At 42.7% G+C, this 72,089-nt stretch overlaps 5 protein-coding genes, 1 long non-coding RNA gene and 1 pseudogene across 7 annotated transcripts; 3 read left to right on the forward strand and 4 right to left on the reverse strand.

The window, feature by feature from the left end:
- Positions 1 to 6,048: 6,048 nt before the first annotated feature.
- LOC133894923 (uncharacterized) lies at positions 6,049 to 10,302 on the reverse strand. Of its 2 annotated transcripts, XR_009905550.1 has the most exons (4): positions 9,911 to 10,302; positions 8,632 to 8,843; positions 7,998 to 8,067; positions 6,049 to 7,771 (listed from the first exon to the last, which is right to left on the reverse strand). It is a non-coding gene; the product is annotated as an uncharacterized LOC133894923 (long non-coding RNA). The 2 variants fall into 2 exon arrangements; XR_009905549.1 differs by having other exon boundaries at positions 6,049 to 8,067; positions 9,911 to 10,299.
- Positions 10,303 to 14,149: 3,847 nt separating this feature from the next.
- Positions 14,150 to 14,717, forward strand: LOC133895933 (uncharacterized). The gene is made up of 2 exons (XM_062336460.1): positions 14,150 to 14,271; positions 14,378 to 14,717. The coding sequence occupies exons 1-2, from the start codon at positions 14,150 to 14,152 to the stop codon at positions 14,715 to 14,717; spliced, it is 462 nt and encodes a 153-aa protein (XP_062192444.1).
- A 2,808-nt stretch (positions 14,718 to 17,525) lies between these two features.
- LOC133896506 (indole-2-monooxygenase-like) lies at positions 17,526 to 19,688 on the forward strand. Its single transcript, XM_062337137.1, has 3 exons — positions 17,526 to 18,065; positions 18,181 to 18,642; positions 18,782 to 19,688. Exons 1-3 carry the CDS (start codon positions 17,541 to 17,543, stop codon positions 19,406 to 19,408), a joined length of 1,614 nt encoding a protein of 537 aa, XP_062193121.1. The 5' UTR covers positions 17,526 to 17,540; the 3' UTR covers positions 19,409 to 19,688.
- A 5,254-nt stretch (positions 19,689 to 24,942) lies between these two features.
- LOC133895934 (uncharacterized) lies at positions 24,943 to 33,667 on the reverse strand (annotated as a pseudogene).
- A 4,124-nt stretch (positions 33,668 to 37,791) lies between these two features.
- Positions 37,792 to 38,660, reverse strand: LOC133895333 (uncharacterized). The gene is made up of 4 exons (XM_062335575.1): positions 38,530 to 38,660; positions 38,391 to 38,435; positions 38,257 to 38,314; positions 37,792 to 38,150 (listed from the first exon to the last, which is right to left on the reverse strand). Exons 1-4 carry the CDS (start codon positions 38,548 to 38,550, stop codon positions 37,798 to 37,800), a joined length of 477 nt encoding a protein of 158 aa, XP_062191559.1. The 5' UTR covers positions 38,551 to 38,660; the 3' UTR covers positions 37,792 to 37,797.
- A 4,241-nt stretch (positions 38,661 to 42,901) lies between these two features.
- LOC133895332 (indole-2-monooxygenase-like) lies at positions 42,902 to 44,772 on the forward strand. Its single transcript, XM_062335574.1, has 2 exons — positions 42,902 to 43,572; positions 43,645 to 44,772. The coding sequence occupies exons 1-2, from the start codon at positions 43,027 to 43,029 to the stop codon at positions 44,710 to 44,712; spliced, it is 1,614 nt and encodes a 537-aa protein (XP_062191558.1). The 5' UTR covers positions 42,902 to 43,026; the 3' UTR covers positions 44,713 to 44,772.
- Positions 44,773 to 60,002: 15,230 nt separating this feature from the next.
- Positions 60,003 to 60,401, reverse strand: LOC133895317 (F-box/kelch-repeat protein At1g55270-like). The gene has a single exon (XM_062335546.1). It carries the CDS (start codon positions 60,399 to 60,401, stop codon positions 60,042 to 60,044), a length of 360 nt encoding a protein of 119 aa, XP_062191530.1. The 3' UTR covers positions 60,003 to 60,041.
- Positions 60,402 to 72,089: the final 11,688 nt, after the last annotated feature.

The following is a 72,089-nucleotide window of genomic DNA, read 5'->3' on the forward strand; positions in this document are numbered from 1 at the left end:
CCACCTGCGCCCGCCCGCGGCCGCGCCCGCCCGCGCCCGCGCCGGCCGCGCCCGCCTGCCGCCGCGCCCGCCCGCGCCCTCCCGCGCCCTCCCGCGCCCGCCCGCGCCCGCGCCCGCCCGCGCCCGCGCCCGCGCCAGCCGCCCCCGGTCCAGCGCCGCCCGCGCCAGCGCCGCCCGCGCCAGCGCCGCCGGAGCAGGAGGAGAAAGAGAGGAGGAGGAGGAAGAAGGAGGAAGGAGGAAGAAGGAGGAGGAGGAGGAGGAGGAGGAGAAAGAGAGGAGGAGGAGGAGAGGAGGAAGAAGGAGGAAGAGAAGGAGGAGGAGGAAGAAGGAGGAAGGAGGAAGAAGAAGGAGGAGGAGGAGGAGGCGCCCCGGCCACCGTTGCCACGTCCCCGACGCCTTGTCCACCGGCGCCCTGACCCCTTCACCACCGCTGCCCTACGACGCCCACTAGGTATGCCATCCGTCGTCGTCGTCGTAGTATTACTAGCAGTTGCAGTATTTGTAGTGATGGTATTACTTGTGCATGTCGGCCATCGTGCCGTTCATATATATGTGCATGTCGGCCATCGTGCCGTTGGTTTTCTTGCAGGTTTTGGAAACCTCACCGTGCAGGGGAGGTGCTGCCGAAATTTTGTATTGACAGTTTTATGTTTCTTTTTTTGCAGAGGAGCCAGTCGGAGCGGCGCCTCGCCACTGCACCGACCCGCCACGGCCCCGCTAGCCTGACTCCACCGCCACCCTAGGTATAACCCCTCTTTCCGTATCATGGTCGTAGATCACGTAACCCAGTTAGGCGTCTCCCGTTCGAAAGAGATACGGTTGGAAATATGCAGATACTTCCATATCTAAATCCGTATCTGTTTCGAATTGTCCACGTTTTTTGGACAGCCCGCGGATGCGTAGGTGGGGTTAGTTTCCATGGTCTGCTCCGATCCGAGACAGAGTTTCGGCATCATCTCCCTGTTGTTCTCCGGATACACACTCTCCCTAGCAGGACGTGTATTTGGAGAACAGCGGGGAGGTGCTGCCGAAATTCTGTCTCGAATAGGAGTAGAGCATGGAAACTAACCTCATCTACGGATCCTCGCGTGGGATTAGGACCTATCCTCACCTATTAGATAGTAGGAACGTCGTGTAGATGCAATTGATGTTTATATTACTCGCCGCTATATATGTTAGAGGATGGAGGACCGTGAGTGGATGTACACGGGCCGCGCAAGTCAGGGTCAGGTCACCAATGAATGGATCGACAAGACCGATGCTTTCTTGGAACGGGCATTTGGCGTGGCTGCTAAAGGAGCGAGTAAAATTTGCTGTCCCTGCAGCAGATGTGCAAACAGGAAAAGACAAACGAAGAAGGTCATGGGGGAACATCTTTGGAAGAATGGATTTACGGCGGACTATACCCGGTGGGTCTACCATGGTGAAGCCGATCGTATGAGAGAGGAGGTGGTGAGACCACGCGTCGAGGATTATGATGCTGATGCCGGGGTAGCAAACATGTTAAAAGACTATCACGAGGCACAGTTCGCTGAAGGATGTACGGAGGAGGAGCCAGAGGCAACCGCAAAGGCGTTCTACGATATGTTTGCCGCGGCACAAAAACCCCTTCACAGTCAGACAAAGGTTTCTCAACTGGATGCCATTGGACGCATAATGGCTTTAAAGTCCCAGTATAGCCTGAGTCGAGACGCCTTCGATGGTATGTTGACAGTTATTGGCAGCCTGCTTCCGGAGGGTCACCTTCTGCCAAAGAGCATGCACGAGTCACAGAAACTCCTTCGTGCACTTAAGATGCCGTATGAGCAGATACATGCTTGCCCGAAGGGGTGCGTCCTATTTAGGAAAGAATACGTGGAAGCAAAGTACTGTCCAAAGTGTAAATCATCTAGGTTCCTGGAGGTAGATTCTGGTGATGGCCAGAAGAGGCAGCTTGACATTCCCGTGACAATCCTACGGCACCTTCCGTTCATACCGAGGATCCAACGGCTATACATGACCGAGGAATCCGCGAAACAGATGACATGGCACAAAAATGGCAAACGATACAATCCTGACAGGATGGTACATGCATCCGATGGTGAAGCATGGACCCACTTTGATGGCATTCATCATGAGAAAGCTAAAGAGGCTCGTAATGTACGTGTTGCGTTGGCAACAGATGGGTTCAATCCTTATGGAATGATGGCTGCCCCATACACATGTTGGCCCGTGTTCGTTATCCCCCTCAATCTCCCCCCCCGGCATATGCTTTCAATGACAGAACGTATTCTTGTCGTTGATAATTCCTGGACACCCGGGGAATAATATGGGTGTGTTCATGGAGCCAGTGATTGATGAATTGGTCCGTGCTTGGGAGGAAGGGGTATGGACATATGACCGAGCTACAAAGAAAAACTTCAAAATGCATGTTTGATACCACTACTCCATGCATGACTTCCTGGCGTATGGGATATTCTGCGCCTGGTGTGTTCACGGGAAGTTCCCATGCCCAGTATGCAAGGAAGGTCTGAGGTTCATTTGGTTGCAGAAGGGTGGCAAGTATTCATCGTTCGACAAACATCGGCAATTCCTCCCTCTTGACCATGCATTCAGACGAGACATCAAGAACTTTACGAAAGGTGTCGTAGTGACAGACCCTGCACCACCGATAATGACTGGTGCCACGGTTCGTGAACAGATAGATGGTCTCGAGGTCAATCCAGAAGGTGGTTTTGTGGGATATGGTGAGCAACATATGTGGACTCATAAGTCGGGCTTGACTCGGCTCCCCTATTTTGATGACCTTCTCCTTCCACACAACATTGATGTAATGCACACTGAAAAGAATGTTGCCGAGGCACTTTGGGCAACAATCATGGACATTCCTGACAAGTCAAAGGACAACGTTAAGGCTAGAGTGGATCTAGCAACGATATGCGATAGACCAAACCAACATATGAAGCCTCCTAGTCGCGGCAAGACATGGAGAAGGCCTAAGGCCGATTTTGTCTTGAGCAAGCCCCAAAGGAGGGAAGTACTAGAATGGATCCAGACGTTAATGTTCCCTGATGGGTATGCAGCTAATCTGAGGAGGGGAGTGAACTTATCTACTATGCGAGTCTTAGGGATGAAGAGTCATGACTACCACATATGGATTGAGCGGCTTCTTCCGGCGATGGTTCGAGGCTATGTCCCTGAGCATGTCTGGCTAGTGCTGGCAGAGTTGAGCTATTTCTTTCGCCAGCTTTGTGCCAAGGAGTTATCTCGGACCGTGATTGCTGACTTGGAAAGAATGGCACCTGTGTTGCTCTGTAAGTTGGAGAAGATCTTTCCACCCGGCTTCTTCAATCCGATGCAGCATTTGATTTTGCACCTCCCGTACGAGGCACGAATGGGGGACAAGTGGTGCTCACGCGAGTGGGAGGAGACGCATAACTTGTGCCGGGAGCGGCGTTTGATGATGCCAGGTGTAGCACACCATCAAGGCAGCCGCAACCTCAGCGGATACGCACAAACATGGGTACACGAATTCATTTATTTATTCTAACGCTCAATTCTGCATGATTTCTAATCATCTTGCTGTTTTTCTCGCAGTCGACGTCACATGGTGGCCAGCCTTGCTCCATCTTCAAGGCATTTGCTATGGCCCACAAGGGCAAGGCGACGTCCGACGTCGACTACAACCCGGAGGACGGGCCCGAGGCGTACAGCAATGCGACTGTCCACAACCGCCTTAGTGAGTACACATCGATGGCAAGGGAGGTCCATAGGCCAGAGTACGATCCGAGCACCGAGGACCTTGATGGAGAAGTCGTCATGAGGGTGGGAGGAGGCAAGAAGCATGGGCGATACTGGATTGGCGACGGCGCAATCGACTCGGCCGCTACTCCCAGTCTCTCCCAGATTCGAGCAAGCAGCACGAGCACGAGCCCGGCCATACGACCTCGGAAGGACACTTCACACCACCGGGTGGAGGCACTCGAGGTTATTCCTGGTTTATTCGTCGTTCATTGGTTTTTTCATACCTTTCCTTTGCATTATTGTAACATTAGGGTGAATATATTGTAGGCCCAGCTGGAACAAGAGAGGAGGATACAGGAGCAAATGCAGGCGACGATGGAGGCCGAGCAGCGGAGGATGGTGGAGATTCTTCAGTACATGCAAAGTATTGGCGCCGCTACGGGTGTGGCTCCGCCACCTTCGCTATTCGCTCCACCTCCACCTCCACCTCCACCTCCTCACTATTCTACTCCTGTGAGTATAAATGTTTTAGTTTGTATGTTCATGCTTACGGTCAAACCTAGTGGAGTATGAAAGTTTTATTCATGTATGGTATATATTTATCTTGTCTCACACATGCAATCTCTTCTCCTTTGTGCAGAATCAATCGGCGGCATCGAACGATCCTCATGCTTCAGCGAATCATTCACCAAATCAGTTTCATTGACCATCTTGGTGATGATACTTGTGGTTGTTAATGGTACTTCTATTTGCAATTATGGTTGTAGATGATGGAACACTTGGATTACTTGTGAACTTATTTGTGATATATTGTGAGACATGTGATGTTTGTGATATATATGTGGTGTTGGTGATATATATGTGCTGTTGATGATATATATGTGATGTTGGTGATGTTTGTTATATATATATCTGTTTGTTTGGATGGGATGTCAAAAACAAATAAAAAAGGCTGTTGTCAGTCACTTTGCCGAGTGCAATGGCCATTACACTCGGCAAATTGACAACATGCTTTGCCGAGAGCCACGGTCCAGGCACTCGGCAAAGATGGCCTGTTTGCCGAGTGTCCTCTAGGTGGCACTCGGCACAGACGCCACCTTTGCCGAGTGTTTGATTCACTGGCGCTCGGCAAAGAGGAAGCCTTTGCCGAGTGTCAGATTAGCACTCGGCAAAGCCTTTGCCGAGTGCCCGATAAAATGCACTCGGCAAAGAGGTCTTTGCCGACAAATTTTTTACCGAGCGCCCTTTGCCGAGTGTAGCACTCGGCAAAGCCTTTGCCGAGTGTATATCGTCCTTTGCCGAGTGCCTGAGGCACTCGGCAAAGAAGCTGTCTCCGGTAGTGATACATTATATATATATATATATATATATATATATATATATATATATATATATATATATATATATATATATATATATATATATATATATATATATATATATATATAGGACACCTATTCTATACTCCTAGGAGTATGTACTCCCACATGCAATATACCATCTAAACAAACACTTTATACTCTTTTATCATTTTTAGTATACTCTAATACTAATTCTAAGATACTCCAATATGAGTTGTATGAAAAAAAATTCAATGTTAGCGTTTCATTTTTGCTATATACTCTTTTTTATACATAAAAGAAATATATACGCAAATTAAGATAAAAATCATGGAATTTCATAAAAATTTTCGTGGGATTTGTATTGTAGTATCTTATAATTACTAATGAAGTATATTTAAAGTGATAAAGAAATATAACACACGTGTAAAAGTGGTATATGAGAGATGGGAGTACATACACCCATGAGTACATACTAGTTTTCATATATATATATATATATATGGCATGCATGCATGCATGCATGCATGCATGCTCAGTATGTACAACTCGACCAGATCATGCACAATGAAGGAACGAATTAATCCAACTTAATTATTCTAAGACGATTCAAATAATAGCAGAATATATACAACCTAGCTAATGCATACTACGTACTCCCTCCGATTACAAATGTAGGTCGTTTTAGACTTGTGCACAAAGATTAAGAAAGTAGATCAAATGACATTGTTGCCCTTCATTTATTCTGCATTGAAAAAGATAACTTATTCATTTGTGAGAGTGATAGCATTTATTAAACAAGGGTAAGACGGGAACAAAAGAGAAAAAAATACATAAAAATTTGAGAATGACTTATATTTAGAGAATAGTTAAGGAGGCTAAAACGATCTACATTTACAACCGGAGGGAGTATATATATATATATATATATATATATATATATATATATATATATATATTTACAAACTTAATTAACAATTAGGTGGGCACTCACCAATAGATCGATTCAGGACACAGGAGATCTATAGCAGAGCAGGTAAGGAATACGTAGTATGGCTATATATGGCCTTTGCTCTTGATGATCGAGGTACGTACGTATACATCAGAAGGACCGTCGATCAATGCCAACCAGTGAGCTAGGTAAGTTGTATATGGGAGCTTTGCAATTGGTCACCTATTTATAGATGGACCGCGCATTCCGTAAGAAATCAACAAAAATGTGACACGGCATTAGTGACGGCTGCTCATTACGCGTCACTAATGTCCTATTAGTGATGGGTCTTATGAGGACGCACCACTAATAACAACTCCGGGTCAGACCCATCACTAATGACAGATCATTAGTGACAGGTGAGAAAATCACCCGTCATTAATGATAACAGTGACAGGTCACTTGACAAGTAGTCATTAGTATGATCAGAGCTGCTCAGGAACCAGCACTCCAACATCCTGGGCTAGCCTTTGGGCCGGCTCTTTGGGCTAGCCTTGCCCTGTATCCGGCCCCTGGCCCATGGCCTGTCCGGGCGAGATAAAATGGCGGTGGCTAAGGTTTCCCGAACCATTACCCTAGCCGCCCCTCATTCATTGTCTCTCCTCTTTTTCTCTCTTTCTCGTGGTGCTTGGAGAAGATGGCCGCAATGGCATGGTCTGAAGGCGGTCACCACTCATCGGCGTGCCTCGCCGGGGAGGAGGGAGCTTGGGGGTGTCGGCCACATGCGACGTGGGGCCAGCCATCGCGTGTGAGGGAAGCCATGGTTTGGGTCAACGCACACCTAGATCCGGCCGATTTGGGGGTCATTCTATCACTGGCTACCTCGATGTCGACACAGAGGAGGAAGAAGGCATCGGGGCTGCAATGGAGGAGCTCGGTGGCGGCCTCCTCGTATGCCCGCTTGAGCCCTTACACCCACCCGAGCACTGCGCTGGGGGCTCATGTCGGCTACCGCCGCAGTAGCAGAGGAGGCAGTGCAAACTCTGCACGGAGTCGAGCACCGCGAAGGCGATGAGGAGGTGTGTGCACGGGGTGGGGCCGTCGCCGACGAGGAAGGAGATGCGGGCGTTGGTAGCAACTTGTGCGGCACGGAGTGGCGGTGTGCGATGGAGGCGCATGGGGCCTTGCGGCGGCCCCCGCGTGGAAGTGCTCATGAACAAGGGAGTCTCCCCGTCTAGTGGCGGGCCCCCTAGATCGGGTCTGGGAGGTTCGCCGCTGAGCTCGCTATGTGTCCCCGACCTTCTGGTAGCCAGAGGTGAAGGTGACGGAAGCCTCGCCAGCCCTCCGCATGTGAAGAAGGCCGGCGGATCTTGCTAGATCCATCGATCTATAGTGTGGATCTCAGCGGATCTAGGTCAGATCCATTGACATCTCATGTTCTGTGGCGCCGGCCTTCATGCCGTGCGCACGTGTGTGTCGTTGGCTCTGGCGGCGACGGTGTGGGTGAGGGCCTGGACAACGGAGCGCGGCTCGGGGAGACTAGAAGGAGCATGATGTTGGGGAAGGCGGACCGTGGGATCGAACACCGCTGAAGACAACGTAGAAGCATCCAGACTAGAGCAGTTTTTTTTTTACCAATACGAGAACGCACCCACGTTTAGATTGTAAGAGACTAGTTAAATGCCCGCGCATTGCAACGGGAGCCAAAAAAATTCACGGGATAATAAGTTGAAGCATTTACCAATCCAATTGTGTGGAGATTATGTGAGAAATCATCCTACAATGAGAGAATGTTCCATATTGAACACGTCTTTGTGTGCATATAACGAAAACATAATGTTCAAGCAACCTTAACAAAGAACAATAAAATCTTGCATATTGAACATGATGCTTCAAAGGAAGAAATAAAATTATTGCTCGGTAGTGTCCAATCAAAACCAAATCACTAAACAGTTCACATAATAAAGTATAGATGACCGGAAAGAAACACTAAATTGACCAACCTTTTAACTCTGCAGGTGTGCTTTGTTGCTCAATCAAACGCCAGCTGAGATTTCCGCAACATCGCGAGTTCTGCGCAAGAAACACAGAGCTGTAAGTTAGCTCCAAGCAGTTCCCATGACCTATCATGTTCTAGTAAAGATATCATGGAGCACAGATGGCTGAAACAAAGCTTCTCATTTGCAGTTACTTATGGGAAAAATAATGATCACCGGTTTGAAATCTCTAACCTCCAAGTGTATCACACATACACCAAAAAAAAAGAAGAGAAAAAACTTATCACACATATGGTTCATTTGACAAAGTCCAATCAAGAAGGCAAAATGAGGACTTGTAATTCCAGCCAAACTGAAATGCAAAATTGTGAACTTTTGATTGAACCAAATTCTTTTCTCAAAACCAGAACAGACAACACCAAGCTAAACCCATACTAGAATGGAAAACAATTGAACAGATTAGTTCATCATGGGCCAATTAACTGCACAACATTACAAGTCCAAGCACACCATGTTGTGCCTAGAACTATATGGCATTGAACATAATCTGGGTTCTATACTTCTATCATGTGTAGTAAGCACTGAGGGTAATTAAAATTGAATATAGAACAGGAAACCCTTTTAAAAAATGTTAACATACCACTGAGGTGGGCTTCTCGTTTCTAAAATCTGTACAAGTTTTGAGCAACTTCCTTGGGTTTCTTGTTAGCCATTTTCCCTTGCATTGCAGCAAGAGATACAGAGCCAATAGTTGTTCCAGTTTCAGTATCTGTGGGTTTTTTTCCTACCCTTGTGATGCACCACAACTGTCCATCCATCTTCTGCTGCGCGTGCCTCCCTTTCTTCCCTCTCCTGAAATAATAGACACTGCATCATTAATAATAGCGATCATAATCCCGGTCAGATTGAGAACTTGTTGACTCTTGCATTTTTTAAATTTGAACAGTGATATAGATGCTCACTAATGTTTTAAGATTACCTGTGCTACAAACACTTCTATGATGAGTGCTATTCTAGAATTGCTGATCTATGTGAACTGTCACCCATGAACCTTGTTGAATCTTCTGAAAGCTACTGTTGTTGTGTTTTTTGACCCCTAATTCCCTTCCATAAGTACTTGGAAATACCGATGCATTTAAGGGTTGTTGTGGAGACATAGAAGTACAGAACTCTCGCAAGCCCTACATGCTTTATGAAAAGAAACCATTTATCCTAAAAAAGCGAAAGCCATTTTAAACCCTATAGGATATATATCATCCAAACAACACAAATTAGTTAAGGCTGTAGTTCAGTGTTGAATTGGGATTGACAAAGTATCTTCCTTCCATGCATTGAATAATCCAGTGATTGAACAATCCACCGGAATCAAGACAACAATTATGTGCATAGAGTCCCCTTCACCAATTTGTCACTCACTTTTATTGGTTCTGAAAGTGAGTGATTACAACATTCACAAGAACCCAGTGCAACAAGGAGCATGTCAAAACCCACGTTCCATACCTTCAAACCATGGAACTTAACTTTACTATCTAACCCTAAAGTAGCCGCAACCTTTTCGTTCTAGAAAGAGAAATAGCAACAACCTTTGCAATCACAAAAAATATTTAGCTCCTCCTATGCATACCCTATTTGTCACTAATTATCACAGAGGTAAGGAACATCCGGTTTGTTAGCATAAATCTTGTCAAATCAGTCATCCCAGTGGGATTACACCTCACATCTGGGTTGAGATTGCAATAGAAGCTACACCTTGCACTTACAGAAAAGCTACAATAATTTGATCTACATCCGTAGGCACAGAACTCACAAATTGACTTATCAGCCTCTGAGATTAATTACTATACAACTGTAAGAACTAATAAATCCCATAAAAAATAACCTAATCTAACTGGGGCGTGAGGATTAATCGATCTATTCACCTCGTTGAGCTTGTTGAGCGAGGCCAAAGCGGTGGCCTGGCTCTGTTCCCTGGACTTCCCGAACACCCTGCCGAACATGCCCGACATGGCCGTTGGTCGCCTATTGCCTCCCACCGGATCGCCGCCCCACGATCGAACCGAATCTGCGAGAAGAAAGAAAGAATTGCGCAATACGATCGAACTGGATCCTGGCCTTGGCGCGGGGCAGCGTGTATTGCGCGATGTCAACGCGACATCGCCCGTCCGGTGGACGTACGGGTCGAGCTCGATCTCCAGCGCAGGCTCGTTCCCGCTGCCATCGCCGTCGTACAGGCAGAGCACAACACCACTGGCGCCCTTGCTATACACCGCGAAGTTGGCGGCTCCATCAAAGGACAGGGACAGGCCGAGCGGCGCGGGGTGGCCCCACCTGACGCCGGCCGGCACGCGGAAGCTCGTCCCGCGGTGCGTCTATATCTCCTCACCCGCCGTGTCGGCCAGCAGGAACGAGACGTGGAACGGCGTGCGGGCCCTGTTGTAGGACAGCTCTGCAGCGAGTGCGCCTCCCGCGGCGGGGGCCAGCGGGACGACCTCGCCAACGGAGCCCGCGGCACGGAGCACCAGACCACCCTCCCGCCCGCGGGTCGGGACCTCGACGGCGTACCGCCCACCGTCGCCCTCCTTCCCTGTGACGGTCACGACCACCACGCCGTCGTCGTCGGTCTGGAAGCGGTAGCGGCAAGAACGCGCCGCACGGGGGGCAAGGGGGCCGCGTCGCGCTGGCGGGCGGTGGGGTGGGAGGCTGCGCCAGGAGGCGGGCGGCGGGTCGGCGGCGCGGGGAGGGAAGAGGCCATTGGGGGTGGGAAAGCTGGGCTCGGCGGCGGGAAAGATAGAGAGGGGCGAGAGGGAGAAAGGGGAGGGCCGGATCGAGCGGCGGGGCGTGCGGACGAGCAAAGGAATGGCAGAGGAATCTTACGGAGGCAGAGGAATATTTTGGCAGGTCATACATGCATTACTGCTTTTTTAAGTAGGAGAGATTAGTATATGATTGGTGTTCATATCTTAGCTTATTAAGTAAAGGAGGAAAAATATGGGCTATTTCCTCTCTTTTTTGGGTTCTCAAGTGCTCATCGGTGACGGATATGGACTTGACCTGTCACTGATACATAGCTATTAGTGAGAGTTTGGACCTGACCCGCCACTAATAGCTATCCAGACTCGTCACTGATGTATAGTCATCAGTGATGAGTTTGGATACAGACCCGTCACTGATATATATCATTAGTGATTGGTGCATGCCCATCACTAATGTGTTCATATTAATGACGCGTTTAGAGTGACCGGAATTTTATCCGTCACTAAGGTAGGCGCCTCCTTCATCATCCGATCGTTGATGAGCGGCTATGATTAGATCTAGGCGTACCCCTTTTGTGAGTCAATAGGAAGCCGTCACGTGTCACATAATCCAAGTCAGCACTTATAGTCCACGTCAGCGTGCCACGTTGGCGTATTCGCCTATGTGGTGGTCCATGTTAGCGCACCCAAGCCCCGTCGGTGTGCTGACATCACCATGACGTAATAATTAGGATTTTCTAATTAAAAATTAATTTGATAATTCTCTTAATTAGGTAATTTTGCATTTAGATCCCTAGACTTGTCGCCTTCACAATAAAGCCCTTGTTTTTTACATTTAGCCCCATGTAGTTTTAGTTATTTACATATAGGTCCCTAAATTTTTACAAATAAGCCTTTAGACTTTTCTGTTTTACCAAATATTCCATGTTCTTTTACAGAAAGACCTTTGTAGATTAAAACCTTTATAACATTTTCGTCATAGCTCCGTTTTAGGCGATTCTTGCACTCACACGATCGTAGTAACGAGTACTTTCTGTTAGTAGGCTTTTTATAGTGCCTTACTGCTGTTTAGTGTATTGCTCTCAGATGTTTGTACTTACTTGTTTCCGGTGTTAGCGAATGCAATAGGAGACGAGCAGTTCGTGAACCTACAGGACCAGACATTTGAAGAGTTTGAGCAACCCACTGTTGAAGGCAAGTGTCTTTGATCATATTGACCCTATTGTAGGAAAGTGTGTCTTTTACTTTTAATTGCACGCTTGTCAATATGAATCACATTGCTAGGGTTTACTAGATTCTTTCATGATTATCCTTGTCGTTTGTGTTGTTGTTTGGGTGTCAAGGGTAGAAATGCTTAGTCATGCTGTCGAAATGGATGGTTTAAATGTTAATATGTTAAATGATCTATGCAACATCAACCGATTTGGGTAATTTTTTGTGGCAACATGGATCATAGGGATCTAGGCAAGTTAGTTTGGTTGGTATGGCTGCTATGTGTGTATTGGGAGATGTGCGAGTACCTACTTTAGATCCTAAAGATCGGTTCATGGATATGTAACCCGATATAACAGTGCAACCATGAGGCTTATGTGGGTACGGTCTGACCAATTAATTAGATATTCTCCTTATTCCGTACACACCAGTTGACTATTGAGTGGCATAAGAGGGGGACTCGACAGTGGATGGAATCCCTATTAGCGGTGAAACCTTAGTGGGTGTATACAGATTTGGAGGCATTTTGTAAAGACATTGTAGTGAGACCCCGACTTTACACCCCAGAAGTGTGAAGTAACAAGGGAATAATGACTCGTGGGTAAAGTATGCAACCTTTGCAGAGTGTAAAACAGATATATTAGCAGTACTCATGGTAAATCTTCATGATTAGAAGGGAATTTTGGATGATTGGTTTTGGTAATCGGGTGGTGGTAACCCGATGAGTTCGTAGCCGGATATGGAATATCTGGTGAGTTTGGTAGTCGGATAGAATCCGATGAGCTATTTCTCTTAATGTTGGTGTCATCACACATAGTAAATAGGACTGTTGTGTCCTTTTGAGTCCTGAGTTAGGATGGCATAGATGCAGTAAATCTGAGTCAAACCTTTCTTGTCTCAAACTTTTATGTCATACTTTCTCACACTTACGGAATACGATATGTACTCACACTTGCTATTTTCAATAATAAATATTGCTCAGTGTGAGAAGACTACGCGAAGATCAAGGAATTTGAAGACTATAATGAAGACTTCTTAGGTCGCGTTGTCCACAGTCAATTGTATGTGGTGTGACCTGAAATTTTTGTTGGGAGTTTCTTCTTGTTCTTCCTCTGGTGTTTAAAACTATGGTATTTATTTTAATGAAGTTGTTTTTAAGTGATATAATACTGTTTATCACTAATGACCTTATTACATATATGATGAAATTGATCTTAACATATATGTAGAATGTATCTAATTTGTTGTTTTAAAACTGGGCTGTGACATCACCATGCTCGGCAAGTGCAAGCAGCCGGAGAATTCTTCGCGGCCATGCTCGCCGTCCCCCAACCTCGAGTCCTACACGGCCCTTGTCTCCGCTCACAGCAGGAGCGGCCGCTTTCGAGAGGCGTTCTCCTTGCTTGATCGGATGAAGGACACCCCTGGCTGCCGGCCCGATGTCCAGACGTACTCGATTCTCACTCATCAAGTCCTGCTTGCACGCCTACGATTTCTAGAAGGTGATGTCTTTGCTGGCGGATATGGCACGCGCGGGTATCCATCACATATAATACTTTGATTGATGCTTATGGTAAAGCAGGAAGGTAATTGATAGCAAAAACCCGTGCTTTAATAATCTGAACGTACAATAAGCTAACTTCTTATATCTGCTAATAATTGCATTATGAAAATTTATGAGCTCTCAATTCTTAACAACGCACTAGATTTTCCTGAAATTTCTAGTTTAGTTACCACATTTCCTAGAATATACACTTATATGACAGCCAAAACATGAATGTTTAGTGCTACTGCCATCCATTTCATTTGTAGTCATCCAAATTTCTAGTTAGTGAAAAGATCTACTGAAGGTGCTAGGAAGAATGAATGATGTCTTGGTGTCGACCTCAAAACAAATACACAGGTCTATTGAGAGAGGGCAAAACACCGAGATGTGTACGATTTAAGTGCAGTTGGTGCAGTTCAGCACATGTAACCTACAGAAAACATCAGGATGTCGAATAGAAGTGGCCTCACAGGGATAGACGAGCAAAGTAAGGAGATGGGTTATAGGGATGTCCTTATTTTTTGATGCGTGGTTCTGAGGACCGTGCGTTTAACTAACTTGAACTCTCGTTATCGGGATGGCATAACAAGAGTTCGAGGAACGGAGCGGCAATTTCTAAAATCTTTAAGCTTTCAATTTTACTGCAGATGGATTGTAGGGATGGCATAACAGAAGGACAGAAGGACTCTGCCCTGGAGGGCTTCAATGTTGCGTTTAGGCAGTCTGTTCATGTTGGCTACAAGTGGGGCCTTGTTCGTGGGGTTACAGGGTAACGGTGGATTCTTATCTTGCCACGAATAGTTTTCTTGTATGGTCGTTCTCTTCTAATGTTCGCTTTAATTTGTTTTTTTTCTGTTTGTTGTCCTTCAAAGCAGTGCGCTAGCTACTCTTCCTGACAGCTTGAAAGAAAAACTGCTGCCCAATGTCCAGTGCAGAGGAAAATTACAGGATCTACACAACTCTGTGCAAGAAATTTCTGCAGACGACGCACTTCAGATGTTTCATGATAGCATTCGTCAGAATAATCATCCTTTAGGAGAACCACATGTAACTTCAGGAGAAGATGGAGCTGCAGATTCTAATAGGCTGAAAAACCTGTCGAAGGATCTTGCATTGTTGTTGCATGAATGCCTGGGTATTAAAGTACACTGTGTCAGTGATGGTCTGCTTCTACTACAAGTTCACAACGGGTTGGTGGTTGGATCAGCAAGATGAGCGTGGCGCTCTTTCAGTTTGTATCAGGTTGGTGGGAGCATCAAACCTTGTATCCGTTGTGACTTAGTGTTGGTTTTCAGTATTGATGCCATTTATTCCTGATAAGGCAATGCTTGATCTGTGTTGTCGTTTAATCCGTTGGAAGCATTTTCATGTTAAGCTTATTCATCAATGCCATTCAATCTTGATGAATGTCTCACCAGTCACCTGCTCTCTTGCTTGTTTCGTCCTAATAAATCAAAGTTACTATCCATATACGATCGCCATCTGAACCGGGAAACAAATGCGGTCAATCGCCATCTGAACCGGGGAACAAATGCGGTCAATAAGAGCTTTATTTATCTTTGTCTAAAGGAATACATCTAAACACTTGCAGGCAGTTTTGCGAGTCTCGTTCATCTATCATCCTCGGGCCATTGTTACCGGTGACCCAAATCTACATTAGAGCACTGCCTCACAGTATCATCGGGTTGTCAAAAAATCACTTGTACCATGGCCTAAAATTTGGTAAACCCAGTCTCATTAGGAAGAGCTCTGGACTTGAGTGTTGACGCAGGGGTTCAATTGGGAGTCGTGGAAGAAGAAAGGCGGGTGGCACAACTCCCTGAAGGGCCGGGGTGACGCACGTCTGGCTACGACCTGGACGCGGAGCTCAAGTCGCTCATCGCCGCCTTCCACGCCAGGGGCATCCAGTGCATGCGTCGCCGACGTCGCGATCAACCACCGGTGCGCCGACTACAATGACAGCCGCGGCATCTACTGCGTCTTCGAAGGCGGCACCACCGACATGATCTGCAGCGATGAGAGATATGTGATTACCAAGATAAGGATTGTTAGTATCAAACGGAGGGACCAGACCAGATAACTGAAACGAAGAAAACTGCACCAAATCAAGCATAATAATAGTTCAATAGAGGAGTTGCATTCACCAGAAATACTCCTGATGTGTATTTTCGTTTCTCCAGAAACAGTTGGGTCAATTTCATGCATCCATCTGAGCTGCATTCTTTTCTCTCTCAGAATACTGTAATATTGAAGGGCTGTGTCATTTAATTTATGTGATAGATCGTGATGCTCGTTTGATTTGCAAAATCCAAACAATCAAATCAGTGAAGGAGAGATGTACACCTGCAGAGCAGGCGATCCAAAACCTAGACATGATCACGGAAGAGGATCTCAACCGCAGACTGTGAAATCAAGAATCCCCTCTTGAAACACGTACGTGTCATTGCGAATGCTTGGGATCTAGCAGAAAGAGCAAGGGAAAGAGGTCGACGCGCTAATTGAATTGTGAGACGTAGCTAGCAAGAACGATCTAGCTAGATCTATATCTACTAGCTAGGTAGCTAGCCTACTATAACTAGTGTGTGGTCGCAGCTATATATTTGATCTGAGGTTCTGGTTTGCCGACCACATAGGCATCTCATTAATTTGACTATAGAAATCATCATCGGTGTCGAATTTTAACTGCGCAATCGACAGTAATAACTTAAAATTATAACTACCGGTCCTAATAACTGGTGCGTGCGCAAGGACATATGGAAATTTCACGTTGGGTATGCATGCATTCCTCCGTGGAACGGCCGGCCGGCTCGACTGGAGGCACTTACTTAGCTTATTCTTAAGGAAGTTGGCCTATGATTAAACTGAACGGTGGAGGCTTCAAGAACATTTTGCTAACTGAGACGATCGGGGAACAAGCATCATCTACTGTGTTGTTAGGATATGTATAGAATATATGTATAAAGTTAGTTATAGATAGACTTAGTTTAAGTTAGGTAGATAGAGATAGGGTTATAGTCGGATTTGTATTTACGAGTATAAATATTGGATATCATATGTGTAACTGCAGTATGATAAATAAATATTGAAAAAGGTGTATATAGTCATATCCGAGTATGTAGATAGATGGTTGAATCTTATTAAAAAACTTCATGTCTTAATATCATTGATTTTGTGTTTAACTTGACAATTTTAATTATACTTGGGCGTACTCTAACAAGCGGTATAACCATAAAAAAAAGATGAGCATGAAGGTAAAGGAGATTTTCTACACCATGCAAAGCTTGCACGGTCCGGGTAAGACGCGTGGGCGAGGTGGAGTACTGTGCGGCTGCAGGGTGCCGTGCGCGTACAGGAGGAGGTAGGCGGCCGGCTCGGGAATGCTCCCGTGTACTATATATACGTTGGCAGTCGGAGCTCGGCCTGGTGATCACGGGCCGGTGCAAGTCAAGCTGGCCTGGACTATCTATCCGCAAGTCACTGCCCACTCCAGCAACTCACCATCCTTTTTCCACTACTGAGAGACGTACGAATTAATCACAAGTTTTTCTCACTCTCGCTTTCTAGTCTCTGGCACACTACGTAGATAGATAGATAGATAGATAGATACATAATTACAAATCGAGCAATGTACCTAGAAAGTTCGGCCACGCAACACGCTAGATCGATCTATCGATCGATAGATACAGATCGATCGAGCAATGTACGTAGAAAGTTCGGCTACGCAACAACAAATGAAACCGATCAGACATACTTACGTATACATACACGTACGCGTCACGCAAATATATGATATGATGACAACCATGGAGTCATACATAGGGGCCGGCGCGCGTAGCTCAGTCTATGTGATCACATCGAACCATTATCTTGTCCCAGCTAGGCTCGTACAGCTCTTCCTATATACGTATTTACCATGTGTAGAAAATAAAATGTTCAAGTAATTAAACCCAAGTAAAATTTGGTGGCACATACATACATATGGAGTATATAAATAAGCTAGCGCACCACGTATGAGTAGGAAGTAGCTAGCTAGGAACCATGGCTCAAGTGAATGTACAGCTGCCCCAACTGATGCATGCGAATGCGACCACACCTCTAGCACAAGCACTAGTATTGCTCGTCCCTCTTGTGCTGCTGCTGCTGCACCATGCCTCCCGAATCCGTCGTAGCAGCAACAAGCTGCGGCAGGCGAAGCGTCTCCCGCCATCGCCACCAGGGCTGCCCATCGTAGGCCACCTGCACCTCGTCGGCGCTCAACCGCACGTCTCCCTCCGCAGCCTCACCGCGAAGCACGGCCGTGACGGGCTCATGCTCCTCCGTCTTGGCACCGTCCCCAACCTCGTCGTGTCGTCCCCGCGCGCGGCGCATGCGATTATGCGCACGCACGACCACATCTTCGCCTCACGGCCGACGTCCAAGGTCTCCGACGCGCTCCTGTACGGGTCTTCGGACATCGGCTTCGCCCCCTACGGCGATCACTGGCGGCAGGTCAGGAAGCTCGTCACCACGCACCTCTTCACCGTCAAGAAGGTGCACTCCTACCGCCTCGCCCGCCTGGAAGAGGTAATTAATTGATCGATGAACAGCGTGTGTGTGTGTGTAAAGACTAAAGAGCAGCATATATCATAAATCTTGCATGCATGGTTTATCGATCCGATTCATGCATATGTTTATATAGGTGCGGCTGGTGATGGACAAGATCCGGGAGGGCGCGGCTGCGAGCACGCCCGTGGATATCAGCGAAATGATGAACACCTTCGCCAATGACATCGTCTGTCGCGCCGTGTCAGGCAAGTTCTTCAGGGCGGAAGGCCGGAACAAGCTCTTCCGGGAGCTGATCGAGATGAATTCTCGTCTCTTTGGAGGGTTCAGCCTGGAAGACTACTTCCCAGGGCTAGCCAAGTCGCTAGGTTTTCTCACCTGCAGGTTTGTGAGTAACAAGGCCGACGAGGGACACAAAAGATGGGACGAGTTGCTTGAAAAGATAATAAGCGACCACGAGAGACGAATAAGCTCCTCTAAGCATGGGCATGCTGCTGCCGCCGGTGCTGCGCAAGAAGAGAGCGACTTCATCCATGTGCTGCTCTCTGTTCAGCAAGACTACGGTATCACCAGAGATCATATCAAGGCCATCTTGATTGTGAGTGATCGACTAACAACGTAACTCTCAATTAATATTAGTCTTTTTCTTTAGAGAAATTAAAAGAGAACCTGTATGATAAATCATATCTAATTTTATTTCGTCTATATTTGATCCTAAATAACGTACATGGATCCAGGACATGTTTGGTGCGGGCACAGACACATCATCTTTGGTCCTGGAACTCGCTATGGCCGAGCTGATGCGCAACCCTCAGCTCATGACCAAGCTACAATCCGAGGTGAGGAAGAACACGCCAAAGGGACAAGAAATGGTCGAGGAAGACAACCTAGCCGGCATGGCCTATCTGAGAGCCGTCGTGAAGGAAACACTAAGGCTGCACCCGCCTGCGCCGCTCCTCGTCCCGCACCTTTCCATGGCGGCCTGTGATATCGATGGCTACACGATCCCCTCCGGCACGCGAGTCACCATCAACGCATGGGCTATCAGTAGAGATCCAGAGTCATGGGAGAAGCCTGAGGAGTTCATGCCGGAGAGGTTCATGGACGGTGGCAGCGCTGCGACAATCGACTTCAAGGGGAAGAACTTTGAGTTCGTTCCATTCGGGGCTGGCCGGAGGATCTGCCCTGGCCAAAACCTTGGGTTGGCTACTGTTGAGATCATGCTGGCAAACCTCATGTACTGCTTCGACTGGGGGCTGCCGGCCGGCATGGAGAAGGAGGATATTGATATGACGGAGGTGTTTGGATTGACGGTCCATCCAAAGGAGAAGCTCATCCTTGTTCCCAAATTCCATGAAAGCTGAGGCAGAAGCGGTAACTGCGTGATCCATCAGTGAAAGATGTCTAGTGTGCAGCACATTTTGTACCGGTCGCATCGCATATATACAGCTGTCCGTCCATATATATGTTAATGCATAATACAGCAGAAGTATGTATATATGCTAGCTGCTTAATTAACTAGTTCTATGCGCATAATATTAATGCGCATGCATGTCCGTTCACTGTCATGAACTAAATAGATAGTTTCAAGTTTGAGCACAATAAATGTAGTATATATATTTATAATTTCGGATGTGATAACAATCAATTGTCTAAGCTACATATAACAAACCCTCGGTTGATTTCCTCGATCACCTTTGCGTTGGTGAGGAGATTTGTCTATTTTCCTCCAACGACGACGTTGTTTATCATTGGGTTAGGGTTGAGGTTCATTGGATGATTGGATGGACCCAAACCTTAAGAGGCATAGAGGGGCAGGGAAACGAAGGCTTATATATAGTGTTGGGCGAGGCAGTATAATGGAGCGCCAGACGTAGGATCATATTTGTAGGAGGGCAATATTAATGAATGGTCACTACTAAAAAATTAGTAAAGAAGACACTACATTAGTAACGGCTGCTTAATATGTATCGCTGATGTCCTATTAGTGATAAGTTCAATAAAAACGCGTCACGAATGTGCCTTCCGATCGGGATCAAATATAGACCTATCACTAATAAGTGGTCATTAGCGACAGGTCGTTCTAGATCAGTCATTAGTGACGGTTCAAGTTGTAACCCATCACTAATGATAAGGTCATTAGTGACGGGTCATCCTAGAATAATCATTAGTGACGGATCAAGTTGTGATCCGTCACTAATGACTAGATCATCAATGACGGGTCGTCCTAGACCAGCTGTTAGTGACGGGTCGTTCTAGGCCAGTCATTAGTGACGGGTCAAGTTGTGACCCATTACTAATGACTGGATCATCAATGACGGGTCGTCCTAGACCAGTTGTTAGTGACGGATCAAGTTGTGACCCATCACTAATAACTAGATCATCAGCGATAGGTCATCACAATATGACCCATCACTAATGATCCACTCATCAGTGACGGGTTATCCTATGCTAGTCATTAGTGATATGTCAACTTGTAATCCGTCACTACTTATAAACTCCAGTCACTATTAACAGTATTCACAAATATTTTTTTTTTCTCACCGCAGCAGTACTAGAATAGGAACCATTGTATATTTCTTCTCAAGTTTGATGCAAGGTATAGCGGCTATGGACACAAACGCGTGTTCCAAAACGGTGCAGAAACTTTAGGGGGTGAGAACTCAATCTTCTAGGACAAATTTGGCCTCGAAAAATTTGTTGAAACCGACATAGTCAGTCAGCAACGGATGCAACTTTTTCTGTAGATGTCCCTAGAGTAAAAAAAAAACCATCAAAATCGGAGTCTGCATGCAAAAGTTATACTTGTTTTACCAAATGCACTCCAGGTCACCTATCAAATTGTAACCCTCGACGAAATTTGGTAAAAATAGTCATTAGTGACGGGTCATAGTTATGACGTATCACTAATGACCTTCGGTAAATAAGGTTAAAAGGATAAAATATTCGATTTCTATCACAACTACGTGATAGCAGATGTGGTAATGTGGCTACACGCGCGAGGAGGAGGTTGTGGGTTCGATTCCCATGAAATGTAAACTTGAAAACAGTGTGAAAAATAATGTGATTTGTGAGGCATATGGGATGTGCCTGCGTTGGGATGTTTCAGGTGAAAAAAAAAATACTTTTTCTATTTTTTTTCGTTTTCAAAAAATGTGAAAAATATTCATCGGTGACAGATCAAGATTATAACTCATCACTAATATTCAATCAATAGTGACGGGTCATGGTTACGACCCGTCATTAATAACTAAATATTAGTGATGAGTCACGGTTATGACCCGTCACTAATATAACCTATCATTAGTGACGCGATAACACTACTACAAAAATTATTTTTAGAGGCGGGTGATAACTCGTTTTTACAGGCGTTTAGTGCATCCGCCTGTGATCGAAGGCCTATAAAAATAAATGATTTTCACAGGCGCAAAAGTGACCGCCTGTGGAAAGCTATTATCATAGGCGGTTCACTTAAGGAATCGCATGTGAAAATAGATTTCCACAGACGGTTCCTTAAGCAGACCGCCTGTGGAAATTGATTTCTACAGGCGGTTCCTTAAGCGGACCGCCTGTGATAGTCAGCCACTCAATCGATATTTTTTGAACAAAAAAAAAGCAAAAAACTTTTTTTTGACCGACCAGGAACCCCACGCGGTCGCAAGTCACAAGTCACAAATCACGCGTTTTTTCGCGTGAAATACGCGCTCTACGCGGTTTTTGGCACTCAAATTCGAAACCTGTCGGGTCGCGCGATCCCTCCCCACCATCACACCAGAGAACGACAACTGAACACTGAGCATATGTAATTCTTTTGATATCTGCAATCCGAAACTTTAAATGATTATTTGGGCATCTAAATGACCTCAAATGAAAAACGTTTCAACTACAAAGTTGTAGATCTCGTCGAGGGCTACAATTTTCATATAAACTTTATCCTCATCCGACTTCGTATGAAAAAATTATGAATTTTTGAAAATAAGCTGTCACCCATTTGCACAGACGGTTCCTTAAACGGACCGTCTGTAAAATTGTGGTCATTTTTACAGGCGGTTCACGTAAGGAACCGCCTGTAAAAATATGTGACTGCTTATCTTCAAAAATTCATAATTTTTTCATACAAGGTCGGATTAGGATAAAGTTTATATAAAAATTGTAGCTCTTGATGAGATCTACAACTTTGTAGTTAAAAAGTTTTTCATTTGAAGTCATTTAGATGCCCAAATAATTATTTGAAACTTCAAACGATTATTTAGATATCTAAATGACTTCAAATAAAAAAACTTTCAACTACAAAGTTGTAGATCTCATCGAGAGCCATAATTTTCATATAGATGTTTTCCTCATCCGACTTCATGTATAAAAGTTATGAATTTTTTAATGGATGATCATTTCTAGAGGCGGTTCACATAAGTAACCACCTGTAAAAATGGTCATTTTCACAGACGGTTCCTTATGTGAATCGCCTGTGATAATAATCTATTATCACAGGCGGTTCACATAAGGAACCGCATGTGAAAATATATTTTCACAGGCGGTCTGTAACTGCAGGAGGCCCTCGCCAATTGTTCAGACGGTTTTTCGAATAAACCGCCTGTAGAAAATTATTCTAAGTGCTTTGAAAAATAATTTTTTATAGTGTAAGAGTGACAGAGACGAATCCATCGTTGATAACGATTATCACTGTTACTAATAATTTTTTCACATAGGTGCCTACTATGTGGCGCCAGAGTCACCTCAGATGAGAAAGGAGGCCACTAGAGGAGGAGACGGGCATTTTTCACTTTCGCATTCACTGTCCATTTCACTGCGATCGATCGAAACGACCTGGATGGAGCACTAGGCTCGCAGTGCAGTGATGTGCTGCTGATATAGATGTACATGGACACGTAATATAAAAAAATTAATAATCTTGGAGGGGCCAGGGCCGGCCGGCTGCTTCAGCTCGATCGGTTGTACCATGTCTGCTTGCGTGGTTGTCGTCAGCACCGTCGACGATGCAGGTTCCAAGGTGTTCAACGATTTTGATCGATAGCCGCCGTGGGTTCACGGAGGTATCAAGTCTTGGTTTGGATAGTTAAGTAAGGTACTGTTGGTATAAAAATATACATTCTTATGTTAATACACGAGCACCTTATATGCAATCTGTAAAGCGGCATGCACAGGACTTACGGTAGCAGGGGTAACTATTGCGCTTTCTTGGCAACGAGCGATCGATTTGCGAGCATACTGGCCAATGATAATTAACCTGGTGAGTAGCACCTGTGAAGCCCAGTATGGTACTACGACGATGGATCTGTTGACACAAAAATATGGATCCTTACGCTAACATATAGCACCTCGTGTGCAATCCGCAGCGGCACGCGCATGGTGTACGACAGCAGGGATAACTATTGCACTTTTATGGCAACGAGCGACCGATCACTAGCAAATCGGTAAAGGATAACTAACCCAGCGAGCAACATCTAGGAAGCCCAGTCTGACACTACGACGATAGATCTTGGTCAGCAAATCGCACCCGGGAGGGATCTCGTCAGGGCACGGTCGGCCAGTGGCTTATCCTTGGTCGAGATCAAGAACGAGTAGCAGCAGGAGGAAGAAGGAAAAGAGACAGGATTACAGGAGCTAGGTAGAAAAATAGTAGATACATATTAGTATTTGATCGATTGTTGGATTTTTTAATCGACCATGACCTCTCATATTTAAAGGGCGACAGGTCTTAGACGTACAAGATTAAGACTCCTAATTCAAACTGAACAAGACTTACAGATATGATTCGACCGTCATGCATCGTATCGGGCCAGTCCGGACACGACCGCGGCCCGACAGGCACGGCGCCACGGTCGGCCTGGCGGCAGCCAGGCAGTAAAAAAAATAAAAAAAATAGAAAATAGATACAAATGAGATAAAAATATAGCTATAAAATTAAAAAATATAGAATATAGCTAGGTTCAAGCGTGCCAGGCCAGACCGTGCCTGTCTGGTCGTACCCGTGTCGACCCGACTCAGCCAGGTCGTACTGCGCGCTCGGTCCAGGCACAACCCGAGCTGCTTGGGCCGTGTTTACAGTGTCGTGCCTCGGATAGGGTCTAGTAGGCACGACTCATTTAGATATATTTAGTGAGAGGAGTGGACTATGGACTTGAAAACAACCTTGTTTCAAAATAATCAGTACTGTTGATTTTACTATTCAAACTTTGATGATAAATTTAATTAAATGCGTATGCAAATAGCTCTAAACACGCGATATTTATAAAGTTCATTGGATGATGAATTTAACAATATCGTTTTCATTTTACTTGACAAAATATATTAAAATTTATTGTCAATCAAAGTCTAATCAGTAAAGCAACAATATCAAGTGTTCTGGAACGGAGGTAGTACACGATGTCCATAACGAGCGTGGGCCTGTGAAAAATACACGACCATCCAATAAAAAAAGTCCGAGTCATCATTTGAAAACGAACATAGCCCAAGAGTGATCTTGGTCTTTTTACCGAGGTACGGTGAACTGCGGCGAGGTTGGGTTCACCAGATCTTTATCTCCGGCCACTGACGGAGTCTACAGCGAGCTTGTTTTTGCTTATTTTATTTTACACGGTCTCTCTTCATTTTCTGAGAAACCAATGTGCAAGACGGCACACGAACCTTTTATGATACCGTCGGCACTGTTGTGCCCGGAGTTCATCGCCCCTACGAACAAAAATCCTCTTATTTGCACCGTCATTAATTCGCATCTCTGCTCCAGGCAGATCATGTTACGTCCATGCATCATCCTTTTGGAAATTTTGGTTAGCTTTAAGCCACGTATGGCGACCAGTCCTAGTTCCTAGACCAATCCTCTCTTGTCCAAACAAGGATTCCAAACATCCTTCGAACAGGGCCCTAAGGAGTCCAGATATAAAAACATTGAATATGCATTGACTGGACAGTTCCTAAAAATGGCCTAACTCCCAAGAAAAAAAAATAAAAAATATTGTAAAGCTTTGTTCAGCTTCTCACACGCTTTGTTCTGCTTTACACGCTTCTTTGGCCTCCTTAACCAAGGACCCCAATATTTTTTGGGCCACAGTCCTAACTTCAAGCATCTGCACTATTTCTTTGTAGACGTTCAAGCAAATGCCCTTAACGATCTTATCTTCATATTTATGCGCATCCATCTCCAACGTTGATAGTTCATCTCCTGTAAACATCTGAAAGAAAAACATGCTTCGGTCCATTACATGAATGACAAATTTCCATAAAATGGAAAACATTTACAAAATATTACAGTTTACCTCTCTGTCAGCTATAGTTGTTTCTACAGGGTAACATATGATCTTCAGAGCCGTCGCAAGTTTCATCAAGTCCCAGCCTTCAGAGTTAATGCCAGACACATCCTTAAGGTGGTCACCAGCACGGCGCAAGGGCGTAGAATTTTTCTTCTCATTATATTCAGAATCAAGCAAGACGCATGCCGTCACAACAATATCCTCATTAACCTGGGTACAAAAGAGCATTGCTTCGTCACTAAAAGAAAAGAGGCAAAGAAAAAGTTTAACATATTGCGCCAAAAGCTTTCGGCAGGGACAAATAAGGATTCTAAGTGCAAACTGCACAAACTATCAGATAATAGTGTAACAATAAATGACAGGCAGCCATAAAGCACAAAGCATTTCATCTCAGACATTCAGGAAGGCAACTTGTGAACTAACCATCTCTGGTTTGACATCAAAGCCATAACGATCCAGGAACATTTTTAGTCCTTGGCTCATTGGTAGGCGATCCTCCTTCGTCAGCTTCAGTTCTTGGGGTACTAAACTATGCATGAGATTCTTCAGGCCCCCACATCACCTCCATCACAGTTTCATCAAAGAGGCAAGGTACACCCTGAAAGAAGTGGCGGCAAAATAGGTGCTCAAAGTTGTTCACAAACATAAGCAAACAAGGGAGCTTTACACTAACCAAGCTTGTTTCGATGATTCTTTTATATTCAGGCTTTCCAACGGCCAATTTCTGACAAGGGCGGTGACAGCGCATGATCATCTCAGTAAGCTCCCTATTAACACCAGTACCATGATTAATGACACTGGACTTGTCCTTGAAAGTTTGAAACTCTTTCAGCCAAACGATCTGATAAAGAAACGAACAAGGACGATCATGTTAAGGGGCAAAAAAGAAACAATTAATCAAATATCACACCATGTCTCCCAATCATGAGAGGCGGGCAATTCTTTCAAAAAAACACTAGGCGCTAAGCAGTAGGCTCCGCCAAGCAAGCAGCGAGTACTGGCAATGTTAAACAGAGGAAATTTGGCATATTAGATCAGAGAAAATGGCATATCATACATCCATGACTTCAATGACCATGTAACATCTTCATCTCCAATTTGCCCCATATCCCTACATAAACCAAGCCCTAAACCGCTCTAGGCAGGAAAACGACTAGATGCAATTCCTAGGTTCGAAGCGAAGCGGTGCTGCTCTGCCCAGTTACTAGTTAGCCTTGTTCACAATAGTTGCACAGCTTTTCAAAATGCGCTGCCTAGCACCGCTTTTTGAAACACTAATCGCAATCGTAAAAGATATAGCCTTGTTCAAGTCCTTGAGTTCTTGCAATGCAGTTCAGAATAAGTTATTGTGCTAAGGTAATGCGACGCATTTTGAAAACAGACAACAGTGGTGTTCTTTGGTTGTAGTACAATGTTAGAGCTCAATCATCCATAGCTAGCGGTTACTAAATAGATATTGGTGAATAGCAAAGGTTTCAGCCTGCACCCATCCATTCTTTAAAATTTCCTTCACCAGTGTTGACGAAAATAGCTTTTGAGCGCGCATGCATACACGGTACAACATCACGCTACATGATTTATTTAGTAAACAAATAATGTGTTGAATCTGTTAATTAGTAAACAAATAATGAACAGTGAGCACATATTTGTCCCCTCAATGCAAAAAACTGCAAATGGTGCAAGATCAGTACTCGGTTTAAATTGGCGACAAACAACGTAAAGAAATAACAATCAGAAGGAAAGGAAAGGAAACAGAGGGGGCTAACTTCTCGTGCCCTAAAATCCTCGCCGAAGATTGCCCAGATATTCTGGAGGAGACAGAAAACAGAAAAATGAGGTCGATGACAAAGAGACGAGCAAGCAAGCACATGAGTAACCAGGGAAGCGATAACAAAGCAAGTACCTCAAGAGCGTCTGGCTGGTTGAGGCAGTACTCATTCATACAGAAAATTGTGAAGCCAGAGGGTGTCTCAAACAGCACTAAGATCACTCCATACTTGCCCAAATTGGGAGCTGCGAACACATAAGCAAACTTAAGCAAGCAGGATTAGAAGAAATAACGTGCCTAGATCAATCGCCAATTCAGATATCAAGCATGACGCCAGCTCCCTAACTCGCCGATGGAGGGGGAGGAGCATGGTGTTGGGGTCTGTGGGATCGAATCCAAATGGGTTTCGTGCACCCGGAAATTGACATATTCGAATTGTTGAATTTTTAAAAGATTCAAAATATGTTCACATTAATTTTGTTTGTTGTATTAATTGTAAATAACAACCATGTGTTGTTGTATTCTTTTTCGTTATTTTTTATTCACAAAATCAAGAACAATGTTTTTTTTTTCTCTCTATACACATTCAACAATTCAAAAGATTTGATTTAACAATTCATGAAACCTAATTTACCTTGTGAAGACGCAATTCATCATTTTTTAAAAGTTATGTTCAACAAATTGTGTGACTGATTCCATCAATTCACGATAATATTTTCAATATTTTATATGCAAATTTGTTGAAATGATGTATTTGAATTATTGAAATAGTACATTTGAATTATTGACTTTTTATATTGGATCTTGTTTTGTTGCATTTATTGTAACTAACATCTTGATTCAAACGGTCTTCAAAATAATCACTCGGTTTGAGAGAGAATTTATTGGTAGTTTGATAAACACCCTAAATCCATCCCACCAACCCACTGATTTAGATTTATAAAGTTATTTTTCAATATATTCATGCAACAATTTAACAGACTTGGGTCAATAATGTACAAAACCTAATTCACCCACCGTGAAGACGTAAATTAACAGTGTTAAAAGACATGTTCAACATAGCGAGACACATTGCAACAATTGAAATGGTGTGGCGTCAAATCTTCTCTTGTTGGCCACAGATTGGTTTGAGCCAGTCTCTATTGTTTCAGCTACTTAATGGGTTTTGTGTCGGGCTTGTTATGAAATCGGGCGGGGAAAAGTTTTCCTTTTGTTCGCGTGTTGTTAAAGGGGTGGGAATACGTGGTTTTTTTGCTATTGGTCCGGAACAGACTGACTGCAGCAAAAGCAATCCTGTCAAATTCAGTCAATTTGTTGTGTTTGCTATCAGCTATAAAATATGACGGCAATATAAAAAGCCTTTTGCATTGCTCGGGCCTTTTCTTTCGTCCTTATCTTTTTCTTTTCCTCGATTTGGATAGATCTATGAGCTTGTGCTCATTTCTGCATTATCTCTTAAGCGTCAAGTCTTCTATTTGTTACCTGCAGGTTAATTTTCTATGTTGGTCAGTTATTTTAGTAAGTGGATGGGTTTTTGTTTTGAATCCATTATCAAATCAGGTGGGATAATTTTTTCTTTTTCTTTGCACGCTAATAAAAGGAGGAGAATACGCATCTTCTTGCTATTAGTTCGAAAAAATTGACTACAATAGAAAACAAATTCAATCAATTTTTATGTGTTTGTTTCATGGTAAAGAAAAGTTGATTGGAATCCAACAAATTTTCAGTCAATTTTTCGTTTATTGTGTTGGGTCAAAAGAATACTGCAATAGCGAAGAGTTGAGTCGATTTTCTTGATTGCAGAAAAATGTACATGATTACTTGGCATCCTTCTATTGGCCCCCAAAAATTGACTGGAATCCAAAAGAAAAATAGCTGAGTAACAGTTAGACAGTCCTTTTCTTTAATTCATTGTTTGGCGTAGTAACATGATTTCACAAATTATATACTTTTTTCGCTTCCAATGTTTTATTCTCTTCCATTCCAATGTTTGGTTGCGTGAAAAATCTTGAAATGGTTTTCGTGGTTAGCTTTAGAAACAACCAAGTAACACGGGCTAACAGTTATTGTAATTCTAATAATTCAGATTTTGATTCTCATAATCTAGAATCTGGCTTGTAAAATCTAAAACAAACAACACTAGATTATTAGAAATGAAGGGAGAAAGAAGCGAATAATTATTTTGTAATGGTATATGGGTAAATATATGTCACAATCCGCTAGAAGTAGACTTTTCTTGGATTGTGGATTGTAGCATAATCTGATCTCAGATTATGAATTGTGAATTATAGAATCGTCATGTTTATTTTAGATTCTAATTTTAGAAAGTCGAATGCATAATCAGAATAAAAAAGAAACAAACCTAAGGCTCAACCCTAGTGAGCCGTGAGCCTGGACGACTTGTTCCCCTTTCCTGCTCCCCGAGTCGAGCAGCCAGCCGTTCAGTGCGCTCGCGGCTCGCTATCCCCTAAACCCAACCCTCACCGCAGCAAACTCGGCGGCGATGACGAAGGAGAAGAAGCTTGTCGATGTCGTTGCTAGCGTACATCTCTGAGGTGTAATGCATAGGCACGAGTGGTCATCCAACCTGAAAGCGCTTGAACGACCACAACTGAAACAGAAAAGGCATACCCGTCAAGTTGGATCCGTTGTGTGTCCTCACGCAGGCGTTGAACAATGCGCGGTAGGTGGCGCAAAGAACCACCGAACCCCAAGACACCTGAGGCACGCCGACGACTTTGCGTCAGCAATAGCCCAAGCATAGGCTATCCAACGTGCGTCCACAGTGTTGCCGTGGCTGGAGGTGAACATCACCCAACCGAACAATCACATCAGGTAAGCCTTCAGGTATCGAGCAACATGGTACTCCATGGGATCCTCGGCCATCCTTTCCACCTGCAAAAATTCGATTGATTGTTATTACCAATAATAAATGGACAAAGGACGTGCAATATGAAATTAGAGAAGCAATGAAAAAAATTACTAACTCTGAACTGCTCCAACCACTGCTTCTTAGGGCTGTGTTTCTGATGCTCCTCAATGAGCGACACATTCAGTGGCTCAGGTAGAATTCACTGAAACCTCTCAAACAAGTCCTACTACCAACTAGCTGGAGTGACCGAGTGACTGAACGATTCACTAGAAATTGGTAACCCGGTCAGCATGGAGACGTCCCACAGCGTGACTATCATCTCCCCAAACAGCATGTGGAACGGTGTGTCTGCGGCCTCTATCGGTCCACCAAAGCCGAAATAAGGGAAAGGTCATACGGGAACCAACGTGACCGCTCCATCTGGCCCTTGTCCTCCTGACCCTTAGCCACCTGATGCAGATCCGCGTCCTCATCTATGGCCTGAAGCATCCGTGCAAGAGAAAGAAGTCCTGCACGACCCATCCTGTAAATACATAACCTGATTAGTTATGACAAATTAAATCATCTATGTATATTGAACCATCAGTACAACCTGCCGAACCAGTTCGGGTGCAGTCGACAAGCTATCTTTGGCGCACGAATACGTAAAACCGGAATACTCGAAGCGTCACGCGTGACGTGTAAGAAGCCACGGTGACGCTATTTCACAGAACGGTCTAGAAGCTCGTACGACACCTCCATCTCTTCAAAAATAGACCAACATAAAACACATAATTATTATAAATTGATGATCACATAATTAATACGTCAACAACATAAACCATACACAAACTACTTTATATGATAGAGAGAACATAAATGAAAACACTTAGTTTTTACATCAAAAACATAAAAATTACGCAAATAATACTATTTAGTTTTTACATCAAGAGCATAACAGTTGCCCAAATAAATAAGAAACATATTATTTCTAAATAGTATATCCGACAAGGTCTGCCCTAGTCCCGTGCACTGCTTGTCCTCCACGTGCAACTCTCCCATGTCCACTACCGGTGGATGGTCCTGCTCCAGCATCACCGCGGTTAGAGTGTGGGCATTCCTTTGCCTTGTGACCATACTCACCACACTCACTGCACCTCCTGATAGGGCCACCAAATTCAGCTTCATCCATATCGTTACAAATATGCCTAGTCTGCAGTCGACCACCTTTTCCATGGGGATGTCTAAGCAACATCATAGGGGGCAGACATATCGGCGTATCTCTATGGTAAACTGTGAAGTCACGATGCGCATTGAATCCACAGAACTCTCCAATCTAAGTCAGCACCACATTTTCCTTCAAGTAAAATGGTTACACATATACTGACCTTCCCACACCCACTTGTGATAATGCAACCAGCAAATGAGAACATGGGACATGTAAAAGCTTCGGTTTGTTGCAGGGCATTCGCACCATCCATTGAAAACTTACCCTACGTTCACCTCATGAGTGATAATTCTGGTATTGCTCCCACTCCTCCTTTTGATCTCAGGGTTATCTCGAAGCGTTGCTCATTAATGCCCATGCTACGAACCATATGTTGTACTGCCTTCGTGTTCTTCTTTTGGAGGTACTCCATCATTCGTTGGGCATACAGTATACTCATTGTTGTACAATGACTCACAATAGTAGCATGCCTCTTCAGGTAGTAACCAATAATACAGTACAACATTCCCTCAACGATTGCAACAATAGAGAGTCCACGCAGTCCTCTGATGGTCCAATTGTAAATCTCTACTATATTAGTAGTCATGATGCCATACCTACCAAATAATATTGTCGGTGTATCAGGAACCAGGGGTCCCCGAATCCCGAGGCCAGGCCATCCATCCGCCACATGGCGCCATCCCGCGGGGTCTCTCCTGCAAAATGAGAAAAGATCAAGTCCCGGGAGAGGGCGCTCGGGGCCGCAGTCGGTGGCCCGCGAAGTACCCCAGTTCCCCGATGATCCACGAAATCTAAGTACCGGGAAGAAAGTGCTCGGGAAGGTGTACGGTGACCCCCGAGCACCCTAGTCCCCCGACGACCAGAAGAACTAAGTACCGGGAGAAACGTGCCCGGGGCCGCCAGCGGTGGCCCCTGGGCACCCAAATATCCCGAGGGCCCACCAAAGGAAGTTCCGGGAGAGAGTTCTCAGGGCTGCGTGCAGCAGCCCTCGAGCACTCAGTTCCCCGAGGATCCGTACCAGAGTTCTCGGGAGAGAGTGCTCGGGGAGGTGAACAGTACCCCGAGCACTCGGTTCCCCGAGGACAAGAAGGAGCATTCTCGGGAGAGAGTGCTCGGGGAGGTTAACAGTACCCCCGAGCACTCGGTACCCTGACAACCCAGAAAGTCCCCTGGTGGAGGCCCCTGAGGGGCCCACTAATGAGGTGTCAACCAGTCAAAGGCTCGAGGCCGCATTTAATGAGCGTGCGTGGCCTGTCGCCTCCAACTGCTCTCACCGCGCTCAGCGTCAGTTCCTGCCACGTTCTGGCAGAGAGGCGTGGGGTTATTAATTGCACGGGTCCCGTCCCGTGCCATCCGGCCTGTTTCAAGATAACGTCGTAAGGACCAAGGCGTTCCGTCTGCCGCGCTGCTGTGGCAGGGGAACAAGACAGGGCGGGCATGTCGGGTCGCTCTGCGGCTGCCCGGTGGGCCCTCTCCACGGCGCCCGTTGCCAGGGCATTTATGGCGACGAATGACCGGGCGTGTGCCGTATTTTCCACCCCCGGTCACTTCGCCCAGAGAAAATGATGACGCCCTTTCCATTTATGGTATCTCGGAACTCGTGCCTCCTCCCGTTCGGGGCACGTTGCGGCCGGCGGGTACTTAAGGCAACCGGCGGCACAAAAGGAAAGAGAGGAGAACGAGAGAAAAAAAAGGAGAAGGTGAAGCTGAATGCATCTGGAATAGATCTTGAAGCGTAGACAAGAGCACAACGCAAGAGAAACACGGCTAAGTAGTGAGCAGCACGAGACAGGCTGAAGAACAAGGAGCCCCAGGCTCTTAGATAGATCAAGATTCTTGTAACCAGCAACATCCTTGAGGGACTTCCTCAGGACAGTTATAGTATCCATACAGGAGTAGGGTATTACGCCCCCGTGCGGCCCGAACCTGTCTAAATTCCAGTGCATTTACTTCTTTTTGCACTAGGCCACACCACCACCACCGACCGTTGCATTTATTCCCATTTATTTCTTCGACGAACATACTCAGGATCATCCCCCCGGCCGAATCTCTAAAAAGGGGTCTCTCGGGATCCCTGCGACTGGAGTTAATCTTTCGACAAATATCAAAACAAATAAGTATCAAGTTTCAAATATACTAGCTCATACTACACATATTCGATAAAGATGTGGCCCAGTACACGAACCTAGCACCTTTGATGTCATAGAGTAAGGACCACTTATCCTTTGGCTATGCCTCAATCCATTGCGAGAAACATTTAATGTTTCATGCTGACCTTCTTCTCATATTAGGAGGATCAATGCCTTCTCCAAGAGGTAGTAGCACCTCCAGTACAGTGTCACCACCAGTAGCCGGCTCCTTATTTCTCTCCTGCAAGTGCGTCCTTGTTTCCTTATCCAACTCCTTCCACAAAGCATCAAACTTGCGACTTTGGTTCTGGCTGCACAGCCTCTTGAACATGTCCATCAGTGCTTTGCTCTTTAATTGCTTGTGGAAATTTTCTCCCATGTGACGCATGCACCACCGATTCTGTAGGTCATGCCAAGGGAACGGCTCACTTGAATCTTCTTACAATGTCTTTATAGCAGATAAGATCCTAACATGCCGATCATGTATTATGCAAACGTTAGGTCAATCACGGACAACCCCAACCTTAAGATGCCTAAAAAACCAGCTCAACCTGCTCTCACCCTCCACAACCGCAAATGCCAAAGGAAGTATCTGATTATTTGCATCAACACCAATTGTAGTGAGAATCTGGCATTTGTACTTCCCAGTCAAGAATGTACCATCCACGCAAAGCAAAGGACGGCAATGCTGGAAGGACTTAATACACTAACCTAAAGAAAAAAAAGCACGCTGAAAAATCCTAGGCTGGTTTTCATCAAGTTCAGTCTCCTTGAAAGCAGTATATGTGCCATGGTTCATGACCTTCAGAATTTCAAGCACGCGGGCTAGGTTGCAATAACAAGCTTCATATGTATCCCACCGCTTTTCCGAGGCTTTTTGCTTTGCACGTCATGCCTTTTGATAAGTAATATCATATTTGAACTGTCGTAATATTGATAATTGGATAAACGAGCATTCCATGTCCCGCTTCTGAATAATCTCAATGAACAATTCATTTGCAACTAGTGCAGTAGTGAGGTTGCGGTGCTTTCGACCAATATTTTCTAGTATACAATTGTGCTGAACCACTCTTGAGGCTACCCAGTGAGTCGAATACTTCGGCTTGTATGCATGAGCATAAAAGCTGCATCCAGGAGTTCTGCACTTGACACTTTACTTACATGGACTTGAGATAGTAACAAATACCACTCTGTGTGATGTCATTGCCCACCGTGCCACTGCATCCTTCATTTCAAACCGATTGTGGAACACCTGATTTAGGTGAACCATAATTGAACCATATTCACAAGGGTAGTCATGGTTCTCCATAACTTGCATCATCGCTTTGTCAGGCAAGTTCCATTCTTCTGGGATCACAGTATTAGAGCAGTCATCGTCCTCATCATCATCATCATCACCATCATCTTCATCTTCATCTACAATTACAGATCCCAATAAAGCTTCTTCCTCATGAATTGTGTTACGGTCCACGTTCTCGAGCTCCACAATGATTTTTTCAATTTTCTCCCCTGTATCAGCTGACCCTCCTCAACCTCTGTCGCCTGCCTATGCACAACAACCTCTGCCTCAGTCGTCTGTATTTGTTCAACTTCCTCCATCGACACTGCATACCTGCGTGTATCCTCTTCTTCCACTGGAGTTGCTGCACTGCTACTATCATCTGCTTCTCTTGTACATGGTTACACCAGGATATTGAACTCAGCCCACCGCTGCACCACTCCAACCATTTCAACCACTTGTCCGTCCGATATACCGGCTTTAACTCCCAACAAACTGGATTTAACGTACGAGTCCACATGCATTGCACCATAATAGAATAAATCTGATGGTCAAGCTGAAAGTATTGAGTGAACCACATTTTCATCTCCTTCATCCTTGTACCCTTAGGGTTTGAGTGTTCAGGGATGGTAAATGGAAAATTACTCAAATCAACACCTGCTGGACAGTTACGGATTTGACTATTTCTATAGAACACTCTAAGATTTATAGAGTTTGAAATAACTGTCACTAAAAAATATATCAATTAGAAATAAAAATAAATTACATTCATACATTACGACTACCTTAAAATTGACTAACGCAATGGTCATGCCGATCCAACGTTTCTGATCCTACAATAAAAAATACTATAATTTTTGTTGCCTAAACTCTAATCCATATTACTGTCCTATATCTACATTAGGGATATCATTATTAAATAAACATATTACTAGCACTAACAAATTTAATATAATTAATTCACAACAACTTAATAATTAAAACCATTTGATATCAGGAGTCTTGCGAATTTTTAAAAACATAATGTTCATTGAATTTTAAAATTTTAACGTAAATACTTCGATGTTGTATTGCTTTTTGGATCCTCAATTTATTTTATTGTTTTCAGTTGCAAATCACTAGTTCTAAGTTACAAATAATTCAATAAATACTGTACTTTAGTGCAACATATAATAATACAATCATATAATATAATCTTACGCACATCATCTTAACTAGAGTATCAATATCTAATTTTTACACGCACATATATTTTATTTTCTTAAACTAATACTAAAATAATGTAATACAAATATTTCTACCTAAAATAAACATTTACGAATACCAAATTATTTTTCTACTCCCTAATTCAATCTAAATACAAATATATCGATAGACATATATCTAAAAATACAATAAAAAAGAAAATTTTTACCTCAACGATTCTTCTTCTTCCTCCCCTTCTCCTTCCTCCTCCTCCTTCTTCTCCTACCTCCTCCCTTCTTCCTCCTCCCTTCCTCCTCTCTTCTTCCTCTTTTCTCTTCTCTCTTCTCCTCTCTGCTGACGTGCTCCTCTCTGCACGGTCGTGCGACTCGCGGAAGCAAATGAGATGGCGCGGCAACCGTACGGGTGTAGGGGCGGGGTCATACGGGGTCCTAAATTTTTCGCCGTCCCGTATAACAAAAATACAGTTTTCGCCGTCCCGTATAGCGAAAATACAGTTTTCGCCATACGATTTGGCGACAACTAATTTTCACCAAAACGTATGGCGAAAATTGTCTCGAAACTAAAGCCATGCACCCCAGGCCTACCGCCGATGCCACATCAGCAATTTTTGCCATACTGTATAGTAAAAATACTATTTTCACCGTACGGTATGACGAAAACTTATTTCACCCTACGGTAGGTGAATAGGTATTATTTTTTAATATTCCTTATTTTCGGTCATTTCCGCAATATCCGTACATAAAAATAATATTAAAAAAATTAAGGATTATATATATAGTGTTGGACGAGGCAATATAATAGAGCTGCCAGACGTACGATCATATATGTAGGAGGGCAATATTAATGGACGGTGCCTACTATGTAGCGCCAGAGTCGCCTCAGATGAGAAAGAAGGCCACTGGAGGAGGAGACGGGCATTTTTCACTTCCGCATTCACTTGTCCATTTCACTTTGATCGATCGAATCGACCTGGATGGAGCACTAGGCTTGCAGTGCAATGCTGTGCTGCTGATGTAGATGTACATGGACACGTAATATAAAAACATTAATAATCTTGGAGGGGCCGGGGCCGGCCGGCTGCTTCAGCTCGATCGGTTGTACCATGTCTGCTTGCGTGGTCGTCGTCAGCACCACCGACGATACAGGTTCAATGATTCTGATCGATAGCCGCCGTGGGTGGATGTCATATCACATCACATGGAGCTATCGAAATGAACACCTCAATTAAACTTTAATTCCACTATATAATTCCAAAAATTTGAATAGAACCATTAAAAATGTTTTTATTCCCTTTGCTCTTAAACTCTAGAGCAACCTATAATTCAATTGGTAATATGATCATAGGTGACGAGTCACTATTTTGATCCGTCACTAATCAGTCAATCCATCACCTATGACCTTCGGTAACAAAAGTTAAAAGAATAAAATATCCGCTTCCTATCACAAGGATATGACAGTTGAGATGGTAAGGGTGGTTCATGTGCAAGGGGAGGTCGCGGGTTGAATTCAAATTGAACGCAAAGACTGAAAACCATTTGAAAAATAGCGTGGCTTGTAGGGCATATGTGATGGGCCCCTATGTTGAGTGGCTCAGCTAAAAATATATATATATTTGATATTTTTTTGTTTTTTTATTCAAAAAATATAAAAAATATTCATCAGTCATAAGTGACGGGTCACTGTTACGACCCATCACTTATATTCAGTCGTTAGTGACATGTCACTATTACGACCCATCACATATGACCTTTATTAGTGACGGATCAAGTTGTCAGTCGTCACCTATGACCTCATTGATGACGGGTTCACCAATGACGACTTATCAGTGATGCGTTCAGGGTGATGAGCGTGTGACCCATCACTAATGATGGTTACCAGCTGTCACCTATGACCTTTTTCACGTAGTGCGAGTTCCTCCACACCTGGTCAAGCTCCTCGTCATTGGAGATGAGCCCGACCAGCATTGAACACCCAATCTTGAGCCCAACTCAAACTCGGAGAGAAAACTCCACCAGTGATGAAAATCAGAAAAACACCACTTGATGTGCATATTCAGAACGAAAAAGCACATCAATACAAATTTTGAAGCAAATTGAGCAACCAGAGAAGCAAATTAGTACAACCATATAGGCAAGCTGCAGTGCTGCTCCCACCAATACCCAAATCGACGACCTCATGCGGGGAACGAGTGCTCGAGACTCAAATTGATGCCCTCCTGAGGGGATCGAGCTTCTCATCGCTTGAATTGATAGGGCTGAGCTCCTCAACCCGAGATCCAGGTTTCCCAAACAAGCAGATCGAACTCCTCCGTGCCTAGTCGAGTTCCTCATCATCCAGGATGAGTACATATATGCCTCCTGCTGCTGATTTACCAAGTCTGCAACACCAAAATAGGCATCACCTAAGAATTCCCAACAAAATCCAGATCGATTTGGGGAAAGGGAAAACAAAATTGATTACAGAAAGCAAACAGATGAACTCACCTTCCAGTACAACCCCTCCTCCCATGTTTCTATTTTTCGATCCTTGCTGGATCAAAACCTAAAAAATCAGTTGATTTGGGATGATAAGAATCAGAATCGCCTCTAAACGAGATAGAGCAAACCGATGAACTCACCTTCCAGTACAACCCCTCCTCCTTGCTTCTGTTTTTCGCTCCTCGCTGGATCAAACCATAAAAAAATCAGTCAATTTGGAGCGTGAGGAATCATAATCACCTCTGAATGATAGACAATATGAGGGGAGAGAGACGAAACTAGAAGGAGAACACAGTGCATTGAAATGAAACTGCTCGCCTTCTCACATCGCTCGCTTCTCCACAAGCTACCAATCAAAACAACAATGATGAGTGGGCCCTATGATGGAGTAGAACAGGGGTATGACCGCACGCAGGTAACAAAAAAAAAAGTGGGCCAACAATCCAGTTGGGACCCACCACATGTTGGATGTTGTGTCATGCCGTGTGAACGCATGCATCTGTTACTTTTTTCCATAACGCAACCCAATGCGATGGATCATCATCGGACGGTGAATCATGCGTGCGGCAGGACGACAACTGCATGCACGCTCAAAAACTAGTCTTTACATACATACATACATACATACATACATATATATATATATATACACACACACACACACGAGTAGAACATGCACAATATCTAGTTACAACGTGGTGAACACTACAATCACATAAGGAATCGTCTATGATAATAAATGATAGCTTATCTTAGAAAATTAATAACTTTTTCATATGAAGCCAGATGGGGACAAACTTTATATAAAAATTGTAGCTCTCGGCGAGATCTACAACTTTTGTGGTTGAAATTTTTTATTTGAATTCATTTAGATGTCCAAATAATCATTTAAAAATTAGACATAAGAGATCAAAAGGAACGCATGTGCTATTATTATCGCTAGTATTTATGTCAGTCAAGTCTCTAAATCCTCCTGAATCCCTTTGACTCAAAGTCATTTTAGGAATACAAATCTTCTTAAAGTCCTTTATATTATCAATAAAATCCTTGGACTTCCAAATGGTTGGTCCCTCCCCTATCTTACATGACAACCTTATAGACCACTAACTTGTCATCTTTCTTCTTCTTGAGGAGATAGTGGGGGTGTTTGATCTTTTTCTTATTGATCTTGTTGGAGATGTTAGAGTTGGTAGTTTTTTTTTTCTTCTCCTTTTTCTCGAGTTGCTTGTATTAATAAGACTTGTGGTAACAATAGCATATGCACTCCTTTTGATCTCTTATATCTAAAACTCAAAAGGACAATGATGTCGCCTAGAGGAGGGTGAATAGGCGTTTTTGCAAAAATTCATCCTCTTTTACTGTTGGCTTAAATTTGCAGTGAAAACTAAACTAACAGATTTTTCACAAGTAAAAATCCTAAATATGCTAGGCTCAACTAGGGCACAATCACCCTAAAGAAGTGTAAAAGTTACGATCCTAAGGTGACAAAAATTATTCAATTCTAGCAAAAGATATGCAAGAAAATCTTAATTTAAAAAAGCTGAAAACACTGGTCACCGAAGTATCCGGGTTAATCCGGATACTCCGGGTTGTATAGTTTTGGAACCTTCGGGTAAATCCGGAATCTTTGGTGTCTATACAGAAACTAGCCCGAAACTAAAATTAAACAACGCCTAAAGAGTTCTAGCTCAAACCAAATGAAGTCGTGTGTTCCAATTTATGATTCCAGGTAGATCCATGAAGAATCTACAATCAAATACACACAAATTAGTAGATCGAGCAATATGCACAAATGTTGAGCAAGAACTCAAATGTAAACAAACCGAAGTGGAGACACAAAGATTTGTTTCCTGAAGTTTGAATTCACCACCATGAATCCTACGTTTTCATTAAGGAAGCTCCAATGAGTCGGGTCTCTTTCAACTGCTTTTCTCGATCAACTAGCTTTATCTCTTCCCTTGCGGAAGTGAGATCGACCTGCACAAACTTTCCCGTGGCTCACCACACGCACGGGAGCTCGCCGGGTAACACCTAGCCGGCTAGGAGGCTTCACCTCCAAGAGTAACAAATGCTTCACGAACTTCTTGCCTATGAACTCAAGTGCTCAAGAATGGATTTTAGCTCACTTGCACTCAATCTTCCAATCTCTCAACCCAACTCACTTTTCTTCTCAAATCTCTCACTAAAATGGAGTGGGAAGGAATTCTTTTGGCTCTAAAAGGTTTTTCTTTCATGCCCTTGCAGCTGCTTCAAAGGATGGGGGTGAGAAGGTATAAATACCCAACCTCCAAAAACTAGTAGTTACAGCACTTTTTTTACTGACCCGGAGTATCCGGATCAACTCGGCGACTCCGGGTTGGCACATGAACGATTAACCGAGAACCATGGTCGGAACTCATCCCAGAGACTCCGGAACTCGGAATATCCGGGTCCACCCGAAGAATTCGGGTGAACTAAATAGCCCCAAACCGAGACTTCCCCCCGAAACTTCACCCGGAGAATCCGGGTCCACCCAGAGTATCCGGGTTCAGCACAACTGATACTCCGGGTGGACTCGGATTCTCCGGGTTCAACACAGCTGACCCTCTAAAAATGAAGATAATTTTTTATCCCAAAATCCGATTTCGAAGATTTTGGACTCTATGGAAAGCTTATTCAGAGGGCTATACATCCCAATTGAATTCATGACCTCAAACACATTGGATCAAATTAGGAACACTCCGAAAATCAATTCAGAAACTTCCATACTTTTCACACAGGGATTTAAAAAAAACTCTCACTTGGGTTTGGTTAAAAACTCTTGAGTAGTGAGACATGACAATTAGCTCTAAATTGCATCCCTCGGCATACCTATACTCAAATTCAAAGATAAAACTCGTTTGATCCACTTTGAGCCTTTGAATAACTTTCAAGTACCGCTTCTTTCATTCAAACATTGAGGGTTGCCAACTTTTATATATTCTTCACTCTATCTCTTCTTGATTCTTTATATGATTGATGCGAATCGCTCATAGCTTTCCATGGCCTCACACGGTCCATTGATGCAAAGCCTTCACTCGCTCTTCACCACCGCCTTGGTCCTTCGGTGCCAAGTCATTTGCTTGCTCTTCACCACCGGATGGTCCATCGCAGCCGAGCCTTACTTTCTCTTCACCGTCTTGCAACAGAAAACCACTTTGTATTCGACATCTTCAAGAATTCACTTTATCAAATATGGAGTCCACTCTTGTTCTTCACTCTTGGTATATATGATTTCAATTCAACTTATGCCTTTTATGGATCATAACCCCATCTCACTCTCAAACACAAAATATATGGGTTAGTTCATAAAACCTAATTGATAACTTTTATACCTTAAGTTACTTGATCTCCACACGTAACTTATTAGCCTTCATGCATATTGTCAATCTTCATATAGAACCTAACCCCACCCATTCTCAAGCACATAGCACATGGGTTAATCCATAAAATCTATTGACAATATCATACATTTAGTTACTTGATTTCCACATGTAACTTAATCTTCAAGTTTATTGTTATCTTATTTATCTTTTTCTTCTCCTTATGAGCATCACTAGGAGCTCAATGACATCGATGTATTTCTTTTGTTCTCATGATATTTCTCAGAAAATCTATGATTCATCACTTATGCATCTCATATGAAATAACCTAATAACAATACTTAACACAATTGTTAGTCCATATGTATTGTCATCACTTATGCGAGCATCACCTAGAGCTCATTAATCTTGATACATTTTCAATCTCCCCATTCATATACAGCTCATGCATATCTCTCAATAAATTACCTATGGAACAACCTACTAACAAACTCAACACCATTGTTAGTCCATATGCATTGTCATTAATTACCAAAACCACACATAAGGGCTAGATGCACTTTTAAAACTTCAAACAATTATTTGGATATCTAATGACTTCAAATAAAAAAGTTTTTAACTAAAAGTTGTAGATCTCGTAGAAGTCTACAATTTTCATATAGTTTGTCCCGATCTAATTTTATATGAAAAAGTTATGAATTTTTTAAGATAAGTTATCATCGATTACTAGAAATGGTTCACATAAAGAACCGCCTTTGAAAATGACCTTTTATATATATATGGTTCCTTATGTGAATCGTTTTTGATAATTATTCCATTACCAGAGGTGGTTCACATAAAAAACCATCTTAGAAATAATATTTTACACGGACGATTCATTATATGAAACGTATGTGGTAATCATCCTATTACCAGATACGGTTCACATAGGTAACCGCTTCTGAAAATAAATTTTTACACAGACAATTTCTTATATCGTCCGTCTCTAAAAATCGCACATTAACAAAGACGGATCACATAAGGAACCGTCTTTAAAAAAATAATTTTTACATAGACAGTTTCTTATATCACCTACTTCTAAAAATAATTTAGACAATTTATCGTCTAAGCTATACGTGAAAAGACACTTAGATATCTTGAAAAATAGTTTTTTATCCATCTACCTATAATATTAATGCGCAATCATGTACGTTCAGCGTCGTGAACTATACTAGGCCTCCAGTGAGGTGCTGCTGTGCATGTACGAAGACACATATAATATAAAAACACCTTTTCTAGATTTCGGACGACAATGCAGGTTCCAGGCGTTGCTATATTCAGATATTATATTATGCTGTATCTATAAACTAAGGCAGAGAGAGTTGCAGAGGAAACCCAGGCCATGAGTTAAGCAGCAAGCTCGACTCGTTGGTGCCTGTATCGAACGAAGACAGCCATGGCTCAAGTGTGGTTGCAGGTGCACCATGCGCTCCATGGGCTGCGGCGGCGGCATGCGTCGTCTCCACAAGCAGCACTAGTCTCGGTCCTGCTCCTCTGCCCTGTAATTATCCTCCTGCTCGTGCGCCGCTTTGCGACGGCCACAAGCCATAATTCTAGAGAGCAGCTGCTGAGCAAGCTGCCTTCGCCTCCCAGAAAGCTCCCCGTCATCGGCCACCTGCACCTCGTCGGCTCCCTCCCGCACGTCTCCCTCGGCGACCTCGCCGCGAAGCACGGCCGCGACGGCCTCCTGCTCCTCCGCCTCGGCGCCGTCCCGACCCTCATCGTCTCCTCGCCGCGGGCCGCGCAGGCCGTCCTGCGCACGCACGACCACGTGTTCGCGTCCCGGGCCTACTCCCCCGTCACCAACATCCTCTTCTACGGCTCCACGGACGTCGCCTTCTGCCCCTACGGCGAGCACTGGCGGCAGGTCAAGAAGATCGCCACCACGCACCTCCTCACCAACAGGAAGGTCCGATCCTACCGCCACGCACGCGAGCAAGAGGTAACGATGGATATGGATCAATTGGTTGCACGTCGATTGATTACACCATGTATGATCGAGAAATATTGACAGGTGAGGTTGGTTGTGGGCAAGATCCGCGAGGCGGCAGCCGCAGGCACGGCCATGGACCTGAGCAACCTGCTCAACGCTTTCGCCAATGACGTCGTGTGCCACGCCGTGTCGGGCAAGTTCTTCAGAGAGGAAGGCCGGAACAAGCTGTTCCGGGAGCTGGTGGAGGCGAACTCGTCGCTCATCGGGGGGTTCAACCTGGAGGACTACTTCCCGGTGTTGGTGAGGCTGGACATGGTGAAGAGGATGGTGTGCGCCAAGGCCCAGAAGGTGAACAAGATGTGGGACGACCTGCTCGAGAAGCTCATCGACGGCCATGCAAGCAAGCCGGCGTCGGAACGCGACGGCGACGACGAGCGCGACTTCATCGACGTGTTGCTCTCTGTTCAACAAGAGTACAAGCTCACCAAAGACCACATCAAGGCGCTACTGGTGGATATGTTCGACGCCGGCACGGACACAACCTTCGTCGTAATGGAATACGCCATGGTGGAGCTCATGCAGAACCCTCACCTCATGAAGAAGCTACAAGCCGAGGTGAGGACGACGATGACCCAGGGGAAGGGGAAGGGGAACGGGATGGTTACCGAAGACGATATCAGTGATATGGCTTACCTGAAGGCCGTCGTCAAAGAGACTCTCCGATTCCACCCGCCGGCACCGCTCCTAGCGCCCCACCTCTCCATGGCCGACTGCGATATAGAGGGCTACACAATTCCATCTGGGACGCGCGTCATCGTCAACAGCTGGGCTCTGGCCAGGGATCCAAGCTACTGGAAGAGCGCGGAGTTCATGCCGGAGCGCTTCATGGAAGGGGGTAGCGCCGCAGCTATGGATTACAAGGGAAACGATATCATGTACCTGCCATTTGGGACTGGACGGAGGATGTGCCCGGGTATAAACTTTGCCATCTCCACTGTTGAGGTGATGCTAGCGAACCTCGTGTACCACTTCAACTGGGAGCTACCACCGGGACTGATGGACAGAGGCATCGATATGACAGAATCGTTCGGGATCATAGTGCATCGTACGGAGAAGCTCCTCCTTCTCCCGATACCGCCACAAGATTAATTATCTATCATTCCACATATGCATATATATATATATACATATATATATATACACGTGTATATATGTATATATATACGTGTATATATGTGTGTATATATGTTTGTGTATATATATATGTGTGTGTATATATATATATGTGTGTGTGTGTATATATATATATATATATATATATATATATATATATATCCTGAGCATATGTGCGCGCACGTATCGGTATAAGGTCGAGTGCGTACCATTGTGGTTGAACTCTTTTAAGGTGAAAATGAAATGATATCTACAACTTAAGATATCATAGATTAAATTCAATCCTCTACTGTACTAGATATTTTCGTAATTATTTTATTAAGTAATTAAATTACAACCGTTTAAGGCTAATCTCGTCATTTTCTTAACCCCAAATCACCTATCGGATCAATGGTTTGTAGAAATTTTGTTTACAACCATCTCTTTTTCCTAACGATCATGCTGTAGAGTTTGTCAATAGCTAGAACTAATCTATTATTGCCTTCTTTTCTGAATTTATAGGTTTGGTGACAAGTTCTTGATGTCATTAGAAATTATAGGACCGAGAATGACGACTAAAGGAGAGGTGAATATACGTCTTAACAAATTTTTTATAAAATTAATGGCTTTCTCCTATTTGGATCACCCAATGCACCTCAAAACTCAAACGGAAGTAAAAATAAAAAGAAGTTTTAACAAAAGAAATTAAGATAACACGACTCCACATATGGTATATGAACTATAAGTTACATTTAAGACAATCCATATGTCTTAGCATTCGAAAGATCACAACTTACAAAGAAACAAAAAAAGATGAACACTGAGTAACGAAATTCTCCAAATTGATTGTCTAGAGACAAGAGAATTGAAGGCCCCATCACATAAGTATGCGTATGCAAATTTTATGCGTCTAGCAACAAGACAAATGACATCACAAGGTATAGAAATTTCAGCCAAAAAACAAAAAGAAAATTAAATCCGGAAACAAAAAACTTGCAAGGGAACCAATAGAAGAAAACTAGAAAGAGGTGAATATAATAACATGAAGAAAATAAACTTCATTACAACAGAGGTCAACCCTATTTTAGATAGATTACAAAGATTTTTTCTCACAAAACTCTTACATAATATATAGTCTAAGCACTCCTCTTCCTCACCTTTAAAAACATAGTTCTAAGCTCTCAAATAAGTGGCAAATGGGGCTCAAGTGGTGGTTCATCCACTTTCATAGCCTTACCCCTTTATTTATAGGCCTAGGACACTTAGACCCCTAAGTTTCCTAGCTTTCTTCCAAAATACCACTCTCTTATAGACACTTCTACCTACCATCGATGTCATTTTAGTCTATTTTCTTCTTTATTTATCGAACGGTCGTGGCGCCTTTACAACTTAGCCTCGTCTTAACACAAACTTCACGATGATACCCTGTACTTCTCCAGTCCTCCCATGGTTTTAAGGTCAAGCTGCGAAACCCTATCATGCTTCTCAAAGCGTGACTAGCCACCAATTGCTTTCACCTAAAGCAAGCGCTCCGATGATGATGTTTGTTCTTCATTTTGCGATCTTGACCACCGGTAAGTCTCTCCCGCTTCCGATCCCTTGGGCTATCTTGTCACTTTCACCAGTATTCGCTTGAATTTGTCAACACGCCATCTTAATCCTCCGTTTCATGTTTTGCTTGACCTTCATGTGTATAGCTAGGATAACCCTTGACTCCGCCTAAACCTCCTTGATCGTCCGGCCCCAAGCACCCTCTTAGCCCCGATCACTCGTTGTCGACCGTCAAGTTGCATCCGTCATCTGCACACCATGAAATAAGAAAACACATTACTCCACACTCTAAAACATCTCCAGGTTAGCATAAAATCAAAAACTTCAACTCAGAGCACATTCTGTAGAAAACGTGAACACCGGATATTCTGATATGTTCTGCTCCTAAACACCGGACCATCCGGTGAGTATAACATTATCTGTTCCAGAAAATTTTCGCTCTCTGTAGGAAATGGTCTAGTGAAAACTTCTGATGATCTCATGTCCGTCACCGAATAATCCAGTGTGTGCTAATGCACTGAACCACCCTTCTGCAACCTCTCTGCAACAAAAGGTCCGATGCATTTTCCAGTATTCACAATCTCAGCATCGGACTATCCATCATACATAATCAAACTTGGTGTAAAAAATCTTTTCTCTAAAGAAAATACTCTAACGCTCTCAAAGCCCATCACCGGACCATCTGATGTTTGTTTTTATTTCTGCTTCAGCATTGAAAATGCTCCAGTGATACCCTATGGTGTAGCCTATGACATTCTTCTTGTTCTTTGCTTGCTGTTCATCTTTCTCTGAGCTCTCCTCATCGTTGGAAGAAGTGTTGATGTCGCTGAGAGCTGCCACGAACACCCTAAAATCCACCTTGGTCGTCTTCTTGGCCATCTTGTCGTGGTTCTTCTTGAAGAAGGGCTTCTTGTTCTTCTTCTTATGCTTGTTGTTGTCATGGTCACCGCCCTCCCTCTTCTTGAGATTGGGGCAGTCCTCCTTGAAGTGGGTAGTGTCACCACACTCAAAGCAAGTACGAGAAACACCCCTCCTCCGATCTCGATAATTGTTGTATAAGCGGGTGAACTTCACGATCAACGCAAGGTCCTCATCATCCAGCGCGTTCACCTGCTTCTTTGTGACAGAAACCAAGGAAGACAAAGCAAATCCACGCGATGAAGTGTTAGCACAAGAAAAGCCAGCTGTAGACTGATTGTCACCATTAGGTTCGGAAACCAATGCCGTGTTCTGAGACAGGGGATTTCCGAGATCGATCCGAGCCGCCTTGGCTATCTCGGTAGATATGAGCTTGCTGAAGAGCTCATCATAAGTCAACGTGTCATAATTTGAAGACTCTTCAATGCTCGAGATCTTCACTTCACATATACTATGGTCAAGAATATAGAGAAGCTTTATCGCTCTCTCGTGATTAGAATAGGGTAAAACACTAGTTGATCAAAGATTGCTAATAATCCCATCAAAGCAAGCAAACATCGCATCCAAAGACTCTGAGGCGTTGTACAAATATTTAGTATTCTTGGTTGTATGTGTTTTAGCATATGGCCTTAATCTGAATAATGCCTTCATGAAAGACACTTAGAGCACTCCAGATCTCCCGAGCAATACGGAGGTACCGGACCCTATCAAACTCATTCCAACTTAGGCTAGTTAACAAAATATTTCTGGCTTTGTTGTTGACCTCATACTATTCGATTTGAACCTGAGTCATACAAGCAACAGGGATCTTATTGTTGGAATCAACCACTTCCCATATTGCACCTCCTTGGCTTAGAAGATAAGCCTCCACGTGAATCTTCCAGTACGAAAAATCACGACCATCAAATAGCAAAATCTTTCCATCTCTTTTCATATCGCCTATGGATCACAAGCCGGTTAAGGTCAACAAGTGATCAAGCCGGCTCTGATACCAATTGTACGACCGAGAATGACAACTAAAGGGGGTGAATAGATGCCTCAATAAATTTCTTAAGAAATTGATGGCCTTCTCCTATTTGGATTACCCAACGCACCTCAAAACTCATGCGAAAGAAAAAATAGAGAGAAATTTTAACCAAAGAAAATCGAGGTAACATGACTCTACGGATGGTAAATGAACTGTATGTTCCATTTAAGATCAATCCATGTATCTTAGCACTCGAAAGATCACAACTTGCAAAAAAAACAAGAAAAGATGAACACCGAGCAACAAAATTCTCCAAGTTAATTATCTAGAGGCAAGGGAATTTAAGACCCCATCACATGAGCATGTGTATGTGAATTTTATAGCTCTAGCAGCAAGAAGAATGACCTCGCAAGGTGTATAAATTTCAGCCCAGAAAACAAAATGAAAATCAAATTCGGAAACCAAAAAACTTGCAAACTTGCAAGGAAACCAATAGAGAGAAACTAGAAGGAGGTTAATACAATAATATGAAGAAAAATAAACTTCATTGCAGCAGAGGTCAACCCTATTTTAGTCAGATTACAAAGATTTTTTCTCACAAAACTGTAATCTAATACATAGGCTAAGCACTCATCTTCCTCTCCTCTCAAACCCTAGCTCTAAGCTATCAAATGGGTGGCACAAGGGGGCTCAAGTGGCTGGTTCATGTTCTTTCATAATACTACCCCTCTATTTATAGGCATAAGAAACTTGACCCCAAGTTTTCTAGTTTTTCCCAAAATACCCCTCACTTATAGTATAATTCTACTTATCCTTGAGGGTATTTTACTCTATTTTCTTCTCCACTCATCGAATGATCGTGGCGCTTTTACGACTTAGCTTCATCTCGACGCAAGCTTCAAGATAGTGCTATGTACTCCTCCAGTCCTCCCATGGTTTTAAGACCAAACTGCGAAACACTAGCACGCTTCTCAAAGCATGACCAGCCGCTACTTGCTTCCACCTGAAGTAAGCGCTCCGATGATGACGTGTGTCCTCCGTCTTACGACCTTGATCACCAGCAAGTTTCTCCTACTCCCGATCTCTCAGGCCGCCTTATCACTTGCACCGGCATCCCCTTCGCTTGACTTTGTCAACATGCCATCTTCATCCTCCGATAAACGGTGAAACTATTTAAAACAGAATAATCTAAGCTAAACTCGAGCCTAATCTATGATGGCTACTATATATTTATAGGAGGACATGAGGAGATCGATCTAATGTTGTGCAACCGTGGAAAGAGGTGTACACAACCTGGATTCCGACCCCGACATGATTACAAGACCTAACTAGGTACAAAACAGTGGCACATCATTTTATTTATTTGACTCTGACTAAAGTATAAGGAATATTTGGTCGAGCTCATATCCACTGGAAAGGGCTCGTCATAGGCTTTCCAGAATATCTAAGATCGCCTAAAACGGACTTCGTATGAGAGAGTTATATACGTTTTACTAACGTATTGTCCTGAGACTCGACCACGAGCACGACTTTGACCACGACCACGACCACGACTAGAGCTCAGCCTTGAGTCCGAGTAGACTTGGTCTTCGAGGGGTGACGTGCGGGTAAGGTTGTGATGCTTCTCCCACGTTTCTAAGCAATAAAATATCACAAGAATTTAGTAGTAATATATTCAAGGAAGTATAAACAGCGAGAAACGAGTTCACATGGTGGTCTAATTATCGTGCACGTGCTCTTGTAATTGGACCTTGTATGATTTAAGAAATATTAATAGTATTGATCGTATCTGAATGAGCTATAGGCTCATCATCCTCCCCCTCTTGACTTGGAGTCGTCCTCGATTCAAGCTCTTTTTCTTCTCCCAAGTAGGGCTTTAAATATGAAATATTAAATGTGGGACTAACCCTAAAACCTACAGGTAGGTTCAATTTTTATGCATTGTCATTGATTTTCTCAATTATCTTAAATGGTCCATCAGCTCTAGACATCAACTTTGATTTTCTTAGTTCTAGAAACCTATCATTCCTCAAATGCAACCAGACTAAATCACCTGATTCAAATTTTATTTCCTTTTTACCTTTACTTCCAACAATTCTATACTTTTCTGCCATACTATTTATATTCTTTTTAGTTATTTCATGCAACTTAAGAATAAATTCAGCACGTTTCTTAGCATCTAAATTAAGTCTTTCAAAAGTATGCAAAGTTAGTGAATCAATAGGAGAATGAAGATTAAATCCATACACTATTTGGAACGGACTTACCTTGGTGGTGGAGTGTACCGACCTATTGTAAGCAAATTCAATATACGGTAAACAATCTTCCTACATCCTCAAATATTTTTTTAGAACAGCTCATAACATGGTCAATAATGTACTGCTAGCAACCTTTGTTTGACCGTCGGTCTGAGGATGTCACGTAGTAGAAAATAATAGCTTCGTCCCCAGTTTATTGCAAAGTGATGTCCAAAAGTGACTCAAAAACTTTGTGTCACGATCTGAGACGATAGTATTAGGCACTCCATGTAGTCGAATGATTTTCCTAAAAAACAAATCAACTATATTTGTAGAATCATCGCTCTTATGATAAGGTATAGAATGTGTCATTTTAGAAAATCTATCCACAACTACAAATATGCTATCCCCCTCCCTCATTGTCCTAGGCAGTCCTCAAACAAAATCTATAGAAATATCCTTCCATGGCGCACTAGGAATAGGAAGAGGCATATAAAGACCATGTGGATTTAAGCGAGATTTAGATTTATTGCAAGTGGTACAACGTAAAACGTAGCCCTCGACGTCACATCTCATCTTTGGCCAAAAGAAGTGGGCAACCAGCACATCTTCAGTCTTCTTTGGCCAAAAGAAGTGGGTGGCCAGCACATCTTTAGCCAAAAGAACTGAATCCTCCTTCATGCGCCTCCTGTAACAACAAAAGACGAATAGAGCTAGCTGAAATGCATAGCTTGTTAGCACGATAGAGCAATCCTTCATTCAACATATTTTTTTATTCTATGTTTTTCCTTCTTTACAATATTCAAGGACTTCATTAAAGTCTAAATCAGTAGCATATAAGTCTTTAATAGTCTCTAAACCAAAAATCTTATGATCAAGTTGAGATAACATGGTATAGCGCCTAAAAAGCGCATCAGCAATCACATTGTCCTTTCCTTTCTTATGCTTTATGACATATGGAAAAGACTCAATAAATTCGACCCATTTAGCATGTCGTTTATTCAATTTAGCTTGACTCCTAATATGTTTCAGCGATTCATTATCAAAATGTATAACAAATTCTTTGGGCCATAGATAATGTTATCAAGTTTCAAGCACACGAACTAAAGCATACAATTCTTTATCATTGGGAAGAATAATACAAACTTGGCCCACATAATTTATTGCTGAAATAAGCAGCAGGTTTATCTTCTTGAATTAATAGACATTCAATTCCAATTCCGATAGCATCACACTCTAGCTCAAAGGTCTTACCAAAATCAGGGAGTTGGAGTAAAGGAGCATAGGTAAGTTTCTCTTTCAACAACTTAAATGCCTTTTCTTGTGCAGGTCTCCATTTGAAAATCACTCCTTTCTTCGTCAATTCATTCAATAGGGCAGCAATAGTACTGAAATCCCGCACAAAGCGCCGATAGAGACCCACAAGACCATGAAAGGTTCTCAGTTGAGTAACAGTCTCAAGGGTTGGGCAGCTCTTTATAGCTTTAATTTTTGCTTCATCCACTTCTCTTCCCTCTGGAGTAACAACATAGCTAAGAAAAGAGACTCGATCCATGCAAAAGATGCACTTTTCAAGATTACTGAATAAACATGCATCTCTCAAAGCATTAAAAATAGTACGTAGATGATCAAAGTGTGACTCATGTGAATTGCTATAAATCAAGATATCATCAAAGTATGACACCACAAATCATCCAATGAAAGTAACCAAAACTTCATTCATCAATTGTATGAAAGTACTAGGTGCATTAGTTAACCCAAAAGGCATTACTAACTACTCATACAATCCAAACTTAGTTTTAAAAGTTATTTTCCATTCATCTCCAAGTTTCATCCTAATTTGGTGGTATCCACTTCGTAAGTTAATTTTAGTGAAAATTATAGAACCACTTAACAAATCAAGCATATCATCTAACCTAGGGATAGAGTGATGATATCTTATAGCAATATTATTGATGGCTCTAGAATCAACACACATACACCAACTACCGTCTTTCTTAGGAACTAAAAGAACAGGAACAACATAAGGACTAAGGCTTTCTCGTACGTACCTGCGTTCCAATAGATCTTGGACTTGCCGTTGAATTTCCTTAGTCTCTTTCGGGTTGATCCTATATGCAGCACCATTTAGCAAAGTTGCTGTCAGAATCAAATCAATTTGATGCTCAATCCCTCGAATAGGTGGTAATCCTGGGGTACCTTAGCTGGAAATACATCCACAAACTCCTGCAAAAGGCTACAAACAGCAAGAGGTAAAGAGCTAGATATATTCTCTAGTGAAACTAATGCCTCTTTGCATATCAAAGCATAGCATGGCAGCTCATTAGCATAAATTTCAGTAAGGTCAGATTTAGTAGCAAGCATAACACACCCTTTCAAACTAATTCGACTTAGAAGTTGTTGTTGCTTTCTCCTTTTTGGTGGAAAAACTTTATCCGCTACTTGCTGATTTTCAGATTCATTCTCAAACTCTTTTCTCTTATTTTCAGCTATCTCTTATTCATATTTCACAATTTCAGTAGGGGTTAAAGGTGGAAAATTTATTTTCTTTCCTTTATGCATAAGGGTGTACTTATTACTTCTACCATGATGTGTTGCATTAGTATCAAACTCTCGAGGTCGCCATAGCAAAAAAGAGCATGTTTGTATAGGAACTACATCGAAATTAGCATAATCATGATATGAACCAATAGAAAATTGTACCCTAGATGTTTGCATTACCTTCACCTTACCATTGTTGTTGAATCATTGAATATGATAAGGCAAGCTTCTTGATCATATCTGAACTTACCAAGTTGTTGCAGCTTCCTCCATCAATAACAACTCAAACACGATAATCCTTGACTGTGAGGAACATCTGACATAAATTGTGGCGTTGTAGCTGTTCCGCTTGTTCCATTTGAGTGCTTAACACTTAGTACATAATGAGGGTCCGATAATCCTCCATGGCAGTGGTATCGAACACTTCCTTATGGTCGATATCCATCTCACGTCCATCCTCATCATCTGTATGGTTAGTTGCAAGAGCATATTCATCCTCAACATCACTAACACTTACATATCCACAGTCTTTTGTTACAATGTACTCTCGTTGATTTGGGAAATCCTTCATGACATGGCCCATTCCCTTGCATCGGTGGCATACAATCCCGGTCAATCAACCGGTAGAAGTAACCGAAGAAGAGCTCTTGGCTGGACCCTCCACACTTACGGATTTACTTACCTCAGGAGCGTATAACGGTGTCGAAGGTACTGTTGAACACGCCCTACTCGAGAATGGAGCAGCAGATCATGTAGCTGAACGTGAGGCTATTTTGACTTGTCTTGGTATTGATTTTGAAGTAGTCGTGTTTCCAAAATTGCTCCTTAGCCTCTGTTGTCGTCCTTGCAATTATTTCTCTACCAAACACACAAGTTGGAACAATCTAGGAACATTATCGTATTCTTTTTAATCAACTATGTCATGAATTTCACGCCTTAACCCTCCATAAAAACGTGCTATTGCAGCCTCTTCATCCTCAATAATATCACAACGCAACATACTAATTTGTAGCTCCTGATAATATTCTTCTACAAATCTATTACCTTGTTTAAACGCTGCAATTTCTTACGCAAATCATGTTTAAAAGAGGGTGGAACAAATCTGTTACGCACATCAACCTTTAAAGCATTTCATGTAGTAGGTGCTAACCCATTGATGCAAACTCTATTTTACCAGATGATTGCAAAATGTTTAAATTCACTAGTGGCTTGCCTAACTCTATGCACTTCAGGAACCAAATGAGCATTAAACTTCTATTCAACCATCATCTCCCAATCTAAATACTTTTCAGCATCATAAGCACCCGCAAAAGATGGTATAGTAAACTTAATCTTAGCAAATGGATCATCATTAACACGTGAGTTATGTTGCTGAAAATTATTAGCTCTCATGCCTGACGGTTGAAGTTCAATCGATTCCATTATCGTGCATCAAAGGCATCTTGTTCTTGCCTCAAAATTTCATCATCTGCGATGAACTCTTCTTGCTCATGGGCTGCGCCATGAGGATCCACACGCCCATAGTTTGGTGGATGATTAACCACTTGATCAAAGTGTGTATTGAGCATGATAATACTATCATTAAGTCATTGCAATGTAGTTTTTGTCTCCGCAAGCTTCTTATCGATGTCATCATTAATAGCTTATCGATGATAACTCAACACTATTGTGAGTTCTTCCCTCAAAACATACTCATGTGCATCCGATGCTTCTCCTGCATGATTAGTCAAAGATAGAAAACAACGAAAGATAAATTATCCCTATGAGACTACTAGGTGGTGGAGGTGGAGTCACATACTCTTAAGCATCTTACCACACTCTTGCAAGTGTTCTTACCAATCACTGCAATTGGCACAACCGGTGGTTGGTTCGTGATACCTTATCGAGTGCGAGTGAGGTAGTTGCAAGGAAAGATACTGTTCTGATCGAGAGAATATGTAGCTTGGATAGACAATATTTAGTAACAAGGAATAGCAATTGATGAAATTAGATTAGCAAAGCTGAATAAAAGTCCACAGTACTCATCACAGTTGCTGACCCGAACACGTTCCTAGAACTAGCTCAAGCAAGCCGAAAATTATATCAGACACAAGCACAATGAAACAAAATTCGCAATGCAAACTGATTCTCTCTCTTTCTTTCTCCGATTTTTTTTATACTCTTCTTTTTTCGCACTCTTTGCTTCTTCTTTTTTGGCACTCTTTGCTTCTTACTTGCTTTCTTTTCTCTCTTTTTTTTTGAATGTGACAGAAACTCAGAACTCTTCTACTACCTTTTCTAAGACCAGTGAACTACGTGGTTCATTAACTTTTTTCCAGAGAGCAGGGGTATAAAGGTAATAAAAAGAAGGTGGATGACTCTGACTAAGTGGTCGCGGTGACTAGATGGTCGGAACCTGAGTGGGTGGTCAAAGTGACTGGCTGGAACCTGAGTGACTGGTCAACACCCACGTGAGTGGTTGGATTGATTGGTCAGACCCTAAGTGGGTGGTTGGATCCCGAGTGGGCGGTCCGAGTGACTGATCGGAACCCGAGTGGGTGGTTGGATCCCAAGTGGGGACGCAAACTCGGCTTTAGTAGACTAGAGCAAATCGAGTTACTCGATGACTAAATTAGCAAAGACTCGATACTAGAAACTAGAACACGATGACTCGACTAGAAACAAAGACACCAACGATGGACTCAAATTCAACAATGAGAAAATTAAAAACAAAATTGCGAAGGCCTTAAAGTGGTTTGGACAGCGGAAAAACTAAAACATAAATCTTTTTGTGGGGCAATTTTCTGAACTCTAGGTAATGGAACTCGATGAAACAAAAGGGGTAGCTAAGATTACCTAACGGGCAACCGAGGCTCTGATACCACTTAATGTGCGATTGCCTGATCTTCTGAAGGTAATATGATCAGTTGATTGATGGAGTTTCGACGTTGATGATCCTAAGGCTCCGACCAGAACAGATCGAGAATCCTCACAACTACTACACCACTACTCTGTGGTTATCAACCGTTCTAAGATGTTGTTGATCTTGCCAAGAATGCTTCTCTTGTAAAAGAATCGAGAGCACAAGCAAGAATAGGTAGGTGCAATCTAAATATTGCTAATTACCAATGAAGTACTCGAGTTGAGGTTCAACAAACCGATAAACGGCGAAACTATCTAAAATAGAATAATCTAAGCTAAACCTGAGCCTAAACTATAATGGCTGTTGTATATTTATAGGGGGATGTGAGGAAGTCAACCTAGGGTTGTGCAGCCGTGGAAAGCGGCGTACAAAACCTAGACTCCGACCCCGATACGATTACAAGACCTAACTAGGTCCAAAACTGTGGCGCAATATCTTATTTCTTTGACTCTGACTAAACTATAAGGAATATTTGGTTGAACTCATATCCAGTGGAAAGGGCTCGTCGTAGGCTTTCCAGAATGTCCAAGATCGTCTAAAACGGACTTCGTATGAGAGAGTCATATCCGTTTTACTGACATACTGTCCTAAGACTCGACCACGACCATGAGCACGACTTTGACCACGACCATGACCACGACTAGAGCTCAGGCTCGAGTCCGAGTAGACTTGACCTTCGAGGGGTGATGTGCGGGTAAGGTTGTGGTGCTTCTCCCACGTTCCTAAGCAATAAAATATCACAAGAATTTAGTAGTAATCTATCCAAGCAAGCATGAGTAGCGAGAAACGAGTTCACCTGGTGGTTTAATTGTCGTGCACGTGCTCTTGTAATTGGACCTTGTATGATTTGAGGAATATTAATAGTATTGATCATATCTGAATGAGTCATGAGCTTATCATCATCCCCTCTTGAATTGGAGTCGTCATCGACTCAAGCTCTTCTCCTTCTCCCAAGTAGAGCTTCAAATCTTCTTTTTCTCCTGAACATTGGATCATCCGGTGATTGTAACATTATCTGTTCCAGGAAAAGTTTGCTCTCTGTAGAAAAAGGTCCGGTGAAAGCTTCCAGTGATCCCATGTCCATCACCAGATAATCCTTGTGTTCCAATCCACCAAACCACCCTTCTGCAACCTCTCTGCAACAAAAGGTCTAGTGCATTCTCCGGCGTTCACAATCTTAGCACCGGACTATCTGGCGTACATAATCAAACTTGGTGCACAAAATCTCCTCTCTGCAGAAAATACTCTGGGCTCTCAAAATCCATCACCGGGCCATCCGGTGTTTGCTTTTATTTCTGCTTCAGCACTGAAAATGCTCCAGTGATAACCTCTGGGGTAGCCACCACATTCACCAGACCTTTTGGTGGATTGATCTCTAATTTCGCTCGAAAAATTGCTCTCTGCAAGAAATAGTCCGATGAGTACACACTGTCCACATCGGAATATCCGGTGTATTTAATTTTTCTGCATACATAGAGGAATTCGCCAATTCTAAACACCGTCAGCTCCAGTTAGACATGAACAAGAATAAACATCCACAAACACATACTAACCAAACTCAAGACACATCAACTGTTATCAATACCTCATCATATGCAAATCAAGATACTTCTCTACTTAGTTTCTCAGAAACAATGCCTATAGGTCTAGTATGGACAACGAGGGTTTACATAAAATCTTGCCATATTCATCCTAATGTTGTTGTTCATGAACAAAGTGAGCTGAAGAACATAGGAAAATTCTACCATATTTGAGTTGACTCGTACCTGAGAGTGTGTTTCTACTACTACCATGTAGAGAGTAAATTCGACAAGCAATTCTGTACTGAAAGTGTGTTTCGCTGAATTGATATCATAAATCTGTGTTCCGTCATTTGTATCATGGTTATAATGCGGCAATGACTAACATTCCCTGCCTATCCGGAGAGAAAGGATCTGTTACTTTCAAAATAATAGACTTCTTAGGGAGCCGAAGAAGTCTCGAGGCATTAAAGCGCGTTAACAGGGAGAATAATAGCAACATATATGAGCTTGTGATCAGGGCATGAACGCACCCTGCTCAGGTGCCATTTGATGATGTATTTGTCGATTTCCCATAGGATTAGAAAACTACAGGTTGAGAGAGGGATGTTCCATGTTTGCAGAACAAAAATTTAGAAAATAAATCCACAACTCGTTGGATCTTTCAGATGTAAGCTTAGACATTCGGATGAGTTCAGATTTCAGAATGAATTATAATTACATCTTCAATTATTAAGGAAAAGGCTAGAAATTTATGTTGCATTCTGATGCAGCAATGCTTATGTAGTGTACTAATCAGCCCGAGGGTGCATTTTTTTTTTAAACGATCTATTTTGAATGTTACAGCCGAAATTTTGCTCTCCTCAAAGTGATGCAAAATTTCCAATTTATTAGTGGACCAGGACTCCAACGGCTAAACATACTAAGAGCTACGTACATACAATGATCTCATCTGCAATATGTACACAGCACTGCTTCTGTCTTGCAATTTGGGTTTGGCAATTGACTCAGACAAACATTACTTAAGTCTATCCGGAGATCTCAACACGGTAACACCATTTACCCAATGCGATCAGAGTGGTTGTTTATATGGATTTTCCGTTGTTTTCTTTTGCGATTGGAACTCGTGGTTTGTGGTGTGCATGCGCCTTACGATGGCATCATTCGGCAAGTGCTCCCGCTCTACAATGACAACTTGACCAGGATTGCATTGCCAACGCCAAGAAGGTTCAGATTTTCACCTATTTTGATCAGAACAAAATGCAAGGGGATCGCTTTCAAATGTGAGGGCGTGAGAATGAGACCACCAAGGCACCGATCCATGGCAGCATCCGCACCTAATTCTGGTCAATGACCTGGAACGACTTGTCAGGTGATCAACACAAGTCTTCTCTCGAAGATACAACATTAAGCAAAACGACTGAAGGAAAGAAAACAATTAATCAAACTCTGAAAAATAGCATCAGACCGCCATCTCTAATCAAATTCTGTGTAATATGATCATATCATATGAACTGTACACTGATCACATCCTTCAGATGATTCAGGTGCCTGTGCTACAAGTAAAACTCTTAAACAAACATGACATTTTTACACCCTTTTAGAGTATAGGTCTGAACAGAACACATTGAGCAGAAAGTCAGCTAGGCCTCAAGAACTTGGCAATGGAGGATGTGGTTCTTGGTGCGGCGGCGACCGGCGATATTGGACAAGAGACCCGTGACGAAGCTATTGGCATGCGCTTTGCCAGCAAGGGTCTCCCACCACTGGTTTCCCGACCCGGCGGCAACGTCGACATCCGAGATGCTCATGTCGTTCGGGACGACACAGAGCTTGCTGTGGAGAGCGACAATAGCGGCCGCCTCCGCCGCCTGGGAGCTCCCCTGGTGCTGCTTGCAGGACCGGTCCTGAGATTTCAGTGGCCCCAGGCGAAACTGAAAATAGGGCCTATTGAACATAAATATTGAAATATTTATATATCAATTACAAAGATAATATTCTGGGTAGTGTCCACAAACATTTACGATAAGTTTGAATAACCTGGAATGCATCCGTTACGGTAAGCTGAAACAAAATTATCGTAAATGCTCACGGGAACAAAATTGTGATGGATCGGAGTACACGTACGTATGCTTGCGTTAATGCATGCTAGCTAGGTATAGATACTTACATACCTATGTACAACTTGCTACGCACAGCTCTAGTTACTCATCGGTACATGCAGCAGGTAGCTTGCAGCAATAGTAGCTTTGGATCTATCTGCTCGCAAGTGCCAGCACCACAGTACAAACGCTGGACCCATTGATTACCGGAGTGAGTGGAGACCTTTCCGTATTTCAAATGTGCGATCTTAGCAAGGGTCAGATCCATTTGAGGTGGAGTAGAAACTATAGAGGAGAAAAACCAGCAATAAAAACTCATATGGCAATGACTGACGCATGTCCTCGATCGAAGTTGCGGGTATACGGGACACCTTGGAGTCGTGGTCCCACAAAACACAGGAAACTGGACTATGTGGATGGAAGAAAACACGAAATAGGCAAACAACCAAATAGGCTAGGTAGGCAGGTTACTTGATTTTTTATGGACCGGAGGAACCATAAAAACTTGCGTCCTACCATGCGAACTGTTAGTCCTTCCTGCTATTTTAGACATAGTTCTATCTGTTATCGTATTGTTAGGCATGCATACTATACATAGGTACACGAGGAGTGGCCCCTCGATTTTGGGGGCCCGGGGCGGCCGCCCCGCTCGACCCCCCTCAGGGTCGGCTCTGGCTGCTTGCTGTCAATGCAGGTGGTCCACGCGTCCATGACCTCGTCGTAGGCCCTCAGCCGGCAGTCGTCCTTGCAGTCGGCGGCATAGAGCCCGCCGTCGAGGCACGCACTGGGGCTCCTCCAGCCGATGACCATGCCGTCGAGCATGACCGACCACGCGTCGTACTCCGGTGAGTACACCTGGCTCAGCACCTGCTGTGACACGCCAAGCCCCTTCACGTACCACCTCCCGCCGTGCAACACGCTGGCGAATGGCACCATCGCCGTGGCCATGTTGCACACGGACGACCAACGGTTCTTGTTGGGGTCGAACAACTCGGTGGACCTTATGCCACCGCCGCCACCGCTCTGAATAACCCTAGTAAGATGAAGAACTCTAGAGCACAATAAACCAATTGATATGAATATGTAAAAAATGATTTGAAATTAAGATTACTATTTTGCCCTATTTAAATCCAATTATTTATAAATTTGCAAGTCATTCTATTTCTAATAGTACCTTCCTAATACTCATAATACATATATATGATACTCATGACACAGATAACGATGAGAAGTATGATTAGATTGATCTAAACTGTCAATTAGTTATGATTAGATTGATCTAAACTGTCAATTGTAAGATTGGATGGTCTATATTAATTATTGTCTATAGTAAAACGAGCATGTGTACGATTGACGAGCCCGCTTGCTGTTCCGTGTTCGGCAAGTTGTGTGAGTGCGTCAAAGTTTGTTGAAGCATACCAATTCCAACGCCTCGTGTGGGAGGTGGGTGGTAAATCGGTCGTGCGAACGTGTAATTGTGTGAAGCCTAAGTGTTATGAATAAAAGAAAAGATCAAAAAGAGGGGATCAGTTCTGATCCCCCCCCCCCCCCACCCAAAAAAAAACTCTCGCTTTTGATCGGCTGTGAACTCTGTTAATTTCACTGTTCATCATTCGGGAAACGCTGGTTTCCGTCCAACAGAGATTGAGCAATGGAAAGGGTGTGCGATTTGATCCCCAACAAAGCATGCATGCAAATTTATATTATATCACTACTACAAAATATGAGTTCATTGTCGGTTCTAAACTGACTTTCAAAACAGAAATTCCAACATAAGCGAAAGTGATAGCCAGGTTTTTCTGACCGACAGTAATAGTATTTTTGAAAAAGAAAAAAATGACTGGATCCAGGCATCCAGCCATCGATGCTGCTCTAACCAAATCACCAGCGCTGCTCCGATCGGGTCACGGGCGAAAGCCCTCCATAGCCTCTTGCTCCACTCCACTCCTCCACGACTACAAGAAAAAAATACACTCCTCCTAAACAATCCCAAGCATGATGCACACAAATTAAATTCAAAGAACAGAACAATCTATTGAGTCTGTCTTTTGCCATCATAGAGGAAAAAAACACGAAGCAAAATACAGTGATGTAGGAGGCGTCCGGGCGGGCTGCGCACTTGCCCCCACGGAGCTCTAGCCGAGTCGAGCTCGAGGGTGCGTAGGTGAGGTCGACGACCACCATGGATGAGGACGTGCTATTATCTCCGTGGAGCTCGCCGCCACAGAGCTCTCATCGGGTCGAGCTTGAGGGTGCCCAGGCGAGGTCAGTGGCCGCCATGGTGTCCTCATCTACCCTCCACGAGCGGGCTTTCCTTCGAACGATGACGTTTGGCAGTGGGGATGTGGCACAACAGGCTTCTGGGGAGCCCTCCGAGCTCCAATGTGGCCTGACGGTGGCATAGAGGCCTCATGTTGGTCCACCAGCATTGGAGAAGATGGTGGTGCAGCTCAGTTCTCTGGCGGGGAAGGTGGCTGCAGCTTGGGGCAGATGGAGGAGGAGCTCGTCGTGGTCTCCTCCACTGGATCTAGGTGGCACTAAGGCATGGATGAGCTGCTGCTGCTACTCTCGGTGGGTGCGAAATGGTGAGAAAGAGCATAGAGGAGTGGATCGTGGGTGGAGAACGAGAGAGATGAGTGGAGGGGGTGTGGATAAGGACTGTCGGGAGCAAGAGAGAGGGTGGTCAGCACTTCACAATTTTTTTTGGTGTGGATTTGAGCGGATGCGAGACTAAAAAGCAAAATGCATAAAAACATTTAGGTCCAACATCGGTATCACTGCTGGCTCATGACTAGAGCCGGCAGTGATACTTGATTATCATTGTCGGTTCTTATTAACAACCGGCAATGATGCTTTTTTTCTTACGAACCGGTAGTGATAAATATTTTTGCAGTATTGTATTCTAGCTGAACTGACGGTGATGAGCCAGTAAATATGATCACTTTTGTAGTAGTGTATTGAATAAAGGATGAAAGGCAATTAACCATGAATAAACTTAATCATTTTATCAAAATTCGCCATTGCGGAGTTCATATGGAACCCCAGTGTCATGGTCAAACTACAAGCCGAGGTGAGGACGAACACACCAAAGGGCCAAGAAATGGTCATGGAAGAGAACCTTGGCGGCATGACACACTTGAAGGCCGTCATCAAGGAGACGCTACGGTTGCAACCGCCGGCGCAAACACGATTGTGACATCAAGTAATGGCTACAGGATCCCAATGCAAACACGAGTCATAGTCAATGCATGGGCTATTAGTAGAGATTCAAGGTCTTGGGAGACGGCAGAGGAGTTCATGCCACAGAGGTTCATGGGTTTATGGCTTTAAGGTCTTTGCACCTGGCGGAGGATTTGCCTGAACTCAACTTTGGGCTGGCCACCGTCCAAATCATGCTAGCGAACCTTAGAGCAACTCCAACCGGCTAGATAAAACAGTTCTCCAACGGACTCTCCAACCGGTCTCGTTACTTTTGGCGCTCGCTATCTGCCCGGCTTCACTCGTCACATTCTGGAGGGGAAAAGCTGGCTATAAGATGTACTCCCTTCAATTGTAAATGTAGATCGTTTTAGATTTGTACATAAGAATTAAGAAAGTAGATGAAATGACCTTGTTGCTCTTTATTTATTATATATTAGAAAAGATAACTCATTCATTTATAAGAGTGGTAGTATTTATTAAATATGGGTAAGACGGGAACAAAAGAGGAAAAAATGCATAGAAATTCGAGAATAACTTATATTTAGAGAATAGTTGAAGAGGCTAAAACGACCTACATTTACAACCAGAGGGAGTACGTGTTTTGTTGCTCCAAAATAGTGGTCTTTAATTCGCTCCTTCTCATTTAAACTAGTGGTCTTCTATTGCTTAAAAAATTTAAAAATGATTATACGTGTTTCATAATCCATGTGTAACTTATTTAATTAGATTTACTCAAAAAGCTGTGTAGAATTTGAACTAAAATTCTTAAAAAAAACTACTTTTAAAACTTCTAACAATTGTTAGGGTCTCAAATAAATTCAAAAAATCTGGGAAATTTCACTAATATTCTTCCTATATGATGAACTAATTTTCAAAATTATTTTTAGCTCGAAGTTATATGATGAAAAAGTTAGTTCATTTGTAATGCTACATTTATATGTATTGTTGCCATTTTATGTGATATTCTTCTTTTAATTTAATTTGAATTCAAACAAAATTCAAACATATACAAAATTTATCTGTTAAAAATATAACCGTTATAAATATTTTTTATTTATAGGATACTGATAAAATATAGGTGGGTAGAATTTAGAGAGTCGATTGGAGGACGTACAAAAATAGAGAAATAATCTTTTAAAGAAGTTTTCTATATGAGGATATATGAAATGAGATTTAGACAGTTCGGTTAAATATGTTCAATACATTGTTTCAACTAGGAGCTCAGCTCCTACCGGCATGGGGAAAGAAAGACATTGATATGACACAAGTGTTTGGACTGACCATGTGTTGTAAGGAGAAACTTTTTCTCGTCCCTAGATAGGGCGGAAAGTGGTAGCAGAAATTCCTATTTTACCAGACGCCTTTTTTGCGAATTTTTGAGTATCGGTATACCGATATCATTTTCGCAAAATGGAAATGATATCGGAAATGGTATCTTGCAGTATCGGTATCCTCAGGAATCGGAAATGATATCGGTAATTTGAGTCGGAAACGGAAACAAAAACAATTTTTCCTCCTTTTTACCGTTTCCGAATATTTATGTTTGTAGCCAGTAATTTCTGCCGATAATTACCGAATACCCACAACTATGTCTATGTTTTTGTGTCTTTTTGGTTCAGCTGTTTAAACTTCCTGTGTGACCATCAAACCTTGTCATTTTGGTTCAGACTTCATTTTGTATCTATATCTATGGGTATGTCCGTATGACATATGTGACTTGTCACTTATGAATTGTGAGATGTGAACTATGAACTTATGTTTAAAATTAGAACTTATCCTCGTATATTCGTATGTATCATAGATTTATGTTTATCATATTAAATGTGTCTGATCCTTTATCATATATTCATATGAGATGTGTTTTAACTCGTATTATTATTATGTCATGAAGTTATGTGTGACTTCATCGATCTTGTCGTATGAGATATATGGTTTGTGAGCTACAGATCGGTATATCGGTTATGAATTATCAATTCTCGATCGATATCGTCATATTTTCCATCCGTTATCATCATTTCTGATATTTCTGTAATACCGATGTCGTATTCATTTTTGACTTACCGTTTTCGATATTGCTTCCGCAAAACAATGTGAAACTGAAAACGATTTTAGCCTTTTCCAATCGTTTTCGACCGTTTTTAGCCCTATCCCCAGACCATATGAGACTTATCATGTATGTACTGCAGGACTAGCCAGGCTACCTCAAATTAACATATGATTTTTGGCTACAGTCACACATATTACCTTCTGTTTTCTATACATGCACAGGTATTGTAGGCATATACATGTCATATATATATGTATGTCTATACTAGAATAGTACATCACTATTGACTCCAAAACCTCCTTCATTATCAGTTTTGGAGCCGGCAGTGGGTAACGAGTAGTGATAGTCGGAGATTATCACTGCCGGCTTAGGGGACTGATAGTGAAGGAGTTATCACTGCCAGTTGAAGGCTTCAACCAGCAGTGATACCTTAAGAACCACCGTCGGCGGGTGGTTTCAGTCGGCAGTAATTTCCAAGGCATCACTACTAGCTGAATGCTTTAACCGGTAGTGTTTTACCCTCCTTCCTCCCTATGCTTCATTTCTCTATCCTCTCTCTATTTTCTCGATCTCTCCATCTCTTTCCCTCTCAATACATGCATACAATGAGATATATATTTAATGTAAATTAATAATAAAGGCACCTTTATTAATACATAGTAATTAATATTATATTCGAGTGAACACATATTACAAGTTATAGGCAGCGATAAACACACATATATACATAATAGTTCTCACAGGTCACCCCCAAAAAGTCGGTCGAGTTAAGTAAGTTCAGTATTCATCTACCTCTCCCGTGATGAGGACCACGTCTCCGCACAAATAGCTGATGGCGTGTGTACATCCGGGGACGTCGGGGGACTGATGGTGGTGGAGCGGAGGACCCGATCACATCTGATTGACCGCAACATCGCCTATACTCCAAGCTTACCAGCATGTCAAAGACATCGAAGTCCGACGGTTGAACGCCATTACGGTTTGAGCCTTCGGACTCCTCCGCAGCACACTGATGGGCCATCCTCTTGTCCTCCTCCTGGACATGCTTATAGGACGCTGCTTCTTGCTCCTCTATAGCGCACAGCTGATGGGCCAGCCTCTCATCATCCTCCTCCTAGGTACTCTTATGGACCGTTGCTTCTGGCTCCTCTTTCGCATCATCGTTGGAAAGCCATTCTGTTGAAGAGTCGTCCGACGATACCAACTCCGAAAGCAGGTCGAAGGCCACAGCAGGATCCTCTTGACCAAATGCACTAATATGCATATAATGAGACACATAAGCAGGGTGACAGTGGCGCAACGGATATGAACACCTAAATTGAAAATCATGAGCCCGCCGCTAACTATTGGCTCATAGCACGAACCGGCAACGATACATCAATACCATCTTGTGGCATCAACTGTTGATTTTATTTACCAACCAACAGTGTTAGACTATCACCAACGTCTAGGTTCCCACATCCCGTGCAATAATATAATCACTACTAGTTGTAGTTATGAACCGACAGTGATAGTCTATCATTGTCGGTTATTTACTTGATCCGCCTCTGATAGTTTTCTACCCTATATAGTTATCCTTCTCCATCCTTCTTCATCACTTAGCATCACTGTCGGTTTAGGGCATCTGTGAAGAACTATGATGTCCTAACAAGGGATGAATTAAGACACTTAGAAACTAATAAATCTAAAAAATTCACAAGATAAATATATCCCAATTTTTATCTAAATGTGTTTTAGATTTAGCTAGTATGTCTACTCTACCGCTCAAGAGGATTGAACCTGCTCTAGTAAGGTAAACTACAAATATGTAAATACGGAAATGTAAATAAGGTAGAGAGACAAACTCCGCGCAAATGATTTTTATCGTGTGGTATCGGTGGCACACAAATCACCCATATTCTATGTTGGAGCTCCACAAAGGATATGCTTCCGATCGCCAAGTCTTTTCCAGTCACAACTCTTGAGATACCAAGTCACCAAAACAAGACCTCAAGCATGATGAGCTGTTAAGCCACCAAGGCGAGGTCTCACCACTAACCTATCTTTAGGTTACTTGTGCGCCATTTTCACCTCGGAACTTTAGTCACAAAGACAATGGCATCCTCAACCCCATGGACAAACCGTTGTTGTAATGGCTCAACTTTACTGTGAACACCGGATGATCCGGTGACAACAGTAGTACAAGCATCGGACAATCTTGTGTATACAACAGTGGATACTAGCATTGGAACCCCACTGAAATACATTTTGAACACCAGATTATCTGGTGTATACTTCATCTCCATCACCAAACTATCTGATGTGTATACTTGAGCCTAACCAAGCTAACATCTTCACTGTTCAACTGTCTGGTGTATTGATCTTCTGATCACCGAACCTTCTGATGTGTATAGCGTCATCTTCTCTAAGTTGTGGGAAAACACTCAGGTGTGCACTATCTTTTTATCACCGGACCTTCTGGTTTATTGATCTTCAGTCTTCGACAGTTGCAGAGCTTTTGTTAAATGCTCCAGTGTACACTGATTTTGATCACCGGACCTTCCGTTGAGTACAATCTCATTTCAGCTCAGTTTTTCATCCGTATGGAAAATGTTCTGGTATGTACACAGGCCTAACACCAGACTATCCGGTGAGGTCTTTCTCCTCTGCTGAAAATACTCCGGTGAGCATAACCTTTAGTACAGCGGACTATCCGGTGAGAACAAATCTCCTGTGACTTTTCCAATTCAACCAAACTTTATCCCGGTTGTGGTGGCTTCTTCATGTGTTGCATCCATTAGACCTACTAAGATATATTCTTTACAAACATGTTAGTCTCAATGACTATGTTATCAAAATCATAATCATGGACTAATAGGGTCATTTTCGCTATAATCTCTCCTTTTTTGGTGATTAATGACAACACAACCAAAGCAAGTGGCAATAAGAAATGATACAAATTGCAGAGAGCACAAAGTCTTACCACATTGTTTGGATGTATGTTCTTACCACTTAGTCCTTCTTTTGTTGTGGCTCCCTCTTTCTCTGTTGTCACTATCTCCCTTGATCGATCCATGAAAGAGATTCACCATTGCAAGCTTTTGATACTAAATGTAGATGAGTCTCCCCTTGTCAACCTTGGTATCTTTCTTGTTCTCCTCTAGGTATGCCTCTTGCTTTGGTCGTCAAACTTCTCCCCTAGTGTCAACAATATCAAAAAGGGCTACAAACACATATTGAACTCGATAAAGAGCATTAGAGCACATGGGAGGGAGCTTCATAAGTCGTGATCCATATGAAATGATACCAATTTAATAGATGTACCAATTGTAAGGATATGAGGCATTAATATCAATGAAAAAAGACAGAAAGGATCATAATTCGTGAAACTCACATAGTATGATTTAAACTCTCCATATATGTGTGCATACATATGATAAGAGAGAGACATATGCACAACTGGACAATATGTTAAGATGGAAGTTTAAGCCATATTATACATGAAGGTAGCTTAAATGAATAAACGAATTGACAATGATACCAATTGAAGCCTTTAAGTATTGCATACATCTAGGAACTTATTGATCACTCCATGAGAATATAAAAGATATTACTTGAAACATATGTTAGTCTTAAAATCACAACCCATAGGATATACTTCCCCTAAATGTGTGCATACAAGTATTGAATACCTGTGAGAGATATGCATTTGTTATTGATAACAATGAGGAGAGTACCCTATAAATTGGTTTATGGCACATAAAGAATACCAGTTAAAAAACTAGTGTCATGTAAGAAACTTACAACTAATAAATCATATAGGTTTCTCATAAGAAAAAGATAAACAACCTACCATATAAATCTGCACTAGGTATTGCAATAAATTAAATTGAGAGCATGCAATCCTAGACAATGCAAGTAAATTTATCAATTTAGAGGATTTAGCATTTAGTATATTTGCCTCGTTTACCTTTGGATGGGAATTTGGGTAAATGATGATTATGATCTTTATTAATGCGCCCAAACTTGTACACTTGGCTTCTTTGATTGAACCTTCACTTCATCTTGTGAGCTAAGTCTCCAAATCCCTAATCTGACTTGTGGACTTCAAGTTTTCTTTGGAACCCAAATCTATTGGGGTCTTTTCATGTTGGTGATGACTTCCTTTGTCGCCCAAATGGGTTGGTTCCACCTCCGGTCATTTCTCCCAACCATGTGTGCAACCACTTCGCTATTATTCTTCTTCTTGAGCTTGTAGTGGTTACTTTTGGTCTTGGTCTTATAGTTGGGCGTTGTCTTCACTTTGGAGCTTTAGTCACAAAGAAAAGGATCTCCGCGTCCCTACATAATCTTCTTGGCGCCACTCCACACCAAGTTGGAGAGTCAATAAGTTACCAACGAGTCACCAAGACTCCAAGGCACCGACGTACCTCTCGTTACACGGTTGGATCACTCCTTGATCCACTCTCTAGGTTGCAGCAGGTAGCAACACTTCTCTCTAGACCTATAAGCACTAATCACTCTCTAATAGTGTGCTTAATCGCCTTGGATGAACACTTTTAGCACTTGAATGGCTTGGATATCTTCTCAAGTGTATATGAGCTTCTATGGACTCCAATACCTTCAAATGAACGAGTGGATGGGGTATATATAGCCTCAACCATACGGACTAGTCATTGCTCCAAGGCTCAACTTTACCGTGAATATCGGATGATCTGATGACAATAGTAGTACAAGCACCGGACCATCTGATGTGTACAATAGTAGATACTAGCAGTTGGAAACCTACTCAAGTACCACCATATTATCCGGTGTATATTTCATCTTCATCACCGGACTATCTGGTGTGTATACTTGAGCCTAACCAAGACAACTTCTTCAATGTTCAACTGTCTGGTGTATTGATCTTCTGATTACCGAACCTTCCGGTGTGTATAGCTTCATCTTCTCTTAGTTCTGGGGGAACATTCTGGTGTACACTGTCTTTTCATCACCAGACATTTCGGTGTATTGATCTTCAGTCTTCGACAGTTACATAGCTTCTGTTAAATGCTCTGGTGTACTTTGGTTCTGATCACCAGACCTTCCGATGAGTACAATATCATTTAAGCTTAGTTTTTCATCCTTTTAGAAAATGTTCTGATGTTTACTCAGGCCTAACACCAGACTATCCAGTGAGATCTTTCTCCTATGCTGAAAATACTCCAGTGAGTATAGCCTTCAGTACACTGGACTATCCAGTGAGAACAAATCTCCTGAGACTTCTCTAATTCAACCAAATTTTGTCCTGGCTACAGCGGTTTCTTCATGTATTGCACCATGAGACCTACTAACATATATTCTTGACAAACATATTAGTCGTAGTGACTATATTATCATTAATTACAAAATCACAATCATAACCTAATAGGGTTATTTTTGTTATAGCATCAATTGTCGGTCCTATTTACTAACCGACAGTGTTAGACTATCATTGGCGCCTAGGGTCCCACCCCACGCACAAATATTATTAATATTCACTACCCCAGAACGAGTATAGGTTATAGGTTATAGGTTTAAAATATGGATTTTAAACAATATCATAGACGATTATAGGTTTTATTTCTGCAAAAGTGTCTATGATATGCAGCTTGTTACAGATGATTTCAGAACCATCTGCAATACACTTACATATGGACGGATTTTTCAGATAACCTTTTGTACGTAGTAAGAGTCATAGACGGTGTTTGTTTAAACCCGTCTGTGATTACTAAGAGTCACAGACGGGTTTTGTTTAAACATGTCTATTTTAATTATCACATGCGGATTTTTTTAAATCGTTTGTCTCCTTTTTCCGAGACAGGAAGCAAACTTTCTTATAGGGGGAAAGGGTCACACAGATACATAGTTTATGATTTTAAAATTAGACACATTATTTAGAATATCGATCACACATTATTCATAACATTGATCACATATTATTCAGAACACAAAACACATACATTTACATATATATCACACCGATGCAAATCACACATTGTTCAGAACACATAAACCTAGCTAGCTATACATCATTGATCGATCGATGCCGTATTCTAAAAGGATGAATTAATTGACATCATGGCAACGTTGTCTTCCAAAAAGAAAAAAAAAATGATCAACAAACTTGGGTCGATCAGTGTCGTCTTTGAAAAAAAAATGAGATAATAGACATCATTTCAGCCTCCCACGTTTCACCATAATGTCAATCCCAAGCTTCATCTTCACTTTTCTGCTTGCAGTCATCCAGATTTAGCTACACCATGACTATCTCACGTATCAGCTAGAACCAGACTGTGTTGCAGCCAAACCGCCAACCATGGTTCAGCAAGAAATGGGCATTCAAGCATGTCTTGCAGTTGACGAAAATGTTTCCATTATAACGAACATCAATGGAGAAATTTTCATCCAGTAGAACAGAATAGAGAACACGGTTGATGACGTACACCAGGTCGATAGAGGGGACCTTCACAACAACGAAGAAGACAAATTCCATCGGGCGATAACGTATCTAAAAAAATCATAACTTTTTCATATTAAGTCGGATGAGCACAAACTCTATATGAAAATTATAGCCCTCGACGAGATCTACAACTTTTTAATTGAAAAGTTTTTCATTTGAAGTAATTTAGATGCTCAAATAATTGTTTGCAGTTAAACGATTATTTGGATATATAAATGACTTCAAATGAAAACCTTTTCAACTACAAAGTTGTAGATCTCGTTGAGAACTATAATTTTTATATAAAGTTTGTCCTCATTCGACTTTAAATGAAAAAGTTATAATTTTTTAAAATAACCGATCACTTATTTTAACAAACGGTTCACATAAAGAACCGTCTGTGAAAATAACATTTTACACACACGATTTTTTATATTAACCGCCTGTGATAATCATCATATTTTTAGAAACGGTTCATATAAAAAATTGCATGTGAAAATATAACTATAACGGACCTCTGCTAACGGCACATACAGTTTTTCAAATGAGCCATCGGTGAAAATACACTCTAAGTGTCTAAAAAATAGTTTTTTTTTATGATACATGCGAGTACAGTAGCTTGGTGGTAGGGTGGTGTCTAATCTTCCTACCTAGCTAAACCAATCGAGTGCTTTATCTCTTTCTTTTGGTGATTGCCAGAGCTCCTAGCAAATCTTAACAAATATATATATATATATATATATATATATATATATATATATATATATATATATATATATATATATTGTCGACGATGGGTAAAATCATTGATATTGTGAATATTTGTATAAAGTAGGTATACATGTTGGTCTCAATGTACATATCGAATTCGATAGAGGTATGAATTTTTATACAGGTTTTTATATGCGTTCTTGGTAGATGGCAGATGCATATATCGTGAACAGATATC

Source organism: Phragmites australis, chromosome 16 (assembly GCF_958298935.1).
Source record: "Phragmites australis chromosome 16, lpPhrAust1.1, whole genome shotgun sequence".
Classification (NCBI taxonomy): Eukaryota; Viridiplantae; Streptophyta; class Magnoliopsida; order Poales; family Poaceae; genus Phragmites; species Phragmites australis.

Bases quoted from the DNA above. Each gene is read 5' to 3' on its own strand.
- LOC133895933 (XM_062336460.1), top strand. From the start codon at position 14,150: ATGGATTGTAGGGATGGCATAACAGAAGGACAGAAGGACTCTGCCCTG. The intron at 14,272-14,377 runs GTAACGGTGGAT...CCTTCAAAGCAG, and splicing joins CTTGTTCGTGGGGTTACAGG to TGCGCTAGCTACTCTTCCTG.
- LOC133896506 (XM_062337137.1), top strand. From the start codon at position 17,541: ATGGCTCAAGTGAATGTACAGCTGCCCCAACTGATGCATGCGAATGCG. The intron at 18,066-18,180 runs GTAATTAATTGA...ATGTTTATATAG, and splicing joins GCCTCGCCCGCCTGGAAGAG to GTGCGGCTGGTGATGGACAA. The intron at 18,643-18,781 runs GTGAGTGATCGA...ACATGGATCCAG, and splicing joins ATATCAAGGCCATCTTGATT to GACATGTTTGGTGCGGGCAC.
- LOC133895333 (XM_062335575.1), bottom strand. From the start codon at position 38,550: ATGCACTGTGTTCTCCTTCTA. The intron at 38,436-38,529 runs GTTTCGTCTCTC...GGTTTGATCCAG, and splicing joins TGCACTGTGTTCTCCTTCTA to CGAGGAGCGAAAAACAGAAG. The intron at 38,315-38,390 runs GTGAGTTCATCG...CTGATTTTTTAG, and splicing joins AGGAGGGGTTGTACTGGAAG to GTTTTGATCCAGCAAGGATC.
- LOC133895332 (XM_062335574.1), top strand. From the start codon at position 43,027: ATGGCTCAAGTGTGGTTGCAGGTGCACCATGCGCTCCATGGGCTGCGG. The intron at 43,573-43,644 runs GTAACGATGGAT...AAATATTGACAG, and splicing joins GCCACGCACGCGAGCAAGAG to GTGAGGTTGGTTGTGGGCAA.
- LOC133895317 (XM_062335546.1), bottom strand. From the start codon at position 60,401: ATGGCCACGGCGATGGTGCCATTCGCCAGCGTGTTGCACGGCGGGAGG.